Source organism: Myotis lucifugus, unplaced genomic scaffold (assembly GCF_000147115.1).
Source record: "Myotis lucifugus unplaced genomic scaffold, Myoluc2.0 scaffold_674, whole genome shotgun sequence".
NCBI classification, from domain to species: domain Eukaryota; kingdom Metazoa; phylum Chordata; class Mammalia; order Chiroptera; family Vespertilionidae; genus Myotis; species Myotis lucifugus.
The window spans coordinates 206,128-277,420 of record NW_005871722.1 but is presented as its reverse complement, the minus strand read 5'-3'; the positions used below and the strand labels follow the sequence as shown (position 1 = coordinate 277,420).

At 52.9% G+C, this 71,293-nt stretch overlaps 1 protein-coding gene and 1 non-coding gene across 2 annotated transcripts; both read left to right on the top strand.

Annotated features, from left to right (window-relative positions):
- Window positions 1–8,304: 8,304 nt before the first annotated feature.
- Window positions 8,305–8,675, top strand: LOC102425309. Its single transcript, XR_001345914.1, has 2 exons — window positions 8,305–8,389; window positions 8,472–8,675. It is a non-coding gene; the product is annotated as an uncharacterized LOC102425309 (transcript).
- A 6,023-nt stretch (window positions 8,676–14,698) lies between these two features.
- On the top strand, window positions 14,699–17,964 carry LRRN1 (leucine rich repeat neuronal 1). The gene has a single exon (XM_023746405.1). The coding sequence runs from the start codon at window positions 14,989–14,991 to the stop codon at window positions 17,140–17,142; it is 2,154 nt and encodes a 717-aa protein (XP_023602173.1). The 5' UTR covers window positions 14,699–14,988; the 3' UTR covers window positions 17,143–17,964.
- The last annotated feature ends 53,329 nt before the right edge of the window (window positions 17,965–71,293 follow it).

The following is a 71,293-nucleotide window of genomic DNA, read 5'->3' as shown; positions in this document are numbered from 1 at the left end:
TGGGATGCAGCGGGGCAGGTCTGCTGACTCGGGTTTTTGCTGTAGGCTTTTCCGAAGACAATGTGTTGTTTTGTTTTGCAGTGTGCATGGAAGGACACTGCGTCTAAATAATTAACCTCCCTCCAATATGCTCATTACTTCGTTGAGAGCGAGGCCTGGAGCAGTGGAAAGTTCAGGAAGGCACTTGGATGGGTGTCAGTCCTGAGTGGAAGTGGGGTTGCTGGCTGGGCCCGGGGTGTCCTGATTTGCATGCAAATGTGAGCGGCTCCTGGCAGATGTCTGGCCTCATCCATTCACAGGAAGGAATTTGAAAAGACAAGGAGTCTTTCCTTAACAATAGCCCTTAAGAAAATGGGATAAAGGCGCAGTGTGGGCTTTTCTGTGTGGGAATCCCCTGGCTTGCGGGCACCTCGCTCAGGAGCCCCTTCTCTGAGGGCCTTTGCGGAGAAAACTTGAGCACCCCGAGCCCTCTCCTGGCTGTGTGTGCACCCCCAGGCCCTCGCCTGGCTGTGTGTCCCTGACATCCCGGCTGGATGCTCTGAGCCTGGGAAGAAGGTGTGTGAGGGAAGCAGGCAGGAGTCTCCACCCACTTCAGGCGGTTGGAGGCGATTTCGGAATCGACTTTCAGAGTTGTTGTTTTTTTTCTTCTTTTAGTCATTTCATCTCCTGCTCACATTGGTTCTCCATCCTTCCAGATCCACAATATGGGGCAAGAGGGTTAGAGTTGGCCGATGTGAAGAACTCGCGAGAATGATCGCTGTCCAGTCAAAATTACTGTAGTTGTTAAGGCACCAGCCTTGTAGGCCTGCGGGTGATGGAGCCGTGGGGTTCCTAGCTACCTGAGAGGGTCTCAGGGCATAGGACAGAACAGTGACTGGGAGGGACCCCAAAGCCGGGGGATGGCCGCCATGTCTGAGCCATGTCTAACCGTGGCTGCTAGACCACTGCACTCCTCACTGCCTGGCCTTGGGCCGCACGTGGGCCCGGGATTCTACCCACAGACAAGCCAGCCCAGTGGCCGCCTCTTCTTTCTCCAGGGAAAAATAAGAACCTATTCACTGGCTGCATCTCCCCTGTAGTCTATGTATTCCCTGAAAGGGACATTAAAATACAAACCCTCCCCCCAGATAAAAGGACAATATTGTTTTGAGGGCTCGGTGTTTGGGGGGAGGGGGTGGGCAACAGATGTTCCTCTGCTATTTTCCATGTTTCCCCGGTTCTCTTTGCCGCTTCAGTGACTCTTACACAGACGGCGGTCCTGCCCCGGGAGGGGCACCAGTAATGGAGTCTGGGGAGAAAAGGTTGTAGCCAAGATGACCTTTCCTACGACTGAGACATCAGAAAGTCGAAGGTTATGATCCTAAACTCCTCAGTGACATCACCCTCCATGCCGGCTTCGTGATGGGCTTGAAGGCTGTGAAAATACAGCCGGTATTTCCGAACGAGGTTGCAAATCGTCGTCTTGTCCAGTTAGGTGTGACCGAGGCATTTTTGAAAGAAACCGGAGACTTTCTAATGGCAAAGCCTCCCATTTGTGGGAGCTGATCCCCGGCCAGATCTTTATGCTGCGAGTCTAACAAGAGGGGGGATGAGCGCTCATCCGCTGGTAGATAAACGTGGGGAAGCACTTGCTAGGACAGGGTCACTCTGCTGCATGAAGCCTTACGCCAGGCCCAGGGCAGACACTGGTCTGGACAATGGCACAAGCAGTCCCGGGTGGTGCCTGGCCGTCCCGGAGAGCCGGGGGACAGCACCACGGACCTCTCTCTGGCGAGACCCTGCCAGGGCCGACTTCTTGGCCTGACGGCTGGAGAGCTCACCCCTTCTACACTGACGGGGACAAACCCGGGAGCTACTGAAGGAAACCCGCCCCTCCGAGTATTTGGCTGCTTCCCTGGCCGGCAGGGTATGACCACAGGTAACCAGAACGGCAGGCTTTTTGTCTCACCATAACTAAGCCATAAATACAACATGACACATGATGGGGCCTGGATGCCACTCTTTACTGGACTCTCGTCATATTCTTTATCTTTTATTTTTAAACTACAAAATGGTATTTCTTCCAACGATCCCCTGAGCACTCCTGAGGAGGTCGCTCAAATACTGTATTTAGTTTTTCCAAATTATGATGTGGAGCCTCTATTTGGGGTTAAGCCAATCTGGAGATCAAGCATGTTCCGTTTTAAAATCGTATTTTGGTTCCTGGGAACAATGGGAGGGTCCTTCCCTCCTGAATGGAGCTTTGATTAATATTTTACTCGGGAGGAAATTATAATGATGCAGATGGAGGCAGGAAAGCGAGGCTCCCCTTTTGTTTTGGTTCCCAGTGCAGAGTGGAGAGAAAGGTGAACCTCGCTGTGAAGTCCAACGCTGGAGTGGCCGAGGGAGCCGCTCGTCCACGCGTCTTCTTAAAGGGGTTCGCTTGTTAGAGGTTCTCGTGTTGGCACATTTCCCTCGTGCTGGATGGCAGGTCACAGGGTGTATGTCTCAGAGCATAGACAGGTGCATAATGAAAGGGTTACTGTCCCTGCAGTGACAACCTGGTAAAATAGTAGAGAACGTACTCCCAGGCTTACTGGCTACTCGCTAGCACCGTTAACTCTATTTTCAATAATTAAAATATGTGCCCTTTTATGTGACCGTGTTTTTTCAAAGAAACACTATACAGGCTTACGTATTATATATTTTGCTTTTTGAATCTTTTCAGAAGGTCTAGCAAAGGTGATTAGCAGTGGTATCGGTTACGTGGTGGGTAAGTGAGCTATTATCCGGTCGTAGCTCCGTGACCTTGAGTCAGGTCCCTGCGCCTCCGTGTCCTCATTGCTAACGTGATGGGCGGGGAGGGGGCGGTTTAGGGAGTGGGAAGAACTCGCTCCGTGGTCAGCGAGGTTGCTGAAAGGTCTGTGGGCGCTGCGCCCCCAGTACCACACGAGGCTACGCATTTAACTGGGACGGAACCGTTGCACTTAAGCCACGGAGCCTCAGCCCCGAGAGGCAGAGGAGCGCGGCTTGGACTTGCAGGGATGCACCCCGAGGCCCAGCCCCCCTCCCACACCCACCCCCGAGCCCCTCCAGGCCGCCGCCGCACTTCCCAAGGACACTGGGCTCTGAACTCCGAGGCCTGGAAGCTGCTCTCCCGGCTCAGCGCCTCCATGGACGCTCCTAACAGCTGGGGTCGGCGCTGCTGGCAAACGCTGATTAAGATAAACGAGGTGATTCTCTGACCCCAGGTCCCGGCGGTCTATTGTGACCCTGGCAGACATGTGGGCTCCACAGCTGTCCCTCATTTGTGTATGAAACAAGCACATCGGTGGCATTTTTTGGTTGCCATGGTTACAGGAGCACTCTCCATGTGACGCGGCATCCTTCTCTGGGAAAGGTTTTTGTGGCAGATATTTGGGGGGCCTGGGAGCAGAGGACAACTACTTAAAGTTTTGGGGGGGATGAACCGGTTGTTTTCTGGAACCACACACACACCCCCAGTGGCTCCCAGGAAAGGGCAGTCCCAGCCTTCAACAGCGCCCACCTCGCCAGGAGGGCGTCCCTCAAATACACATCTCAGGATACCTGCTCCTCTGCCCAGCCGGCGTGGCTCAGTGGCTGAGCATCGACCTATGAACCAGGAGGTCACGATTCGACTCCCGGTCAGGGCACAGGCCCAGGTTGCAGGCTCGGTCCCCAGTGTGGGGCGCGCAGGAGGCAACCGATCCATGATTCTCTCTCATCATGGATGTTTCTCCCTTCCTCTCTGAAATCAATTAAAATACATAGAGCTGCTCCCCCGCCACAGCCGCCCAGTGTGGGGCCATGATCACAGTCCCCGGGAGTCACACAGGAGAAACGACAGCGCCTGTGCCTGTGCCTGTGCCCCAGGAGGCGAGCCAGCACCGCACCAGGAGACAGGAGAGCAAGTAGCAGGGAGGTGATGTCACTGCTTCCATGCCCGGAACCCTCCCCCTGGGAAAGACGGGAGCGGGCGACGCAGAGGGTCAGTCCCACAGGCCGGCAGCCTCGTCCTGAGAAGCCCAGGACACAGACGGAGCCTCCGTGGACTCGGCGCCCAGCACAGAACCACGGGCGGGGCCGCTAGCGGGGTCCCTCCGCTCTTCCTCCCCCTGGTGATGTCCTGCCAGTGAGGACGACGGGAGGTTTAACCCCAAAGGACCCATGCGTTAGCTTCGCTGTGTCCTACGGGGACAGCCTGTCCCTGGATCCCAGCCGGCCTCACCACGTGCTCATACACCCTGGGAGGCCAGGTGAGACCCGTGGGTCCTGCACAGAGAAAAACACCAAGTACAAGGGCAGGTGCTGGCGGGACGTTCCCCCGGGCACCAGGGGCAGCCCTGGCAGAACCCAAGCCGCGTGGGATTTCCCAGTGGCTTCACCCTCAGGATGAGCAGAGATGAGAGAGGTGCTCCATGCAAACGAGGTGCTTTTGTAGATGAGAAAAGCCTGCCAGGGCTCCCAGGTCCCGTCCCCGGCCACCATGTTCCCTGACACAGGGCGCAGTCACAGAAGGAGAATGAAGTCCAGGATCCTTGTTCCCTTCCAGCTGCCGGGACATCCCACACACTCACACACCTTAACTCCTCGGATCCTCCCATGACTTTCATACCCATTTTACAGCTCAGCAAACCAAGGCAGGAAGCCATGCGGTCAGGAGCCCCGTGTCACACAGCTGGTGCGTGTACTCTGAGCATCTGTCGAGTGAATGAATGTTTGAGAGGAGAGGGTGGTTTATTCGCATCTCAGGGACCGGCAGGCCCGCTCTGGGCGGGGCACCCCGAGGAACCGGCTCTGAGACGGGGCAGATGGTGCCTCGGAGCTGGTCAGCGGCGAAGCAGGGAAGTGAATGCGGGTCTTTCTGACGCTGCACCTGCACCGTTAGAGCCCAGGCTAGGTTTCTTCCCATAATTGCAGCCATAAAACCAAAGGATTGGCCTAGACTGGCTCTCACGGCCCATCTGGCTCTAAAACGTCTATAATTCGTTATTAACGTGAGGCTACGGAAAATCAAGCAGGATGGACTTTGCTTTTCTGTTACTTTCAATCTTAAAATATAGCTTGGAGTTTTCATTTAACCAGTCCCTGAATTATCCATTGAAATTGTATTGGAATTAGCAGCAGTGTTTTTAAAACTGTATATAAGGTAAATACGTTTAAATGGGTGAAAACTGCACACTTAAAGGTGCCATTCTCCATCGCCATCACACTGCACATTATACCACCATTGCCTAAATTTAGGTGTTTTCTTAAAAATTAAAAAGACAAGTAGAATGACTGATCATGAAGAATTAAAAAGACAAGTAGAATGACTGATCATGAAGAAAGCTGCTGACTCTTACGACGTGCATGGAATGGCTTTACACGAGCTCGGAGCCACGGCCACACTACAAACACCTGAGATTCGCTTCCAAAGACTTTTGCTTTAAGGGGATTCTGACAGGCAGGTGAGGCGCCAGCCAGTGTGAGCCCGGCAGGGCAAGGGGTGGGGAACCAGGCAGGGCTCAGTCGGGAAGAATTAGTTCCCAAACCGTCTCGCTTTGGCCTGGAGGGAGGGAGTGAGCCTGAGCATCCCCTTCGGTAAAATGGGGAAATAACCTGGAACCCGCCTGGCAGAGTCACAGGGCTCCTGTGAGGTCCCGCGTACAACCCTCCGCACAGTTCCAAACCGCAGCGGCTTGGATGAGTACAAGCGGCATTTCCCTGTGGAATCGGAATTCCTTAATATGCTCTCATTGATTTTTTAGAGAGAGAGGAATGGAGAGGGAGAGAGAAACATCAATGATGAGAATCATGGATCGGCTGCCTCCTGCATGCCCCCTACTGGGGATCGAGCTCATAGCCCAGGCTGTACACTGGGAATTGAACCACGACCTCCTGGTTCACAGGTCGATCGATGCTCAACCACTGAGGCGCACATAGACTCCGGCAGGTAAGAATTATCCCCACTTTGAGGATGAGGAAACGAGAGATAGGAATCCGCCCAGCATCTTGCCACTGCTCTGTGCGCAAGGCCAGGGCCTCGCTGACCTTCACTTCCCGCCTCTCCTTGGCCTGTGTTCCCAGCTCAGGGCTGCTTATTCCCATCGTGGTCATTCAGCACCACCGCCAGTTCCTGGGGAGACTGCCACGCTCAACCCGGGCCCCCAGAAGGGCCTCGCACACGGGACACGCCCGTAGCAAGTACCCAGCGGCGTGGAGCCCAGAAGCGTTTCCACGTCTTGCGTCTCCCAGGCGCCTCCTGCTGCTTCTGTGCCACTTTCTCGGGTATTTCCTACAGCACTAGGCAGACATGAGCAGGTCGTAACCTGCATCAGACGCAGAGACACCGCTGCCTTATTCACAGAGGCTGGTGCAGGGAGTCGAGCTCATCTGGGGATGCCTTTATGAGGTGAATGCCAAGGAAGTGTGATTAATCAGAAAGTACTCATTAGAGGCATGGAGACCAGCAGTGCTGTTAGGAGGGGCTGGGTGGGGGGGGTGAAGGAATGTGGGTGGTGGTACTTCTGGCCCAGGGGAGCTACCAGACTCCTAGGGGAGAGAGGATGAGGAGAGAGGGAGGAGAATGTAGTGATGGTCGGTGGAAATGCCCAACGGAACAGGAAACACAGTTTTGGACCATGCGGGCCTAGGTTTGAATTTCACTTTCTTTTTTAAAAAAATTTTTTTTGTTGTTAATCCTCACCCGAGGATATTTTTTCCATTGATTTTCAGAGAGTGGAACGGAGGGGCAGAGGGAGAGAGAGAAACACTGATGAGAGAGAGACATCGACTGGTTGCCTCCCACACGCACCCCAACCGGGTGCCGGGGATGGAACCTGCCACCCAGGTAGGTGCCCTTGGCCAGGTCTCGGACCCCGACCTTCCAGTCCTCAAGCTGACGCTCTATCTGCTGAGCCACACAGGCCAGGGCTACTTCACCTTTTATTTTCTACTTTTCGTTGTCTCCCCTCCCCCCAGCCCCGTCATACGTTTTCCTTTGGTTGGAGATGAACCCCCTCCCCGGCCCCAATGAAGACACAGGCTGGCTGACAGCACCCCCGTTTGCCCACAGGTGACAGGTGTCCACGGTATGAACACCGGCCAGGGGCCGTCTCAGAGCTTCCCTCCCACATGGCCCGCAGGTGCCTCGCATGTGGTGTCGCTCTTGTTCACCAACCCCGCTGTGGCGCTCGCACCCGGCCACATCTGGCCACATCTAGCTGGTGTCGGCACGCGAGAGGTGACTGGTGGTGAGCGAGCCAGACCCTCTAGGAGACATAGGTGGAGAGTGATCACATTAGGGCGCTAATGACTGTGAAACCTGGTTGACAGCGAATTGTCCTCCGTGGGGAGACGGCCTGATCACAGTCATCACGGTGCATCACACGGGAGCTCAGCTGAGTCGGCGTGCCGCCCCGTCCTCTGTTCCAGCTCCTTCTTTGTATCGACACACGACTGCATTCTCACACTCACCACGTGGTGATCGCAGGGGACGGAGGAGAGCTCACCTACCAGTATCTCTCAGCAGGACCGCAGATAACAGCGGTGCTTGCCCATCCCTTGGGAGTTTGCCTTAGCCTTGCCCGGGCCTTGTAAATGGTCCCTTTTGAAGACTTTCTTTATTCCTCCCTTTTGACTACGTACTAGTGTACCATCCGCTTCCTGCTGGGTATCGGCCACGTGTAAGAAGTGGGGGAAACTCCTTAGCAAGGCAGTAAGGGCCCGTATCGAGGCACCGTCCGACCTCCTGTCCTGACTTCGCCCCTATGTTGGCAGAGCCTGAATCTCATCCAAGGGGAGCGAGTCCCTACTTCGAGCACCTGTTCCCACTGTGTGCTCCGGTGCTTTCCCACGGGCGGCCTGTCGGGGAGTGGTCAGCGGCCGGCGCCACATGAGCCCTGACGTGCAGTGCCTGCCAATGCCTGTGGTGTAAACACACCCGCCATGACCCCTCCATGCGCCTAAAATGTCTCGGAACTTGGAATTGGGAAGAAAAGCACACCGCTGGCCAGTGACCCTCCCAACCCTGCCCACCCCCACCCTCTGCCAGGGCCGGACCCAGAACTGCCGCTCTGCAAAGTATTCCAACTCTTTCCCATCGCTCGCGTGGCATTTGGAACGGTTTTGAATGACCAGCCACACGTTGGTGGTAATATTTCCAAACCCAGGGCTTCTCGCCAATTAGATGTTTGAGGCTTAGAAGCCCTGAAGCAAAAATCAGCTACCTGCCTGTGTCTCCAGCCACATCGCCAAAGCTTCCTGCTTCAAGTTGCTTCATTTCCCAAGAAAATGATTCTCACCCGCTGGTCCTGTTTCCAGCACACGTGACTGGAAGCAGTAATAAACTGCCAGGAGCATCCAACTACTCTCGGTTATAAGCATCTGAACAGAGAAAACGTTCAAGGTGGGTGCTCGTTCTGGAGAGAGAAGACGGCCCACGATTTATTCCGAAACGTATCTTATTAAGGAAGGGTCTTTTTACGCAGCCCTGCTAAGCGATGCCTTCCATTTCACTTCATGAAACAGATGAGCCCAGTATGTCAAGTTCAGAAAGTCACCACGGCGGCCACGGGGAAGCTGGGACGTCCGGGAATAAAGGCGAGCGCACACCGGCTTCGGGCTATTTCCTGATGTCATGGTCATGGGTGACGACAGGGGTGTTCCATTAAAGTTATTCCTGTTGCTCTTAATTTCATAACGGCTGGGGATGGAGACGAGACGAAGGAAAGTGCCAGGATTTCTGATGCGTGTGGGCCCTGGGAGGTTCCCCGCGGGCCCTTGGCCCCGTTGGTGACAGGGAGGCCTGGATGGTGTGACGAAGGACCGTCCCCTCCCACACCCTGGTTGACGGCGTCCTCAATCCGAGCCCTTTGACCGCTGGACCGTGGGTCTCAGTGCATCCTCACAGGGCAACACCTGGGCACCGAGGAGACTTCGTAATGAGCTATTTCCAACTCAGGGAGGTGGCGTGAACCGATTTCAATTCGCCAAAACAATTTAAAAACCTGATTACCAGAAATCCTAATTCACTAGAATGTTTTCCCCCTCAGGGGGCCACTTTTAGGAGGAAAAGGGAAAATTGGAAGAAAATAGGTTAGTAACAAAGACTTGAGATTGGGGGCCAGTATGAGTTCCTTATCAGGGCAGGGAAGGAATATGTCTTAATAATAATAATACCCTAGCTGGTTTGGCTCAGTGGATAGAGCATCAGCCTGCAGACTGAAAGGTCCCAGATTTGATTCCCTGTCAAGGTCACATGCCCTGGTTTTAAGCTCAATCCTCAGTGTGGGGCGTGCAGGAGGCAGCCAATCAATGATTCTCATCATTGATGTTTCTATCTCTCTCTCCCTCTCTCTTCCTCTCTGAAATCAATAAAAATATATTTAAGAAAGTAATAACAACAACAACCCCTATCAAAGGCAAGAGGTGGGTATTAAAGATTGAAAGATTGGAACTACCACTTCCTAGGAGACCCTCAGCTTCCCAGAAATTACATGCGCCGGTTCCCCGAGCCTGACCTTCAGTACCAAGCGACCTTGTTGCTTCATCACAAGGTCGTATTCGTGTGTGTGTGCCCGGAGGCTTCGGGCACTCTGTCTCCACTGCGGCCCCGGGGGATGCGGGTAAGGAGGTGGCATCACACCAGCGCCCCACCCTCCAGTGCTGCAAATGTGGGTCCCTCTTGGCATTTCCCCAGCAGCTGTGGGGGTCACCACTGGTCCCTTCAGCTCTGAGCCACTTGTAAGACAGAGCAGTGGCCTCAGCCCCCACGGAGCGTGAAGCAGGGGGCACTTCTGCGCTGGGCCCCCTTCGCGCTGCGTCCTGCCCTGCCCTGTCCTTGGGACAGGGTGACACTTCCTGACAGGCCCCTGGCCCCCGCCCTGCGGAGGGAAGGTTGCGCTGGCGGGCACACTTCTCAATGATGAAGAAAACCAAGTTCTTTAGATCCGTATTAGAGCAAACAGTCGTATAAAAACCATTTAGCACAGGAGCTCGAAGCCAAGTTGATTTTAAGAGCTCAGGGACAGATGGCTTCATTTTGCTTCTTCCCAAGGGATGGCGTTCCGTGGAAGCACAGGGTGCCTGGGGTCTGTCGAGTCGAAGGGCAGACACGGCCATGCACCCCCGCACCGCTGTCTCTAACCGCGAGGAGCAGAACTTGATGCTAAATGGTGGTGCGTTCCCATATGTCCGTCCCCGAGGGAGGGGCTGTGTGCTTGGCATTTTCCCAGGCTCCAGTTTAAACGCTTCGTTTTCTAACTGGTAAATGCTAAGGAGTCAGACTCTAGAGACGTGTCAGTGGATCTGAGCTAAAGCATACAGGCTCCCGCCCGGCCGGTGTGGCTCAGAGATTGCGCATCAACCCAAGAACCAAGAGGCCACGGGTTCGATTCCTGGTCAGGGCATATGCCGGGTGATGTCTCTATCTCTTTACTCCTCTCCCTTCCTCTAAAAATCAATAAAGGGGAAAAAAAAAGTACAGGCTCCCACCTTAAGAACATTGGATGTTCAATTTTTTTAAATAAGAATTCTGTTAAAATGTCAGGTAGTTAATAAAAATTACCAGCAGATTAAAAAAATATATAACCAACCCTGCAGGTGTGGCTCAGTGGTTGAGCTTCAACCTGTGAACCAGGAGGTCACAGTTGGATTCCCAGTCAGGGCACATGCCTGGGTTGTGGGCTCAATGCCCAGTAGGCAGGAGGCAGCCGATCGATGGTTCTCTCTCATCACTGATGTTTCCATCTCTCTCTCCCTCTCTGAAATCAATAAACATATTTAAATATATGTACATATATACAATATATATATACATGTATGTGATCACAATGGTACAGAACTCTCCTTGAGTAAAGAAAACTGCAATAAATATCCTGAAGAAATGAAAGCCTTTGCCATTTCCTTGATGAGAGTCATGTTCACTGTGACACTGAACCTGAACTGGCCTGGGCACACAAGCCAGTCTGGCAGAGGCTCCTGGGGTTGACGGTGTTGGTGTCCGCAGCGCACCTGCCCTGTCCGTGCCAACCCCGATGGGTCTGCCTCTCCAGCGGCCTGTCTGCAGTTCTGGACGCGTCACCCAGACCGCTGGCAGCGGCTCCTGCGCAGCATGTACTGGCACGGCCTGGCGAGTCTCCGCTGTGAAAACGCCGAGCAGTACCGAGCAGTACCCTGGGAAGGGCTGAAAAGGGTGTGAAGAGACAGAGCCGGGGAGGCAGAGTGAGGCCGCCACACGGAGGAGTTCACGTTTATTTAACATGCAATCATGGTGGTAATTACAGAGCAATTATTTCATATGGGCATATTACGAGGAGAGAATTAAAATAATTTGTAAAAAGACTAAAATGAATGGGTTCCGTGGCAGTTTTCATGTCACTGCACTTGCTGGTGCTAAAAAGGAGCATAAAGCAGCCCAGGTGTCGCTTCCTGTTGTGTCCGCTCAGCCTCCCGTCCGCTCAGCCTCCCGTCCGCTCAGCCACCTGTCCGCTCAGCCTCCCGTCCGCTCAGCCACCTGTTCACTCAGCCTCCCGTCCACTCAGCCTCCCGTCCGCTCAGCCTCCCGTCCACTTAGCCTTCCAACCACTTAGCCTTCCAACCGCCTACCCATCCATCCACTTAGCTGTTCGTCCGCTTTGCCTTCTGTCCGCTCAGCCACCTGTCCACTCCCAACTTGACGATGCTGAATTGCTACTTGACGGCTCTGACTATGCAAACAGTTCATTTCTTATAAAGAAAAACAAGGAACTTTCTTGATCCTACAAGCGAGTTAAACAGAAAAAAATCCTTTTTCCCTGGTCCTGCGTCCTTTGCCTGTCACAGACGCTCAGGGTTAAAGGGATTTGACAGATACCAGGTGTAAGAATTCTTCAAACTGTATCTGGTGAGTGACTTTTCACAATATGGCAGGGAAAATGAGGTCGGCGCTGAGCTGAGACAGTCCGTGTGCAAGTACTAGCCTTGCCTGCGAGGTCCTAGAACAAGCTGCAAAGATCAGGTTCACACGTTTCTTTTAAAATTAAGAAATGGTATCCCCGTGCTGCCGAGCTCCTTGGCAAACAGATGAGCCGCACCCGGATCTTGACTCTGACGTGTGCAGCTCAGCCTTTGGGGGGGGATGGGCATCGCCTTCGAGAGCTGACCTGCTCCCTGCGGGCCGATCTGTGCTTCTGCTACTTCGCGGACAGCCCGCTCATCCGATGACCACCGGGGTTCTTTGGAATGGCCATGTGACGTGCATTAGTGCCTTTACACCTCCCACACGCACCAGAGAATGCCTGAGACCCCGGCAATGAATAAAAATAATAACAACAAATACAAGAAGAAAAGGGGGAGAAAATAAAACCAGGGGAAGGACAATCCAATGTTCCTGTGGGAACTGGGAGGACCAGCAGAGAAACGTCAAGTGCTCAGATTAGGAAACGCTGAGTCCGGGATTTATGCGGCTCCTCCGCCAGCGAACTGGGCCACCTCTCATCACCCGGGGGATCGCTCAGGTGCTGCCTCTGAAAGTAGGTCTTCCAAGAAAAGGAATGAGGATCGATTTTTGTAAATGGGATGCGCCTTTAACAAGCGCTAACGTTTTCTTCAGAGCAGAGATGCACGGTGCGTAGCAGACTGGGCTTCTAAGGGTAGGTTTTCACACACGGACCCTGTGCCAATAACATCCCCAAATGTCTAGCTAATCATCTAGTTGTCAAACACTCCCACTAGCTAATAAGCATCGTGGGCGATACTATTATTACTTTCTTCTGTGATTCAGATGCTGCAAACCGGCCACAGGCCATAAAAAGCCTCAGAAAGCAGAGTTTTGCTCGGCTTGTGCGGCTGCACATTTCCGGGGGGTTGGGGGTGCACGCACCCTCCAGCTTCTTACCAGGCCTGTTAGGCTCAGTGACCTCCCCTACCCACCCCCTGGCACAGCTTGGGTTCCTTGGCCTAATCGAACTCCATGCCTCCGTAGCATTTAAATAGCACAAAGCGGGGAGGGAAGGAGCGTCACCTCACAGAGAACGGCCAGAAGTCGTTTTCACCCCGAGGAGAGCTGGCTGAGAAGATGGTTCCTGAGGTCCCTCTGGCCGCGGACGCTGCGAGCTCTCCTCTCAACCTACTTAGTCTAAGATAATAAAACAGGACACAAAGTGTCCAGACCGGCTCAAGGTCAGCTGGGAAGGTGGGGTGAAGCCCAAATGAAGCCCTTCCCTGGTGTCCTCACGCGGGGGCTCGGCCACGGGGCCCTGCTCGCTGATGAGGGTGCGGGCTCCCGAGAGCAGTTCCCGACACAAAGGAGCCTGCGAAGCTCCACGTGTCCTTGCAGGGACAGGGAGACTGTTACAGCCCTTCCTCCCAGACACACCCTCCTCCATCTGTGCTCCCTGAGCCACGGTACAAGTGATAATGCGTGAACAAGGAGCATCATTTGGGAAAATGGTTGGAGGACGACATGTAAGACTCAGAAAGGGTCAGGGCCAGACAAGAGTCCACGAAACGAATGTCTTCCAAAGTAGTCCATGCAGGGTCAGCGTTCAGAATGCATTTGCAAGACCCTCTCGCCTTCCCAGAGGAAATACAATAAACCCTCCATAAAGAGCTCCAGCATTTCAGCCACGGTGGCTCCGTGGTTGAGCATCATCCTATGACCCAGGAGGTCACGGTTTGATTCCTGATCAGGGCACGTGCCCGGGTTGCGGGCTCCATTCCCAGTGTTGGGGCGTGCAGGAGGCAGCCAGTCAGATTCTCACCCATCACTGATGTTTCTATCTCTCTCCCTCTCTCTTCCTCTCTGAAATCAATAAAAATATTTTTTTTAAAAAAAAGAAAAGAGCTTGTGGCAAACTCTCGGGCTCTCCCTGCACCAGCCACCTACTGCCCTGGGGGAGGCTCCGGCCAGGCCTTTCAGAACCTGGAGTTGCTGACGCCACAAAGCATGCTCTGCTGCTGCCGCCACCCACGCCTTGCTGTCGTGCTCGGCACCCACACGGAGCTTCAGACCCAGCGGAGGCAGCGAACCTGGGAATGACCGCTACCATCTGCGGCCAGTGCCAGGCGCTCTGCCCAAGCTCTGCCCGTACCAGCCTGTGAGTCCTCCCCGCCCCACGTAAGAGGAGCTTTTAGGATCTGTTTTCTAAAAAAGGAGACGGAGCCTCAGGAAGAAAGCGCTGACGACTCGCTCAAGGTCACACAACTGCATCTGAAGCCAGAGGCCTCACCTCGACTCCAGGGTCAAAGGCTGGCAGACCTGCCTGCCCTGTCTTGTTTTTGACCTTTTGTATTTTTTATTTTTTGGTGCCATAAATATAGGGCGTCCCCCCAAAAGTATAAGACACTTTGAATTATAAAGGCATATTTATTAAAATACATTTTATTTTCAAAACTGAGCTGTCGGCTACTGAAGTGTGTGTACATTGTTTGACACCCGGGACATGTAGTTTCTAAAGTCACTTTTGTGTGTGTTTTAATGACATCTGTGGGTTTTTCTGAATGTTCCTATTAAGTGTGTGTGCGTGTGTGTGTGTGTGTGTGCATGTGTGTGCGTGTGCGTGTGCGTGTGTGTGTGGTGATGATTTTACCCAATAACATGAGCAGTCCCAATCTAACTGTAAAGGGGAACTATAGTCAAAGTGCCTGCAACTCAGAGCTTGCTGAGCTGCGTGGAACATCCTGCTGTTACGTTTGGAGGGTCTGTGCCTGCTCAGCAGACAGAGAAAGGCTGGGATGGAGGGTGTCGGGATAAATGTAATGTCTGTCCCACTTGCATTCCAGGCGCACCTGCAGATTGGATCAGGCTGAGGGCCCTGTGCCGGCCGTGGGCGAGCCCGGGATGGAGAGCCACAGCTGAGGCTCTGGCGTCCTGGCCTCTGAAAACTCCAGAGAACCGTCCTGCGGGCTCCGGAACTCTCCGCCGCGCCACCGAGACTTTGCTTGAATGTTTGTGGGTCACTCCAGGGCGTTCGCCAGCTGCTGAGAGGTGCGCGGGCAGGGCGGGCCGGCTCAGTGGCGGGCGGCATGGCCAGGATGCGACCTGCTCCGGCGGCGGCGTCCGGCCTGGCGCTGGGCTTGCTGCTGGCCTCCCTCGCCGGGTCCTCCCTGCAGAGTGGCGAGTGCCCGCAGCTGTGCGTGTGCGAGGTCCGGCCCTGGTTCACCCCACAGTCCACCTACCGTGAGGCCACCACCGTGGACTGCAACGACCTGCGCCTCACCCGCATCCCCGGCAACCTGTCCAGCGACACGCAGGTGCTGCTGCTGCAGAGCAACAGCATCGCGGCCACGGCCGACGAGCTGCAGCAGCTCTGCAACCTGACGGAGCTCGACGTCTCGCAGAACAACTTCAGCAGCATCCGAGAGGTGGGGCTGGCCAACCTGAGCCGGCTCACCACGCTGCACCTGGAGGAGAACCAGATCGCCGAGCTGCCCGACCGCTGCCTGCAGGACCTGGGCAGCCTGCAGGAGCTCTACATCAACCACAACCAGATCCGCGCCATCTCGGCGCGCGCCTTCGCCGGCCTGCGCAACCTGCTGCGGCTGCACCTCAACTCCAACAGGCTCAGGGTGATCGACAGCCGCTGGTTCGAGGCCACGCCCAACCTGGAGATCCTCATGATCGGCGAGAACCCCGTGGTCGGCATCCTGGACATGAACTTCCGGCCCCTCGTGAACCTGCGGAGCTTGGTGCTGGCGGGCATGTGCCTCACCGACGTGCCCGGGAACGCGCTGGTGGGCCTGGACAGCCTGGAGAGCCTGTCCTTTTACGACAACAGGCTGGTCAAGGTCCCCCAGCTGGCCCTGCAGAAAGTCCCCAATTTGAAGTTCCTCGACCTCAATAAGAACCCCATCCACAAAATCCAGGAGGGGGACTTCCGGAACATGCTCCGGCTGAAGGAGCTGGGGCTCAACAACATGGGGGAGCTGGTGTCCGTGGACCGCTACGCCCTCGACAACCTGCCCGAGCTCACCAAGCTGGAGGCCACCAACAACCCCAAGCTCTCCTACGTCCACCGCCGGGCCTTCCGCGGCGTGCCCGCGCTGGAGAGCCTCATGCTGAACAACAACGCCCTCCACGCCGTGTACCGGGCCACCGTGGCGTCGCTCCCCAACCTGCGTGAGATCGGCATCCACAGCAACCCGCTGCGGTGCGACTGCGTCCTCCGCTGGGTGGCCGCCAACACGACCAGCATCCGCTTCATGGAGCCGCTGTCCATGCTCTGCGCCGCGCCGCCCGAGCTGCGGGGGCAGCCGGTGAAGGACGCGCTGGCCCGGGACTCGGGCGAGCGCTGCCTCCCCATGATCGCCCACGACGCCTTCCCCGGCCACCTGAGCGTGGAGCTCGGCGCCACGGTGCTCCTGGACTGCCGGGCCCTGGCTGAGCCGGAGCCCGAGATCTACTGGGTCACGCCCCTTGGGAGGAAGATAACCGGGGACACGCTCTCCGACAGGTACACGCTGAGTAGTGAGGGCACCTTGGAGATCCCCAACGTCCGCACGGAAGATTCCGGGAGGTACACCTGCGTGGCCCAGAATGTGGAAGGCGCCGACACGCGCGTGGTCACGGTGAAGGTCAACGGGACCCTCCTGGACGGGGCCCAGGTGCTGAAAATGTATGTGAAGCAGACGGAGTCCCACTCCATCCTCGTGTCCTGGAAAGTGACCTCCAACGTCATGACGTCGAACCTCAAGTGGTCCTCGGCCACCATGAAGGTCGACAACCCGCACATCACCTACACGGCCCGGGTGCCCGTGGACGTCCACGAGTACAACCTCACGCACCTGCAGCCGTCCACCGACTACGAGGTGTGCCTCACCGTGTCCAACGTCCACCAGCAGACGCAGCGGTCCTGTGTCAACGTCACCACCAAAACGGCCGCCTTCGCCCTGGACCTCTCCGACCAGGACGCCAGCACGGCCCTGGCCGCCGTCATGGGCTCCATGTTCGCCGTCGTCAGCCTCGCGTCCACGGCCGTGTACGTCGCCAAAAGGTTCAAGAGGAAAAACTACCACCACTCGTTGAAAAAGTACATGCAGAAGACCTCGTCGATCCCGCTCAACGAGCTGTACCCCCCGCTCATCAACCTCTGGGAAGGGGACCCCGAGAAGGACAAGGACGGGGCCGCGGAGGCCAAGCCCGCCCAGGTGGACACGTCCAGGAGCTATTACATGTGGTAACGCCGGGAGACGCTGCTCTGGCAGCGAGGAGCACAAAGACGCTTTTGCTTTATTCTGCAAAAGTAACACGTGGGAGACTTTTGTATTTTGGACTTTGGGGCAGAGCGGAGGGGCCGGGTGGCCATCTCAGTTTTTTGTGTTTTTTTGTTTGTTTTCTTAGTGGAGCGTATCGCAGCGAGCCTGGGCTTCCGGAGTGTGTTCGGTTTTTATTCTTACCATTCTTATGATTATGATTTTATTATGATTATTCTTTGGTTTTAGTTGTCCTGCTAAACTCAATGATGCTGTTTTAACGACCATGCTCCATGCAATGATCAGTGGCAGGCTGGGGTTCCCCTGTGCCGTGGCCGGCAGCGTGACCCCGTCTTCCGAAGCCATCGGCAGAAAGCACCGCGTCCTCCCAAAAGCGGCCACGTGGTTGAGGAGCAGCGTGGACCCTTGGCAGCCACTTGGCCCACAGACTTTCAACTCAAGTGACCACGGCTAGACTGTTACCTGCTTTGAATGGTGTTAGTTGACTGCACTGTAACCTTGTATCCACTGACTTGAATGTTTGCCTTTGAACACGGACATTTCTTTTTGTAATCAATCGTTAAAGAGGCTTAGGCCAAGCTAACAGGCAATAGAAACACGTTCTATATCAGGTTTTTTTAATGTAACAAACCACATGTTACTTGTTACCTTCTTCTTTTTATCTTTAGTAGACACTTTTGAAAGAAAAAGACAATACCTTTGGTGTGTTTCACTCACCAACATGTGGTGTACAGTGAAGACAGGACTCTAATAAATTAGTTTTGTTCTGATTTTTTAGAACACTTGCAATAACGTATCCCGTAGTTCTTGCTAGTGGCAGCGTGCTATTTTTCATGCCCCTCAAACCAACTGCCCAGATAAACCGGCTACCACGTGATGCTTTTCAAAACTGGGCCCTAAAGAGTTCTGAAGTCTTTTTGTAGGGGAAGAAATATCTATTTTGATGCAGATGTTTTAATGGACAGGATTTCTATATTTTAAATATTACTGACCAGACCCAATGGAGGAAACAGTTCATATGAAGAAAAAAGGTGTATTGCTGTATCCTATGCATAACTAAGCACGGATGGAGATATATATGGGGAGAGGAAGAGGGAGGGAGGGAGGGGGGAAGAGAGAGAGAAAGGGGGGGAGAGAGAGATGCGTAGGCTATGTCTCATTCCTTCTCTGTAAGGGTTTGTTAAAATCTGATATTACAGTAGTAGCCACGCGCCCCGGCGGAGTGCCAATCAGTTAGTAGTATTCCAGATGCAGTCTGTGCTGTTCCTTTGCTAACAGCTGTCTATCTGCTTAGACCCATATTAGCCCATCTGGGTGTGGAGACCCCTGCAGGTGATGGACAGAAAACAGAGCGGCTTCTGGGCAGCTGGCATGTTCCATCCAAGTACCAGAGAGAGAGAGAGGCTTTCGCAGGATTCGGTGTTTCCTGGGAAATGTGTGTGAGAAACAGAACAGGAGGCGGATTTAGGTAGGAGGCTGGTTCCACTGGGGGTGGGGTGGACTTCACAGTGTAATTAGAGGCGAAAGGACTCATTGGAAACGAGACTGATAAAGCCGAGGAGCACGGTAAGGCTGTTCCCAATGGCACCTGCCGCCAGGCCTGCAGGCAGTCGCACCAGGAGCCTGAGCTGGGAGAGGAGTGAGCGCGAGCAGGTGCCACTGAGCACAACCAGGGAAAGGCAGGAAGAAGCGAGGGCGAGGCTGGCTGGAGGGTTTCTTTCTTTAATATATATATATGATTTCAGAGAGGAAGGGAGAGATGGAAACATCAATAATGAGAGAGAACCATTGATCGGCTGCCTCCTGCACGCCCCCTACTGGGAATTGAACCTGCAACCCAGGCATGTGCCCTGACAGGGAATCAAACCATGACCTCCTGGTTCATAGGTCGATGCTCAATCACGGAGCCATGCTGGCCGGGCGGGTTTCTTTCTTTAGTCAATTCCTTGTCCCATGACTCACTTAGAAAGGCAGACCATGGCTTTCAAGACCACGAGTGCCTGAGCTCGAAGCATCTCTCCCCATGGCCGTCCTTTGTTGGTGAGGAAAGCCTGGGCCAGGGAGGGAAGAGTGGGACCGGCCAGGTCAGACCCCCTGCCCGCCGCCCAGGACAGGGGACCGGCAGTTCCACGCCCAGCTCACCTAACCCTGCTCCCGAACATGCTCCATCCTCGGTGCCTCAGCTCGGGTCAGTTCCAGCACCAGGCGATACTGCCCCCGGTGGTACTGCCCAGGGAACGCCAGGTAGGGACACAGAGAATCGGAGCTGCTTGGGGCGACTTTGGGGGGATTCCTGTGCGGGTTCTTGTCTTCAAATATCTGCAGAGAGCAGCGAGCCACCCGCCAAACTCCCGCTGAGCTGCACGAGGAGGAGGGGAGCAACGGCAGCTCTGGGCCCGGGCAGGGAGGGGCGCCCTCAGACCACATTCACTGAGCAGGGTGGGCACTCAGATGCCAGGGAGGCGCTGGAGGAGAGCAGCCACTTCCCTCCAGGGTCGTCACTACCTCGCGCAAGGCCAGTTTTGGGGAGAAACATCTCTTCTAACTCCTTCTCCTCTAATACAATATCGTAGCTGATTTTTCCCTCGTCTGTGCTAATTGGTTGGGTTTTGGTTACTAGAAAGCAAGATGGCAGGGTGCTCTTCCCCCTCGCCACGCACGCCCTCGTCTGCGCTTCATTTAACTCGGTGAGTTAGACCAGGCGATGCCACAACAGAGTCCTGGCTGATGGCGGCGGCTGCACCTTCCCCAGGAAGGTGACGAACACCGTCACTCTCTAATTTCCCTTCTCCCCGCTGCTCCCGGCTGCCTTCAGGGCTATAACGTGGCTCCAACCTGAGGTGACAACGTTATTTTTGGAGCCGTGTCTTTTAAAACGGGCATTCCCAAATGTGCCCATTAGTTCATGACCAAGTCAACAGATGTCGTGACCACCGAAGCAAACTCGATGTGTGTCCGCTTTTCTCGTCGGACTGTGGGGTTAAGAGAGGAACGGTCACCTTCCTCAAACCAACAGGACCAGCGTCCGTTACCCTCTCGCCCACCGTTGGGTGTTTATTTATCCCGTCGTCCATTTCTTCGCTGGGGACCCCACACCCGATGCCTGCTGGGAGCTTGCTTCCCACCCCCGCATCCATCTTCCTGCATTTCCTTCTCCTCCTCTCGGCCTGGAAGCCGGGAGCAAAAACCATCCCTTATCTCTGCCCCGGAGCCCAGAACTCCATGCCTCCTGCCTTCCTAGTCATTGACACGGAACCTGGCCACTCCCCACGCCTCCTGCCCACAGCGGATGCGTCTCCTCCGCTCACTTCCTTCCCTCTCGCCTGCTGCAAAGAGAATTTCTTTGTTAATATTCACAAGGGATTAGCTGGAGGGAAATGCTTCTCTAGAGGTGGGTGTTAGACTCGCCACCCAGAGCGGGGAATGAGTCCGCCCGGAGTCTCTGCGGGACCTGTCCGACCTGGGAGGGAGGTGCCTTCCCTTCCCGCCTCCTCCCGGCCCCAGCGTGCTCCCCGTCTGGACCCACGGCGGGAACCCAGGTGAGAATAAGCAGATGGCGCGGCCAGCACAGGGAACAGCAAGAACTGCACGGGGTCCGTGCAGAACTCGGAGACCTGAGGGTGCTAACGTCAAGTGCACGGCACCCCCACAGGCAGGGACCGTGGGCGTGTCCTAGGGGGCTCTACTGCAGATCCGGGGGATGGGCCCTCGCTCCAGTGTCCTCTCCCTCCATCTGCGGAAGGGCGGAGGCCGGGGGTCAGAGGGCATGCGGGGAAGGCAGAGTGACCATGGAGGACAGCTCGTGGGAGACGACACGGAGGCTTCTCTCTGGCCTAAGACACAACTTCCTCTCTCCCTTCAGAAGCGTTATTTGCTGGGCATCTGAGGGGCACATTGAAACTGTCCACCTCAGGCTATTGATTTTAGAGAGAGGGAAAGAGGGAGAGACAGGGAGAGAGAGAGGAAGAAGAGAGAGACAGAGAGAGAAACATGCATCAGCTCCTCCTACCGGGGATCCAGCCTGCAACCCTGGGCCTGTGCCCTGACCTGGAATTGAAGGGGCGACTCTTTGTTGCATGAGACGAGGCCCAACCACCTGAGCCACATGGGCCAGGGCCATCAGGCTAAACTCCCTATACTCTCCCCTCGCTCGTGCCCAGGAAATAACCTTCGTAACCATTTCCGGGGGAGGTTCAGCCTCGTTCTTTCCTCAGCAGCAAACCAGGGGAGGCTGCGTAAAACGAGTGACCAACTCAGTGCTCAGCTCCAACGCGTAAACGGGGAAAAAGCGACGTTCGTATAATCGGGAAGCTGAGAGGGTGGCATCTGAGATCCTGGAAACGAGCGGCACTGAAGGGTGTGCTGTGTGTAACAAGCGCGCTGGCCCCCGACACGCCCGTGTCCGGTACATACACGCCCTGGGACTCGGAGCCAGAACAGGCACCTGAGCAGGTGGCTGTGGGCACGCCGAGTGAGGCCAGGCCCTGCTCTCCCCTCTGCGGGGCCTTCCTCGCCCCCGCCCCCCGAGATTAAACGGACAAGGCACCTTTCATCCTCGGAAGGGAGCTGTCCTGAATGAAGCAGCATTTTAATGCATCGATGAAACCGAAGAGGGTGGTCATGGGGGAGAGGTAAGCCATCTACTATGGTGGCTTTTGCAAGAGTCGAGAGGGAGGAACATGTCTTATCAATAATACTGAGACACGTTTGCACGGTGACAGGTGACTGCTAGAACTAGTGGGTGACCGCACTGTAAGGTTCAAAAATACCGAATCACTATGCTGTGCCCCTGGAACTAATTCAACATTGTATGGCATCTACACGTAAATAAAATAACATGAAACTCTTACTCCTAAAAACCCGTTACCGTGTCTCTAGCCCCCGGCCAGGAGCTCCACACGGATCATTTACACGTCGTCCTCCTGCGCCCTGGGAGGTGAGCACCACTGTCCTCGATGGGTGATGGGCGAGGAGAAAAGTGGATACTCAGCCTCGAGGTGCCAGCACCTTCCCGAAACCCCACCGCTGGGGAGGCAGACCTGGAGCTCGGGGCCTATGCGACCGAGGGGCCTGGTTTTCAATGGTCAAATGGTCTGCAAGCGAAATCCAGCTCAAAAGGTAGAACAGCCCAAAAGTGCCCTTGGCACTTGGCACAGACGGAGGGATGGAGCAAAGGGGGAGCACCACGGCTCAGCACACGGGGTCCATGAGACCCCAACCGAGATGGAGACGTGGAAACAGCAGCGAGTGGAAGAAAGGAAAGGAAAGGGTGACGACTCAACGTCTGTGACGCCGGGCGTGGCGCAGCGGCTGAGCGTCGACCTATGAACCAGGAGGTCACAGTTCGATTCCCGGTCAGGGCACAGGCCCGGGTTGCGGGCTCCATCCCCAGTGTGGGGCGTGCAGGAGGCAGCCGATCCACGATTCTCTCTCGTCATTGATGTTTCTCTCTCTCTCCCTCTCCCTTCCTCTCTGAAATCAATAAAAAAATATATTTTTTAAAATATATTTTATTGATTTTTTACAGAGAGGAAGGGAGAGGGATAGAGAGTTAGAAACATCGATGAGAGAGAAACATCGACCAGCTGCCTCCTGCACACCCCCTACTGGGGATGTGCCCGCAACCAAGGTACATGCCCTTGACTGGAATCGGACCCGGGACCCTTCAGTCCACAGACCGATGCTTTATCCACTGAACAAACTGGTCAGGGCAAGAAAAATATATTTAAAAAAAAAAAAAGTTTGTGACAACAACTCCACACAAAGAAGCTGCAGAAGGAAACGGTGATCAGTTAATTAGTTCATGGCGGGCGGTGGGGGTGGGGGGCAGAGTGGATCCCACACATTACGCAGAGCACGTGGCTGCTCGGCTGTGGGAGCCCCTGGCCGTGCAGTCTCGGCAGCCTGCAGTACTAATCGGGCGGGAAGCGCCCCATTCGTCAGGTGGGGGAGCAGCCGTTCGCAGCCACAGGTGCTGGGCTAGGATTCCCACACCCGCTGCCCGGCTCCTAGGCCCCTGAGCCTTCCTGGTCCCGAGGCCCTGGGACGGGTGGATCTCGCTGGCAGGGTGGCTCCATTCTCTCCTGAGAGGGGAGCGAGGGGAAGACAAGGTTCCTGGCCTCGGGAGCATCTTTCAAGGACCTTTCGAGGCTGTGGGCGGGGCTGACGCCAAGGCTCCGGGAAAAGGAAAAGTGCCAAGTGCCGCCTCGGCACATTTTAATTCTCCTCCGATCTGTTCCTCGCGCTGCCCCCACCGCCCAGAGCAGAGACTGGTGCCGATGCCCGTGCGTTCTAATCTCCACTTTCCCGTAAGTCACCCGAGACGGAGCTCGGGCCCGACAGCCTCCCGGAGAGCCTGACGGGGAGGGTGTTCTGCCGGATCCCGGGTCCTTGTGATCTGCAAAGACCTTCATGTAAAATACATGACGTCCTGTCTCCTAAGGGGCAAGTTAGTTTAACCTGCTCCTGCTTTACTCATGAAACTGTGAAAACAGGACACCATGAATATTCACCCTCCTGTTAGAACAGCGCACACTTATAACAGGGCTCGATGCCACCAACACGTATTCTTTCTTTTGTTCTTAATTTTATTGATATCAGAGAGGAAGGGAGAAGAAAAGAGAGAAATATCAATAGTGAGAGAGAATCATGGATCGGCTGCCTCCTGCACACCCCACACTGGGGATTGAGCCCACAACTGGGGCATGTGGCCCGACCAGGAATTGAACTGTGACCTCCTGGTTCAGAGGTCAATGCTCAACCACTGAGCCACACCGGCTAGGCCCACCCAAATGTATTCTGACTGGCGTGGGCGTTGGGTCCCATCTGCCATTCAACCTACAAATGGCATTTCTTCTCCCGATTGTAACAGTGATATCTGCTCACAGTAGGTTCTGTCCGATCAGACTAGGGCCACCCTAATGTCCTCATTTTCATTTCACTACCTCTTTAGAAGTCCTACCTCCAAATACAGGCACATTCTGCGGTCCTGGGGTCAGGACGTCATCATACACGTTTGGGGGACACGACTCAGCCCCTGGCAGCCCTGCGTGTGCATGGGAGGCTTGCTCGGGGCGAGGCACGGCGGGAGCCGTGGTCTGACAGACTCCGCGTGGGGCACGTTCTTCCCCGTGGCATGCAACCAGTTCTGGTCCCCAGCGGGGCCTCCTCTGTGGGTCTCCTCGGGGCGGAGACAAAGGAGAGCTGCAGAAACCTTCACACACCACGGAGCTCAAGCCCCTCCTTTGCAGAGGGAGACACTGAGGCCAGGGAAAGGTATCGACGTGGCTGAGAGCTCCCAGGGGTGGAGGAGCTGAGACTAGAACTCCGGTCTCCTGAATGTCAGAAATGGAAAAACGGCCCGGCAGTGTGGCTCAGTGGTTGAGCGTCGACCATGAACCAGGAGGTCACAGTTCGATTCCCACTCAGGGCAATGATTCTTTCTCATTGATGTCTGTCTGTCTGTCTGTCTGTCTCTCTCTCTCTCTCTCTCTCTCTCTCTCTCCCTTCCACGCTGAAATCAATAAAAATATTTTTTTTAAAAAGAGGAAGAAATGGGAAAAAGTTAAGTTTTCCCCAAATTGTCCCACCTGCATCGCCAGGTAATGCCTGCGGCCCCTGCCCTCGGCCGTGGAGGAGGAGTGGCCGTGTCAGACGCTGTCTGACTGTGAAAGTCTTGCTTCAGCTGCTCTAACGTGTGGGCTCCCTCTGCTGCAGCCCAGCCCCTGCCCAGACCCTCGTGCTCAGCCATCCACAGGCCTCCCCTCCCCAGCCCATGTCTTCTCTTCCTGAAAAAAAGCATTTTGTTTTCAAAACACAGGGGACCTGGTCTTTTCCCCGCCATCGTGTGGCCGAGCACCATGTCCAGACAGACACCATCCATCGCCATCCTTTCAAATGCCAGAGCACGCCGCTCCCGTGCGGACGCGTTAACCCGGGCCCTGGCGCAGCAGGATGGCTGCCATGGAGAGAAAAATTAATCTGGAGAGACCCAGCTCTCACATCCAGAATCCTCAAAACCCACTTAAATTCACGGCTATAAATTCAGCCGACACGTCCCCACGTCTCCGGCTCAGAGCTCGGGCTACAGGCCTCACTCCACACGCCTCCTCGGAATGTCAATCAGCAGGAAGCCAGGCTTCTGTCGGAGACATGGGGCCGGGAAACCCTGATGAGTTTCACCCTCCCCCGAGATGGGCTCACTGGGATGGATCATTTCCTAAGGCAGTTCCCACGAAGGATCTTCTTGACTTTCAGGCAAAATGCGAATGTTATAAATAAAGTTCCAGATCACCTGAAATGCCTGGAAAAGTATTTACTGAGCGTGTACTGTGTGCCGGCAGGGTTCCAGCGAGGGCCAACCACATGGTCAGGGTTCCACCTCCTCTCAGGCCCACGGGGGCAGGAGGAGCCTCCAGGTCTCGGCTGCCTGAGTGGAGTCAGAAGAGGACCCTTGATTTAAGTGCCCGCCACTCGCCACAGAGGAAATGTTGGGGCGCAGAGCAGGAGGGCTCTCAGCTGGAGAGCAGGAAGCAGGCACTTCTGTGGGGAGTCAGAGGAGAGGGGACTGTGTGGAGCGAGGGAATGAGGAACGGCTGGACTTGTGAACGAGGAAGAGAGTGAGGAGAAGTCTGAACAAAAATGTACATGATGGGCCCGGCCAGCATGGCTCAGTGGTTGAACACCGACCTATGAACCAGGAGGTCACAGGCCCACGTTGCCGGCTCAATCCCCAGTCGGGGGCGTGCAGGAGGCAGCCGATCCATGATTCTCTCTCATCACTGATATCTCTAGCTCTCCCTCTCCCTCTCCCTTCCGCTCTGAAATCAATAAAAATACATTTTTTAAATGTGCATGAGGGGCGCCCCGGGAAGTAGTTCGATGAACCCGCAGCCTTTAGGAGCCTCCCGGATGTGGAATCTTCACAAGGACCCGGAGGCAGGTCCGCTGCTCTCCCCGTTCCCCTCTGAGGCTCACAGGGCAGAGCATTTGCCAAGGTCACCCAGGGGCAGGCTCGGGCACACAATCCCAGGTCCCTGCTCTCGACCACCACTCCGGCCCGAAATGTGAAGGGAGGGAACTGACAGCGGAGGGACAGCCGACCTTCGCTCCAGTTCCCCTGTGAGTGGTGGGGGGCCTGGGAAGGGCTCTGATGGGTGAGAACCACACCGTCAACGGAAGACAAAGGGATCAACGCCCACAGAACAAGTATCCAAAGTTCATACCCAAAACAGGCCTCGGCACACAGAAACCGGAAGAAGACCGCAGCCTTGGGAACAAAGGCGCGCTGGTGTCAGCTACATTAGCACCGGGAGGTATCAGTAAGAGAAAGCACCACCACCCCCCCCCCCCCAAGGCTTTGCTCCATCGCAGGCTGTGGGCCCCAGGATGCAGGAGGCTGGAGGGACAGGCGACCAGTCCTCACAGCTGGGCAGTTGGAAGGTCTAACACGGAGACTGCCTCCTCTTTGAAACTGGACAGAAGCAAAAGCCAATCCCCCACAGGCGGGGTCATCCGGGGCCCAGGGTGATCACAGCACGCGTCCCCATGGCCCTCGCCACCACGTTCCGCCTCCAGGGCTGGGAGCACTTCGGGCAAGTGCAGTGAGGCCAATGAAAGTGCTGAGATGAGAAGAGCCGGTGTGGGAGAGGGGCGTGGTCTATTCCTTCCCCCGCGTGTCTATCCACAGTAGCCCCAGGTCATGCTGATACAGACGGACGCAGCCCCTGGTGCGGGCCCTGCAGCTAACTCCCCGCCCCACCCCACCCCAGCAGACGCCTCCCAGCGGTCTGCAGCCAGCATCTCCCTGCATCACGGCAGCGCCTCTGGGAGGCCAGGGAGGCTTGAGCCTCGTTGCCTCCGTTTATGGCCTGGAAGGGCGCTGGCCGGTGTCGGGGGCCAGGCCGCTGTGGATGGCGCTGCAGCTGAGCTCAGACACCTGGTCGGCTGGGTCCAGGAGGCGGCTCACTCCACCCCCCAGTGTCATTTCAGAGCCCACACGTGCCCGGGGTGTCGGAAATAAACCAACGCAACCCTATTTTATTTGGCGAGAGACCAAACTCAGCAAAAGGGCTTATCTGTTCCAAGCAGAAAACTTCCCAACATCAAGTTTGTTTGCCTAAATGTATAACAGTTCCCATGTGAGCAGTCAAGCACACGGCAGGCCACACGCGATACCTTTGCTGAGCTCCACTTGGCTCCTTCCTCCTCCACAGCAGCAGCGGAGCCGGCGCCAACAGCCCCCCATGAGCGACCTCTCCCACTCGAACGCAGCCAGGCCACGGCGCGGGGCATTTATTACGCGGCCGAGCGTCATCACGCACCCCCTCCAGGAAGATTCGTTACTTAAATATCCCAAGGACACCAGAGACTCGTGAAGACTGTTCTGGAAGGAATGAAGGAGGATCCGTGACTGCAAATCTTTAACATTCCAGATGTGGTCTGAAGCCAAGAAAAGTAAAATGACTTCTCAAAGGTTGTACAGCTACTGAGCCAGGCTGACACCCAGCTCCTTGATGTGAGATCCGGGCTCCGTCGCAGGGTTGGGAACTCTACTCAATACTCAAGCACCCTGGGCCGCAGCGAGGACAGAGACGATGGGCTCAGGAATGCCAGCGAATGTTACTTATCTCATCACGACAAGGCCACACCTTCTAGGTGAGCAGGGCAAGGACCACTGACCATAACACCTTACACTTCTGACAACGTATTCTTTTTATTTTTAGACGTGTTTTTATTGATTTTACAAAGAGAGGAAGGGGGGGGGAGAGAGAGAGAGAGAGAGGGAGAGAGAGAGAGAGAGAGAGAGAGAGAGAAGAGGAACATTGATGAGAGATAAACATCGATTGGCTGCCTTCTGCACACCCCCTACTGGGGGTCGAGCCCACAACCCAGGCATGTGCCCTGACTGGGGATCAAATCGTCAGTGACACTCAACCAACTGAGCCACACCAGCCAGGCTGACAATGTATTCTTAAAACAGTCCAGGGACACACAGAGGAAGAGAAAGAGAGAGAGTAAAACGAATGTAGTAAAATGTTATTGCTTGAAAGATCTGGGTAAAGGTCTCTGGGGATTTTCTGTATTATTCTTGCAACTTTCCTGTATGTCTTTTTTATGGCAAAATTTAAAAGCATAAGAAGTGTAAGCCATTTCCGTCAGAGCCACTGCCCTGCTCACCTGCAAACTGCAACCTTGAGATGCAGAAAATGCAGATCTCGGCAGCCTCACCACACGCTGGTAGCATCAGCCGAGTGGTGGGGTGGAAACTGACAGCCTCACCATGTGGCCAAACAGCACCCTGTCTCCTGAGCCCCTCCCCGAGCCTGACACCCCGTCCACTGCATGACGATCCATCACCACATGGCAGCAAGGAGTGTTACTGGACGAGGGACAGAACCAGCCTTTGACGCGTTTCTCTGTGGAACGCATCCTCGTCCGGTACCTTCTTGCTAGGGGTTCTGGGAAGTCTGAGGTCAACGGCCTTGCCTGTTATCACTGGGAAAGGCCCAAATGAGGACCAGGGGTTGTGTTAGTGTCATTGACAAACCCCAGCATCACAGCGACCGCTACAACGTTTAGCATCCAAGCATCAAAGAAAAGGCAAAAGGCCGCTTACAAACATCTACAGAGCCCGTCCAGGGGAAGTGAAGGATTTCAATTTATACTAGAATCACACAGGAGACTATACAAATATTCTAAAAAAAACCCTGGGGAAGGTCGCTCTAGGGCCCTGTCCATAACGGAAACACAGGCTGTAAGAAAACAGCCCCAACACTAGGTGTCACCCTCTGACCAGTGAGTTGGTGCCCAAGAGGGTCCCCTGACGTTCCTCTGAGCACCTTCCACCCATCCTGGCTGCCCCTGCTGTGTCCCTCTTCACCTCCACGCACGCCTGCAGCGGCGGCATTAGAGTGAGACGCTGGTGTGTGTCCAGGGGAGAACACCCTGGCTGAAGGGAGAATAAGCAATAACAGGTGTTGGTGAGGCGATGAGAAACTGAAATATTGCTGGCGGGGATGTGAAGTGGTGCAGCTGCTGCGGGGAACAGTCTGGCAGGTCCTCAGAAAGGTAACACAGAGCCACCCTACGACCCAGCAATTCCGCTCCTAGGCATGTGCCCAGGAGAACAGAAAACACATCCCCACAAACACTTACACATGGAAGTTCCTAGGGACATTATTCACATGGTCAACAACTGGAAACAACCCAAGTGTCCATCGGACTGCTGAATGGTAAAGGAAACGGGTGTATTTGTACAGTGGAACATTACTCTGCCACAGAAAAGGGTGGAGTGCGGACTCATACATTCCCTGGGTGTTGATGTGCTGATCATCTGTCTCTACCATAGACTGACGCTCCCAAAGGGCTGGGACTGTGTTCATGGGACTAATTTAACACCGTGCCCGGCCACAGAGTCGTTGCTCAATAAATAGCATTTCTGGGTTTGAAGCCATAAAGTCTGCCACCCAACAGAGGCTCGGTAAGTATCTGTTGAAGGTCGCCTTCCTTCCTTAACCTTCAGAATGAAGGGTACTTAGAAGTGCTCACATCTGGGTCGACACAAACACACAGACACCAGATGGAGGCCGGCTCTGGTGGGACTCGTCTGGTAGGAAGTGGGCCCCGAAATGCTTTGGGGGTTCGGGTGCTCAGGGAGAGCTGGCTTACGCCTGCCGATTCATGTGACCGGGGCCTATGATCCGCTCTCCTCCCTCCTCCGCTGTCCGGGAGGGCTGCTGCCGAGGTGGTGGCAGCGGTTCTGCCAGAGGTCTGCTCCGGAGGGCTTTTTCCTCGGTATCCCTGCCAACTCTGGTCACCGGCCACCCGCCCCGCCCCTCCTTCCGCCCCAGCGGTGGCTCCAGGGGCCAGTTCCTTTCTGGACCCTGGGCAGCTTTACAAAGAGCCGAGACACTAAACCGGCCGTGCGCTGGTCCATTCACCTTTCCCATTGTGAGTCCATAAAAGGGCCTTATTGCTAGCCGAGACTGGGGAGCTTGTCTTCTGGCTTCACAGAACTTTTTACAGGGACTCAACATTTTCTAAAAGTCACTCAGAGCTCCCAGGAGTGTTTTCATGCAATAGAAGTGGATCCCGAGATCACCACCTTTGCTTAAAAAAAAAAAAGTCCACGGGGTCAATCGTATTATTTACTTACTTAGTCTTTCAACAAAAAGAGACACCACCTCCAGGTCATCTCATGTGGGAAAAGCGGCGCTGGGCGTGGTCGGACCTCCCCCGCGCTGCTCCTCCTCCGGGACCTGCCGCTCTGACACGGCCCGGTCGCTGCACACGCTCGTGGCACGGCCTTGCTAGCGAGGGCCGGAACCCACACGTTCCTTACAAAGTTCCACTCACACTGCTCATTCTGAGCCGAGGCTCTCACTGTCACCAGTGCATCCTGGGTGAGAACTCTCAGGCCTACACCCTGTCTTCAGTGCTGCCCTGCGGGGTCGCAGCGTGAGTCACAATTTCCAGAGACCACGGGAAAGGGCCGCCATTCACGCATGCCCGTCTCCAAGGGGCGGCGTCTGCCAATGTCCCTTCTGCCCCCGCCCCCGAGAGGCCAGCCAGCCAACCTTGGGGATGTGCCCCACTAGCGGGAAAGCCACCTTCAAAAAGGTGTCCCCATAAATCCAGAGCAGGACCCGAGCTTCGCAGTCTCCCATCAGCCCCCTTCTGATTCTCCTCGGATCTCTCATTTCTGACTCATCACTGACAACAGCGTACAAATTCAGTTCCCGGGGGGGGGGGGGGGGCAGGGGGGCAGGGGGGCAGGGAAGGGGGAGGGCCCTGAACCCTCAATGGGGAATCAGCTGAGGACCAAGTGGCTGCCGTCTGCTCACGGCTGAGTGGCTTCAGTGTACAATGAGCTCAGTGGCCCCACAGTAAATGTGTCTTCTGCCTCGTCGCCAATTCAAGCCTGGGTGCACCCCCGGGTCAGTGCAGCCTTACCTACAATGGCCAAGACGTAGGAACAACGTAGGTGCCCATCAATGGATGAATGGCTAGAGAAGCTGTGCTACACACACACACACACACACACACACACACACACACACACCCTACACAATGGACTGCTATTCAGCCATAAAGAAATGAGGAAATCCTACCATTTGTCACAACGTGGATGAACTTGAGGGCATTATGCTAGATGAGAGGAGTCAGACAGAAGACAAATACTGTATGATCTCACTTACATGTAGAACCTAATTAAAAAAAGAGTCCACCAAACGAGAGGGGGGGGTGAGAGGAGGGGCCACTGGAGGAGGTGGTGAAAAGGCACAGATTCCAGCTATCGGACAAATGAGGCCTCGGGAGGTAACGCACAGCCTGGCGCCCCCGGCTAACGCTGCTGCGGGGCACACAGGGAAGTTCTTAGGAGAGCAGATCCCCAGAGCTCTCCTCACAGGAGAACACTTGTTCTTTCTTTGCCTTCACCTTCATGAGGGCGTTAACGTCTCACGTCATCATCTCACAGCGTATGAACGAAGCCACTGAGCTGTGTGCCTTACCCTTACACCGTCACGCATGTCAATTCTTTCTCAATAAACCCGGACAAAATGAAATTCAGAAAAAAAGAAAGAAAAAAATCTTGGTGCACAAGGGATCGTGAAATGAAGAAACAGACACACTTACGGAGCGTAATGAATAACTGTTATCTTACGCTCGGGGGTTAAAGACACAAATGACAGTTCTTGCAGACTGCCCAGCGGAACTATGGATCGACCGACTACAAAGAAAACTCCAGAATCCTCTGCGACTCGTGATCACTCTTTTCTGGGCACCAAAACCCGCGGCAAAGTCCTTCCTCCCTGGGGAAAGGCGCCTGCGCTGTCTCCTACCTCGTCTGAACTTCCGGGTGGGTTTCCCAGCTGGATCAGCTCCTGCGGCATCCGTCCGACCTTGAGCCTGAACCGGGAAAAAGCACAGAGATGGCAGGAATGAGAATGAGCCGCTGAGGGAGACGGATTTTCATCACAAGGTCTTGCCCTCTCTCCCAGGCCTCTCGGGCTTTCCTCGTTGGTATTCATGGCACACGGCAGCACCGGTCAGGGGAGGCCCTGCAGAAAAGTCCTCTCGCTGGAGGTCAGGAGACCTTCGTTCCAGCCCTGACAGCCTCGCACCTCTACCAACACCTCCGCCAACCCCCGCCAACTAAATGAGGGGGGCTGGGTTCTCTGAAGGTCTCTCCCATCCCTAAAACTCTGGGACTCAAGGAAATATAATGACTCATGTAAAAGCACATTGATGATTCATCCCATCAATTCACATTGTCTGAATCGAAATGATGTTTGGCTTCGAAGTTCAAATGCAATTATGAGACGGAGGGGACAGCAGCAAGTGGCCAGGGAAGCCACAGACACCCCGGCCCTGAGCCGCACACTGACCATGAGCCATTAGCATCTTCTGCAGACGCACGAGCGGCCGGAAACCTGGCAGGAGGGAGCCCTGAAGTCTCCTCGTGCCACTTAGCTGATATTTATCACGTGATGAATGAGGTGCCTTTTCGTCCACTCTCATCATGGATCTCCCACGATCATTAGGGATGATTCAAGGCCTGATGCCCGCTGGCCGGGCCTGACCGGGAAGAAATTGCTTGTTCAGTAAGATTTCGGAAGCTTTGTGCCAAAAGAAAAAGAATCATAATCGCGTCTTTGCGTGTGATGGCCAGTAACCAAAAACTGAACCCCAAAAAGGGAACCCAAGGGCTCACCGAGGCAGGGCTTCAGGTGGGGTGGCTTCAGGGGACAGCCAAACGTCACCGGGACCCGGTCCTGTGTTCTCTGGGCTCTGCTCTGTCCTGTTGGCTAATCCCCAGCGCCCCCAGTGGCACCTGGTGACTGCCACCAACAAGGGGACTGCCCACCCCCTCCCGGGTTCAAGTGCAAAGCCAGAGTCCTGAGTCCATGTTTTCCCTGAAGGTCAGGATCGAAGGCCTGAGCCAAGCACTGTGACCCAAGAATGAACTGTGAGCCCAGCTTGGTCCTGGGTCCCCTGCCTCCTCCTCCTCCCCCTCCTCCAAAAGCTCCCTCCAGGAAACGGAGTGGTGTTTGCTAGAAGCCAGGTGAGTGCAGCTGCGTTACGAACGACAGGGGTCCATTTCATGCCTGAACAGCGTGTGTCTGGGAGAAGGGTCTCGGGCTTGGCAGGCCTCCGCGAGGCCCGGCCTCACCCTGCACTTCCAGCCGAGGAGGCGGATTCCTGCAGAGACTGAGTGAGGCGTGACCCTCGCTCCCGAGCTTGGAGCCAGGCGGTCGGGCTGTGAGGGCCCATTCCTCACCAGCTCTGGGGCTCCGGCAGCCCCGCTCACCCACAGACCCTCCTGTTGGGGTTTATCGGCCAGGAATCACGGCAACAACAACATGACAGACTCGACCCCAATGCATTCCTAGCCCCGATGTGCAGGCCCGAGTTCATGAGCTACCAACTCCGAGGACCCATGTCATAAACTGTTACTACGCGTTGTCTTAAAACCCATTGGGTCTGGATGGTATTTTCCTTCATCAGTCAGACACGCAGAATTAGATCTCGGGATAAAGGCTCATGGGCTGCGTTTGCTTTCCCACGTGGCGTGGACAGCTGTCCTTCGGCGGCGTGAGCGTGAACTCCGACCCCGCTCTTACTTGGCCCCAATGGAGGGAAACGGTGCCACTTGGCAACGCCGCTCACTGTTTGATTGGTTAATGCCTTTTTAAGTGCGTTTTTAGGGGTGTATTTTAACGGGGTTCTACACCTTTAAATGCAAATATAAGAGAGTCTGCATTTGCCGTAATTAGGCTGGGATTGGATTCGGGGTTTGTAAGAGCCTATTGCGGATGCTACCATCCTTCACCCGTGTTGACTGCACCCACAGTGAACATCTGAGGCGCTGTCGGGTGGGGTTCACAGCGGGGGCGCTGGGGGCTGGGACCTGCCTTTGACCTTGCCTTGCTTCCACCAACCCTGTGACCTTGGCGAGCTTCTTCACCTCCGAACGCCAATTCTATTCTGCCAACCTACGAAGTGAAATAGCATCCACAGCTCCCTCCCGGGCATCTGAAGTGCGGAGAGGGTCTGGAAAGGACTTGCTCGATACATACTAACTCTGATGATTAATTCTATTAGCTCAGGAAGTATTAGTTAAGAAAAATGCGCTGATCGATTACTCAATCAATGGAGCCCTGTGAGGACTGGATGAGGAAATGTCCGCCCCAGACGCAGCACCAAGCAGAGACCATGCCCGCTGTCACCGCCTCTGAGAGATCATCCCCTCTCAGCGCCCTGCACGCGCCTCCGAGAAAGAGAAGACATTTGTGAGACACCCCAACCATGACACACCCCAACCATGAGACACGTCCCTACTGCAGAGGGAGATGGGGGGGGTCGGAACTCACCTTAGAATCAATGAAATTCAATAGCTTTAAATAAACAGTACAGTGATCGAAGATGACGGAGAGAGAGAAGGGAAAATAGAAAATTCTCATGAAACTAATTTATCAGTGAACTCAGATCTGTACACTCTTCATTCACTTCCAGACTCCAAATTATGATTCTTGCTCGTGAGCAAGACAATTAAGAAACACGCCGGAGGGAGCCAATGGTGAGCACACAGGGTCACGGGGCACGGTATTCAGGGAGTCCCGCCGAGATGAGAACTCCCGGCCCCTCGCTCCCCCGCCCCACCCTTGCAGGTGTCTGCTCCGCAGCGCCTCCCACATGCAGGGGTGACCTGGTGTTGCCTCTCCCTCGGAGCTCCTGTGGGAAGGCGGTGCCCTGCCAGGCTGACACCGGGTAGGCGGGAAAGAGTGGCAGCGTGGGGGCGTGCCCGTCACCACTGTCACCTGATGGGAGGGTGGGTGACTGCAGCTCCAAGTGGCGGGGAGCATCGGGAGCACAGTTCAGTCAGGAGCTGGGGGGTGGGTGCGGGGAGGAACGCTCCACCTATTTCAGAAACTTCCCAGCAACACAGCCCATGGAGACGGGAGGGGGAGGCACATCTTCGAGAGGCCAGAGGCTGTGAAACCTCGGTCACCAGCAGGAAAGGCAAGACCAAGAAACTCGGGTCGGAGGTAGAGTCCTCGGATTCCCCTCCTTGGGTCTCCTGCGTGGCTCCGCTCCTGCCGGGAGAGCTGGTGCTGGGAAAAGCCAAAGCCTGTTTGTTCGATATCCGACTCAGCACCCCTTGTCCACCCACTGTGTGCTCAGCCCCCACATAAGAGTCTCTACTGGAACCTTCTTTATGAAGTTGACTCCATTGCCTCCCAGGCAATTGCAAGGATGAACAATGCCTCGGCTGTAAGGTCTGACGACTGGAGCAGACATGGACACAAAGTCTTAGCACGAGAGGAGATGCCTTTAGGTATCAGCTGAGGATGAGGATCCCCGGCAGAGGCCACCCCGAAGCATGAATGCTCTCGTGCTGCTGAGGAGTCGGCCACGTTATCCCAGGAAACCTTCTCTCCTTCCTCTCGGCTCTGGGGCTCGGGCTGGGCTGGGTCCTGAGCCTGCGGGGGCGGCGGGGGATGGGTTCCAGCTGCCTTTCCAGACTCCTCCACATGCAGGCCTCACACCCCAAACCAGAGGCCACGGTCAGGTCATCGCAGAGCTCCTGATGGTGTTAGAAGATGACAACCGACATTTTTGAATGTGAAGAGACCCCAAAGCACAGACTTTTATGCTGAAAAAGACCTTACATATCTTTGAGTCTCACCACATCCTGGTCATGGAGGCCTTGTTCCTTTATTATTATGACTCCGTTTCCGGGGGGGGGGGGGGCGGGGGGGGCGGGGGGACGGGATCCTATGACGCAGCAAACTCCATACAAGACTTGTGGACGGTGGGAAGAGAACAGCTCCCTGGTCCCTAAGCCTCACCTTTGCGAGTGGGGTCACCTCCGTCCGCGGAGTCTGTGCAGCAATTCTTCACCGCACCTGCACCCTGAGTTGATGGTGACGATGGTCGAGAGGAAGGAGCTCTTTCTCAGAGGCAACGGGCATCATCTCCTCACAACGGGTCTGGGAAACGCGGTCGTCATCCTTCCCATTTCCCATCCCCATCACTCCCCACCTCACGGGCCAGACGGGGACACGGAGGCTCCGAGAGTTAAATTATCCCCCAGGGTCGCCCTGGCAGCGGGTAGTGATGCCAGGACTCGGGTGCAGGCAACTGGGGGCTCTTAACACTCCATCTCATGCTCTTAACACCTTTTGGCTCTAAAAGATCAACCAACTTCTCATTTTCCATCATCGACTCTGGCAAACGCTGGCAGTTCTTTCACTTCGGCCAGAGTGCCTACTCTTCCCCGAGGCTGTTACACTAGGGGCTGTGTTTTATTTTTACCATCTCCTTGGGTTTTCAAGGCCACGGTCAGAGGCGATCACGTGGACCGCTCGAGCACGCACACACCCAGCCTAAGTCACCGCACATGCAACGGACCCGCGAGCCGCCCGCACCACCGCCACCTGTGGATCCTCCTCCGCCAAGGGGCCCGCTGGGCGGGGAGTGCGTGGGGCAGACGCGCAGGAAAACTGCAGTTCAAAGCCAAGCCCAGACATGAAATGTCATCATGGGAGGCCCTGCCAGGCTCAACAGCCAAATGAGCAATAAATCCTGGCGGCCCATCTCTCAGCGCCGTGCGGCCAAGCCCACGGCTACATCCTGTTTCTCTGCAGGGCCCAGGGCGCACACACTTGCCAAAGGAGGGAAATAAGTGCACTTGATTAAATTTGGTTTTGAATAATCGGTTCATTGCAATTCTTGGGCTGAAAAGAAAAATGGCATTTCTAGTTTATAGAAATCACCACATGAAATACAGCGATGGCTGCTCAGAGAACCCCCGGAACTAAATAAATTTAAGTCGCACATTTAAGGGAGCCATTACGAGGGGCCTAATGACAGCCCCGCCGATTACCACTCCGATGGGGCCGCTGTGGAACCTGCCCCGGCCACTCCCCGCCTCCGCTGGCCACGGTCGCCGACTGGCTTCAGGGCTGGGAGCCCAGACGGACGACCAAGGCTCACACCCTCACTGGCGCTGCCTTGGGAGAGACTCACAAGGAGCACAGCCAGGCCTGGACCCCAAGCTTCTTGCCACCAACACCCAGGCATGAACCTTCATGCGCAGCGTCCACGGTGGCTCCTATGTGCAAAGCACCGTGTTCTTGCCTCTGGTTCCAAAAGCACGTCATGGTGTGTAGAGAGGAAGGGGGTGCAGGGAGGAGGGTGCAGAGGAGGGGGCGAGGGGAGAAGCGTGTTAGGAGGGAGAACGGAGCCTGGTCCCTTGAACAATCCCAGAGCACACCCAGGAGCTCCCACTGCGAACGCGACGGACAGTAACAGCAACATCTGCAGCGCGTCCACGGGGCAGTTCACACGGCACCACGTGTGTCGGAGCGATTTGTCCTTGACACGACCTCCTCGGCATGGGCTGAGTATTCCCTCCACGCAGACATGGGGTAACCTTTCTGGAACTTTCCCACCACGACATCGTGAAGTTCTGCGGGAGAGACTGACATCTAAGTGGTGAATACTGGCTTCTCCCCGTCTCCAGGGCACACGTGCTTCTGGTGCTGGTGGCGATGACCCGAGAAACAGTCCAAGCGCATTAGATAAAACGACCGGTGCATGGTCAAGGTTCAAGCCAGAGTCGACCCCGGGAATGAGGAGCTGCTCCTCCACACCCCACCCCCCACACCCCCACACACCCCACACGCCCCCACACCACACATCCCCCCACACACAGTGCCTGGGTGCTCTGCACACGCGTGTATTATAACCACTCGTGTTCCGTGGTGTGCTTTTTTAATATATTTTTATTGACTTCAGAGAGGAAGGGAGAGGAAGAGAGAGAGGAACATCAATGAGGAGAGAGAATCATGGATCGGCTGCCTCCTGCACGCCCCCTTACTGGGGATTGCCCACAACCCAGGCATGTGCCCTGACCAGGAATCGAACTATAACCTCCAGTTTCATAAGTCGATGCTCAGCCACTGAGCCATGCCAGCCGGGTGAACCAAGACTGTTTTAAAGAAATGATCAAAAAAATTATTGGGCAGAACTTCCAAATCCCTGCCAATTTGCCTGCTAAGGAGCAATGGCTATGAAATTGGGGACTTTGTTCCCAAACACTCCCAAACTCAGAAAAATGGGGGACAGGCGATATTCCGACAGCTGATGTTCCTGCTTAATTGTCTGTCACTTTCAATCTTTGTCAAAATGGGTTTCTCATCATTAAGAACCATCGTCCTCGGAGGAGACACGTGGCATCTCCATCGCTCGGAACCTGCTGAAAAATGCCATATGCCGCCCTACATGGAAGTCACACACGTGAGCACCCACAGGCCCGCTCAGCGAGGGGAGAGCAACACAGCCGGCTACGCAGGAACCCTCGAAGCGCAAGTCCTCACCCCTCTCACTGCCATTCCCACCCTATGCCCTCGCTGGGAAGGGAAAGAGACTGTAGAAGGCCATCCCCGCCCAGGTGGGTGAAATCCTTCAGATGTTACAGCTGGCAGCCGTTATTACGAAGATCGATGTTCCTAACACACACGGCGTTAGAAGATCCAGGCTCTACGCTCCTTCTCGCCCTAATAGAGATGTAACTGCTCCTCATCTGGCCGCGGAAGAGAGGCCGCAGCACACCCGTGCGAGCTCGGAGCTGCACCTGCTCTCCCCGCATTTTCCAGGGCTTCATTCTCTCGGCAAATGCTTATGAGAGTCATCTATTTTCTTTCTTCATACCCTGTATTCATCCATGGGAACTGGGCTTAATTCTCCCAGAGCTAAAACGGATGATATAATTTAAAGTATTAAAGAATTAACCATTGCCCGGCTGGTGTGGCTAAGTGGTAGGGTGTCGACCTATGAACCAGGAGGTCATGGTTCAATTCAAGGTCATGGCATAGGCCCAGGATTTTGGGCTCCATCCCCAGTAGGGGGCGTGCAGAAGGCAGTCAACTGGTGGTTCTCTCTCAGCATTGGTGTTTCTATCTCTCTCCCCCTCTCCCTTCCTCTCTAAAATCAATAAAAACATATTAAATTTTTATTTAAAATTAACCATTAAAAATTTGCCTGAACATGTGATGGCTGGGGTTCATGCCTGCCCTCCTTATGAGCACACACAGGGCTGATGTGCTGAGAGTGAGGCATGAACTGGAGACAGCCGGTGCCCAGCCCCGAGTTCCTCCGTGTCCCAGATGCAACCATAACCTAGTGATATCTCCAGACATTCAGAGATTTTTAAAAATAATTCTGGACTCAGCTATCTGTCTTTGTGGAAGGCAACAAAAGAAGATTCCTAAGCATTCACGTTTCAGAAAATATACCTCCCAGATGCCCTGTTCTTGGGAGTTACTGGGAAGACAGAACAGAACCAAAATGTGGGCAGAACAGGAAGGCTGGGTGTGAAAGACACAGCCAACCTGCCAACCTTAGTTCCTGTGCTCTCGTGGTGCCTCTCTCCTGTCAATAAGTCAAGTGTCTTTACCCCTAAAAAGCCCCCCCCCTCGCGCTCTTACTTTTTCCTATAATTAATGGGTCTCTCTCCTGCATGTTTTCAGTAGCATGCAGACATGGTTTTATCACCCATCAAAATAAAAAGTGTGCGTGCCCTGGCTGGTTGGCTCGGTTGGTTGGGCATCAACCTGTGCACCAAGAGGTTACTGGTTTGACTCCCAGTCAGGGCACATTCCCAGGTTGCGAGCTCCATCTCCAGTAGGGGGCGTGCAGGAGGCAACCATCAATGTTTCTCTCCCTCTCCTTCTCCCTTCCTTCTCTCTCTAAAGTCAACAAAAACATATTTAAAAATTAAGTAAAATAAAAAGTGTGTGCATGTAGGGTTAGGAGGTAGGTTGTGGTGAAGTAGTCACTACTTGTTCCTTAGAAAATGAGGGCACATGGCCAGCCACTACCCTGTGAGGTGCAGCGCCTCCTGTCGTGGGCTTACCTGCTTTGGCCAACGGGATGTGAACGAGGGCGGAGTGTCACCTGCTTTGGCCAATGGGATGCAAATGAAGGTGGAGTGTCACCTGCTTTGGCCAATGGGATGTGAAGGAGTGTCCAGTAGGGGAAGTGCAAGCTGAAGATGGGAGACCCTGCCCAGCACAGCTCCAGCTTCCACTCCTTCCTCTCCCAGCGAGGAGTGTGTCCAGGGGTGGGAGAGCTGTCAGCTTGCGTGTGGTGCTGGGCCATCGCTGACTCATTGCTCCTGACACATAACGTGACCAAGAGGTGAGCTGGCATTTGTCACTGCAGTGTAGCCCCAGTCGTACCCATCCACATTTCCCTACTCTATCTTAACAACATTCTTGAAAAAAAGGTCCCTAGTAAATATTTCTGCTGCTTCATCTCCAGTTCTCCTCTGAACCCTCTACGACAGGCTTCCTTCTCCCCCAGCCACCCCACTGCACACCTGAGGTCATCTCCGTCCTATCCGGTCTGACCTCAGCGGCGTGGGGCATGGTTGTCCACCCTTCCTTGGCTTCTCCGGTTGCCCTGCACCTCACTGGCCATTTCCTCTGTCACGGTCACCAGGTCCCTCCCTCTTCCCCGTCCCTGAAGCACAGGTGCACCACCGCCTGCCTTTGGTCTGCTTTTCCATCCATACATTCTCCCGCAGGACGGCATCCGGTCATGGTTTGACATATCACCCACAGGACAAGGGCTCTCAAAACGCACCTCTCCCACTACCCACCTTCCCTACTCGCCTGCGTGTCTACAGGCGTTTCCATCTGACGCTGGCCAAAACAGGACTGTTTTTCCTGCTCTACAGATCTTACCCTCCCACAACCTTCCCTGGCTCAGCACGTGGCATCACTGGTATGGACTGCCCTTTGTCCTCCCAAAATTCCTATGTTGTCATTCTAACCCCCAAAGTAATGCTGTTAGGAGGTGGGGCCTTTGGGAGGAAATGAGGTCATGAGGGAAGAGACACGAGAGAGGTCGCTGCCCCTCCCTCTCCACCCACCCTGTGGGGACACAAGGAGAAGACAGCCGTCTGCAAACGTCTGCAAACTAGGAGGCCTGTCTTCACCAAAAACAGGCTCCTCCCTCTCTTTCCCCACAGGAGCCAGCACGAATATTGCATTAGGCCCCCGTGGAAGCCACCACCGTGTAAAAAAAAAACCAATAAAGTTTCAAATCGATCATTTCTAGTGCCTGAAAGAAGCCAAGAATAGATGTTCCCTTCCTGGTTACGTTCATTATCATAGATTTCAATTTGTCTCAAATTACAAGGAAAAGTCGATTGAAATCTATAGCTGGATCCCAGGTGTGGTGTTTCTTTTCTTTTTTTTAAAGTCAATATGAAATTGAAGTCATTTTGTGTGAAGTATTTTTGGCTCCAGCCCTAAGTATTGAGGCTCTGATGCTGCATTTAGTCATGCAGACGGTTGGCCCTGTTCAAGACACACTTGTGTTTACTCTTGATCTTTACACCTTACATAGACAGGGGGCCCCAGAGGTCAGCGCCCCCGAGAGCGGCTGGCCTGCCGAAACGCTGTGCGTCGTCTGCTGGGCGCTGGGCACTTCGGCTTGTGCTTTCGGGGCCTGGGTCTCTCAGGACCCATCAAGGTGGACAATGAGGTGGGTCGTCTCCTTCTCACACTTGGATCATGAAGTACTACTACGGAGCTACCAGAATACTTAACCGCCTGCTGCTGCCAAGGCCTGAGGAGGCTGGAGAACAGCCACGCTTCCATGTTGTTGTCAGGAAGTATAAACCCAGACGCCGCTCAGGCCATTTACAAAATCAAAACATCCACACACCTGTGGCCCATTATTTCCACTCCTGTGGGGATTTGCCCAACAGAAACGCACATGTATTCATTCCAAGAAGCACATGGGTGATGGTCATCACGGCATCTGCATAGAGCCAGCAACCCACATGCCCATCAACAGACAGACGGATCGAGGCTTATTCGTGCAATGGAATCAACGCCACACAACAACGGGAATGAACAGGCAACCACGTGTGGCATGTGGCCAGGGAGCCCCTGGTGTGGCTCCGGTCAGATGAGGTCACGAGGCTGGAGCGCGTTAAGGGGGAGGAAGGAGGACGAACAGGACCTCATGGAACACATAACAGGAGCACATCCCAAAGACGGGTGCCAAGAAGGTGCCAAGAGACTGCGTGTATGACTACAACTCCCAGCGCCTTCAGGACGGAGGGCGGCACCTGAAAGACGACACACTAAGGCCAGCTGGGACACTGTCAGGTGTCACTCTCTCTTAACAGTAGGCCAAGGAGCGAGAGACTCAGGAGAAAATGTTAACGTTGCTGCATAAGGACTATTACACTTTTTAAATTTTATCTTTATTGTTGAAAGTATTACAAATGTCCCCTTTCTTCCCAACTGCACGCCCCCCCCACCTCCTCCTTCTCACCCCGCCCTTCCCAGGCCTTCGCCGCTCTCAGTTTAAAAATGCTTCATAGTTAATTATTTGTACATTCAGTCATTTTTTAAAAACAAGCTGGTTTATACGGTTTTGGTGCTGCATTTAAATGGCAGCTACAGCTATTTTATGGCTATTTACAGAGATCTTGAGCTTCTTGTAAAATCTGCTGCCACAGTAATCTCAGCAAATAATTAGCTCCTTAGGGGAAATCCAACTCTTCATAACTTTGTGTTGAAACAGAAAATAGCCTTTAGTGCTTCTTCCCGGTGATGATCCATTTACTGCTCGCACACTGCTGCCCGCTGCCTCTGCAAGGACTACATTTTCCCCCTTAGAAATGCTTTCGAATAGGGTGCCCACCTCTTCGAAACATTGAAGGGTGAAAATCAATTTCATTTTATGTAGATGGTTAAAAGGTTTAGAAAAATAATATACCACAGAATTTATAGCCTTGCAAACTACGTTTTAAATGAGAGGCCAACTCTGTTCTTTGTCCTTCTCCCCCCAACCCCCGATTCCACACTCCCCTATGGCCAGACACAGACAGTAGATTAAGTGCAATGAACATTCTGTCTGTTCCTCTGGGCAAGTGACTCTCCTCAAGCTAAGAGCGTTGACGTTTCTCTAACTAGTTCCTCAATAATGGGCAGTGCAAATACTGAATTCTAAAGTACATATGTGTTATTACTTATGTATAGCATGTTTTATTTTAAAGGGGATTTAAACTTAAAAGATGTCAAAAACAGAGCAAAACCAATGAAGATGGAGCCAAGGGGAAGGAGTTATGAAAGCAGGTCGAAGCCAAGAAGGAAGTCTGTCCTCAACATGCATCAAGGAGTTCGCTGGCTACGTGTGCCGGTGAACTAGATGCTTCCGCTCCAGAACTCCCGACAGCAAAGACAACAGTGATCGGCCCGGAATCTTCTAAGTCGTAGATGAAGTACAGGTCTACACAACGGAACCTGCAAACTGAATATCCATTAGAGTTCATACATATTACGCTTTATACTATATGTCAGGAAATAGACAGAAACAGTGATAGAGTAGGAAACACATATGATAGTGTTTGTCTTAGTTCGACTATCTGTAGATAAAATAATTACAAGACTCCCCTCCAAATTATTTTTATGACCCTCAGTAGTTATGGCTAGAAATGGAATGAGGTATATTGTGTTGAAAATATCCCAGAGTGTCATGTACTGAAACCATGGGCGAGGGTCTGTCAGACATTGCACAGTGGACGGTCTTTGTGTTTGGGACGGACTAGCGTCGGAGGAAAACCAGGCTGACTCCTCCACAGCTCAACAGAGTGGCTGAAAGACCAGCTCTGGCAAGAAGGGTTCACCCTTTGAAAATCAATCAATATAATCTATCACATCGATAGGATAAAAAAATCACATGACCGTATCAATGGATGCATACAAAGCATTTGGCAAAATCTAACACTTGTTCATGACAAAAAAAACCTTCATTAAACCAGGAACAGAGGGGATCTTCTTCAACTTGATGGAGTGTCTACAGAAACCCTACAGCTAAGGTCATGATGTCCTTCAGAGCCACCGGTGCAAAGTGCCTTCAGCCTGTTAGCTGAGAGCCTGTGTTCTCCTCTGAAGAATGAGGTGAATGAGTAAGGCCTACCTTTGAGTTGCTAGTGTGTGAGCACATATTAACACTCCTGGCATCTAAGCGGCACGCAATATCATATCGTTATTTTATTTCAGGGACTTGACCAAAATGGCCTTAAAGAATCAAAAGGGTGGAGGTGAAAAAAAGGGGGTGGGGGTGGGGGACATCCTAATAGTGTCAACAATAAATTTTTTAAAAGAATCAAGAGAATTCAGCCTTAATCCTTCTGGATATGCTTATTACATTTGTTATTGAAAAACAGGGCAGTGTTTTAAGTACATTTTACCCCCAAGTCTACTGTGATTGAAAATAAAAAATAAAGCCACACTGAGTTATAAAAATGATTGCTCTAACTTGCTACCAAATTGTGACAAAATAAGACAACTGAACACGCAAAAGACACCCAGACTGGACTGTCAGGAGTCACAGCCCCATCACGAGATGCATTGTAAGTCATTCTAATGAGCACCTATTAATGATGAGGCCAAAGTTGCTCTCTCCTAAAAGATCCCCAACTGAATATTTAAGCACTGTTTCAAAACCTATCGCCACAAAGTGCCTCCTAATGTTGGGAAAGATTGTGTGTGAATAATGAAACATCATTTTAAAGTCGGGGAGAAAGTACAGATGGGCTCCCGGTTCGGCTCTCCTGTTATTAGTTCAATAGGTTTATCTAAAAATCTTTCTGATCTCGACTCTGACTCACTAAAAGCAAATGTTGAAAAGTGAAAACCCTGTAGAGCTTTTCATTCTTTATTAAGTACCATCCACAGATCCGACATCAATAAAACATGACAGCCCTGGACCGGAATCCGGCTGCCTTTCTATTGTTCTAGCGCACTGCCTACCGCGGCTGGCTGTCGGCGAGCAGCCGGGGAAACCAGCAGGAAGGAAGATCAGTGGGGAGGACAGAGGCGGGAGTCTAATGCAAGCACCTGGGAATGCCAAGTTGCTTTCATCTATTCTCAGCACCGAATACTTTTTAAAAGTCACAACACTTTTAAAAAATAAATAAATATATGCGTGTAACTGACCAAAGAAGTGAATGTTTCAAGAAGGTAGTGCTCGCCGAAACCGGTTTGGCTCAGTGGATAGAGTGTCAGCCTGCGGACTCAAGGGTCCCAGGTTCGATTCCAGTCAAGGGCATGTACCTGGGTTGCAGGCACATCCCCAGTGGGAGTGTGCAGGAGGCAGCTGATCAATGTTTCTCTCTCATCGATGTTTCTAACTCTCTATCTCTCTCCCTTCCTCTCTGTAAAAAATCAATAAAAATTAAAAAAAAAGAAGGTAGTGCTCATTTCTGCCTTGTGAGGTGCCTGGAAATAGCCAACTAGTATTTGTTGGGCACCTACTATACCCAGGCACCTGCTAGGTGCTGTGGTTACAAAAGTGAGTAAGTCAGAAACACGAGACCGTTGCTCTGGTGATTTTAAAAAGAGTTACAGCCCAGCCTGTGTGACTCAGTGGTTGAACACTGACCTACAAACCAGGAGGTCACGGTTCTACGGTTCGATTCCCAGTCAGGGCACATGCCCAGGTTGTGGGCTCGATCCCCAGTAGGAGGCATGCAGGAGGCAGCTGATCCATGATTTTCTCTCATCATTGATGCTTCTATCCCTCTCTCCCTTCCTCTCTGAAATCAATAAAATAAAAATATTATTTTAAAAAAAGAGGACAGCCCTAACTGGTTTGGTTCAGTAGATAGAGCATCGGCCTGCGGACTCAAGGGTCCCAGGTTCGATTCCGATCAAGGGCATGTACCTTGGTTGCGGGCACATCCCCAGTGGGGGGTGTGCAGGAGGCAGCTGATTGATGTTTCTCTCTCATTGATGTTTCTGACTCTTTATCCCTCTCCCTTCCTCTCTGTAAAAAATCAATAGAAATATATTTAAAAAAAATAAAAATAAAAATAAATAAAAAGAGAGGACAAATGAAAAATAAACGACCCAAATAATTGCCCAGCATGGGCAGCGCTGCCACGCTCGTGATGAAGATGTTACAGAGAATGATGAGGGTGGGGAGGCTGACTTGGCTTCCGTGGTCAAGGAAGGTCAAGGAAAGCTCCTCCAAGCGGAGATCTTCCTGACGAGAAGGAGGCTCTGTGCAGGCACCCTGAGCAAAGCATTTCACACGGCATTTTCCTAAGCGCTCTGGCAGCCATGAGCTGGAGCTTAATGTACTGGATGCACAGAAACAGGCCGACGGTGTCCAGAGCCCACACCACAGGGGGGAGAGTGGTAAGAGATGAGGTCAGAGAGTAGCTAAGCCAAGAGAGCAAATTCAGGCTCTATTCTAGGAATAATGGGGAGTCATTGGAAAGCTTTTTTTAAAAAATGCTTTCAGGTGGCTGTGCAAAGACGGGACAAAAAGGGACCGAAGTAGGAGCAGGAGGCATCCGTCAAGAGCTGGCGTAATAATCTAGGCTGGAGATAATGAGGTTGGATTAGGATAATAAGAGGAAAATGGAGAGAAGGGGTCCAATTGGAATATACATTTGAGGATAGGTCTTAGATGACTGGCTTCTGGACTGATTAGGAATGATTAGGGAGATGGAGAGGGGTCCTGTTTTTTTCCCTGAGCCATTAACTCGGACGGACAAGGTTGCAAGAACAGATTGGGGTGGGGAGAGTTTTAATCATTTCTTTTCTGCGATGGACACCAATTGACATTTAGCCTTAATCCGCAACAAGATGAAGATGCTGGTGGAATAAACTGGACCTCTATTGTGTGTTCAGATTCCAGCCCGGTATCACCTTACAGCTTTATCCATGAAGTGATTTTGTCAAATTATACATTTCAATCTACTTAAAGGTACACAGATATGTTTGTTCTTTCACACCATTTTTCCTCCAAATGGAAATGATATTTAATGGACTGTTATCATTATAATTGAGCAAACTAAATCAACCCTTAAAATCAAAGCCATAGAGAATTTCACCCATTGGTGGGGATCTGGAAGGTCACAATGACCTTCTACTCATCCCGACATCTCGTTTCTGCCCCTGTGAAGCCGGTAGCACACAAACGGAAGACTACCGGTCCATACGTCGGTGTCAGAGATTCCCAGGCCAAACATCATTATACCACGGCATTCCCATGGAGGTCTCATGCTTCCCCATAACCATAACAAAGTTCAGCTGACTTTTACTTGTTAACAACATCAGTAATAATAATAATAGAAATAACAGTGGTTAACAATTCCTTGAAAACATACTCTGAACCTGAATCACTGAGCTTAGAACGTTATATACATGACCCCGTTTCGTCCTCAAAAATAACCCTTCTCACAGATGAGACAACTGCGGCTCAGCAAGTTTAAATAACTCAACCAGACCACAGATATGTAAATGATGGAGCCAAGACTGGAATTCAGACATGTTCTATACCTTCTGTTCATTCGTTCACTCATCATTCATTAAATTATTTTTTTTTTATTAATCCTCACTGGAGGATATTTTTTTCCATGGATTTTAGAGAAAGTGGAAGGGAGGAGGGAGGAGGAGAGAGAGAAAAACATTGATGTGAGAGAGAGACATCAATTGGTTGCCTCCCCCCACATGCCCCAATCGGGGTGGGGAACCTGCAACCCAGGTAGGTGTCCTTGGCATCAAACCCGTGACCCTTTCCATTCATGGGCCAACGCTCTAACCGGTGAGCCACACCAGCCAGGACCATTCATTTAATTCTTACTATATGTATGCTTTCAACAAATGAATCTTTTTCCTCAAGATGTGTCACTGCAGTAGAAAGATGGCTACAAATTCTTTGTCGCTGTACTCACTGAGAAATGGAGCCCCTTCCTCTCCCCGGGAACTGTCTTCCCTGTGACTGGCTTTGCCCAGCAGAAGGTGGAGGAAGTGGCTCAATCACTCCCGAGCCTGCAGCTAAGGAGCTCCACAGCTTCTGCTCTTAGAATACTCGTGAAGCTGCTCTGCTATGACATGAGAAGCCCAAGCCACGTGAGAGACCCCATGGAGAAGAACCAGTCAACAGCCATCACCCAGGGCCAGGCTCGCGTGTAAGCCATCCTGACAACCCCAGGCCAGTCGAACGTCAAGATGACGGGACGGCAGCCCCATCAACACCACATGGAGCCGAAGGACCACCCAGCAGAGCACAGTCCATCCACACAGAGTGAGAGAGGATGAACGAAGGTTGTTTTAAACCACTATCTTTTGGGTTTTGCAGCAATAGATCATTTACAGAGCCACAGTACTGTCTTCTTCTTGAAAGGAGAGTATTAGGTAATAATAATAATATAGCAAAACGCAACTCTACAAAGTAAGAATCAAGATGAAGAAATCGCTCTCCTCTTGCGGCGAGGCATGCTTTCCTTATCCATACAGCCCAGTGAGGTGGGGAAGTCAGAATGGACCACGACCCTTTTGCTTCACCGATTCCATTGCTTATTCACCCACTTCCTTATTCATTCATTCATGTGGACAGTCGTTCAGCAAGTATTTCCTGGCATGTGTGAGACTGTGTGGATTACTGTGGATCAGCCAACTAATCAAGGTAAGACGTCAGCCTTTAAGAACTTTCAGGTCTAGGGAAGGGCTCAGTAAATACTTTTCGGTGGGTTGATTCTTAGTCATTCCACAGAGAACAGCAGGAGGTAGAAACGTTAAGGAAAGTGGGAGGGAAAGGAAGGAGAAGCTGGTTTAAAAACTTTTATTTTAAAATTTTGCTTTTTCTAATTCAATGTAGATAATGGTGTGTGCACTGTACTTTTAATATTTCATCCCTACCCATGAAATGTCAGCCCGCCCCCTAAAATGCACATAAAAGGCAGCTTATATTCAGTTTCTCTTGCTTTTCTACTTGGTCCCCCTTAAGAGGGCTAATTTGCTCGCGTGGCTTAGCTGCACTGGATGAGTCAGGGGTGGGGAGAAGCATCGCTGTTTTGATAATCAACTCAAAAGAAAATTAAGTTCCCTCATGGAAGCCACCACGATTTATTTTCTGGACACAGGGAAAGATAAAGGCAGCTTGCACAACAAAGGGCCAGCTAATCGCTTCACCTTCCGGGATGGTGTGAAAGCACTTTCTAAAAGGTATTTAATCATTCCCCGAGACATCAGCTTTTGCCACAAGCGGAACCTCAGACCACTCGAGGGCTACCTTCCCTCTCCTGCCACACACCCCCCACCCGGGTCTCGCGACACCCCTTCCGTTCAGCGCTCTCCACAGCAGGGACCTCGGCCACAAAAGACAGGCTGTGCTCGGGGCCCAGTGCCCGGTGCTCTCCCACCAGACCGCCAGCCACAGGGCAAACAGGCTAACGGCCCTGCCAATGCCCGTCTGTGAAATTAACCCATCAGCGAGGGCAGCTGGGCTCCAGCTTCTCCTCAACTCGGGTCCCAGGAAGGAGCAGAGTCTTGGGTTCCGTCACCTCTGCTGACACCAGAACCGCCCGGGCTGAGGCCGGCTGCCCAGTGGACCGTGGTGCGCCCCCTCCTCTCTGCCTCCGTCAGGGATGGAGGTTCCGAGCCTCCAGTGCAGAAGGGCTGTGGGCGCCGACTTTTCCAAAAGATGGAATCGACCCCCAAAAAAGACCACAGGTTCCCTTTGAAATTCAGGAAACTCGCCTTCTCAGAGCAGCTACTTTCCCGACACAAAAAAAGCTTTCAAGACAAAAGCAGGCCGTCCTGTTTGTCGGGCAAATACAAAGCCCGCAGCAGGCCTTTCAAGTCCACGTCTGTGATAAGGACCCGCTCCATCCCTCGCAGCCCGGAGGCAAACGAGGACGGAGGTGATGGGAGGCTGCTGGGCCGGCTCACGTATGTGGGCAGCTTGGCAGGCACGGAGTCGGATGGGCTTCCTGGGGTCCCCAAGCCTTCGGTGGAATATGCATGAGTGCTGACTGCGTGTTATGCCCTGCTCTAGGCCTCAGGGATGCAACCGCGAACAAAACAGAAACGAAAAGAAAACTGGCTCGGGTCCAGATGTGTTGTGATGGATTCTGGGGAGAGAGACTGGAAATAAAGGAGACGCACAAGTGAAGCTCAGAGTCCCTCGGAAGGCGAGCAGCTCTGCAGGAACACAAGGCCAAGGACCGTGCCGTCAGGAAGACAGGGCCCCACGTCCTCCAGGAGAGGAAGGGTCCCGGGGCCAGGATCGCCTCTAAGACTGGTGCTCGGGAAAGATGCCCATGAGCAGGTAGCTTCCGAAAGGACTGGACTCAGGGGAGGGAGGGAGCCAGACGCTGGGGATGAAGAGAGTTAGAGGCAAAGGAAAGCGCAGGTGCCAAGACCCAGGGAGAGACGTTGCCGGGCAGGTTCGAGGTGAGCGAGGAGGCCGGTGTGGTGGCGTGCGGTGGGGGAGAGGGCGGAGGACCCGGACAAGCTCAGGGAGGTGGCTTTGCCCCAGATGTAGATTTATGAAACGGCAGTGTCCGCTCCGGGTGGGGAGTCTGAGAGCTGCGAGCGGAGGTGCCATGTGATCTAACTGGCTGAGAGTGAGGACGGCGCAAGGAGGTTCCGGGGAAGCTGTGACAACAGCACAGCCTGGAGCTCTGGAAAGGCAACGCACGTCTCCTCGTACCGGCCTGCCTTCCAATAACACGCAGCCACTGCATAGCAGCGGACGGCCCTTGCCACAGGCTACTTCCGCCTCTCCCTCCGACCACGGTCTGCATCGTATTTACTCCTAAAGCTCCTATCCACTCCACAGCACATTATTATTTTTCCTATAAAGAAAACTGACAGCTCGGCCAGTGTGTCTCAGTGGTTGAGCGTCGACCCATGAACCAGGAGGTCATAGTTTGATTCCCAGTTGGGCCACCTGCCCAGGTTGCAGGCTGGATCCCCAGTAGGGGGCATGCAGGGGGCAGCCGATCAATGATCCTCTCTCATCATTCATGTTTCTTTCCCTCTTACTTCCTCTCTCTGAAATCAATAAATATATTTTTAAAAAGAAAACTGACAGAGATATATGCACAAGGGAAGAATGAAAGTCTTCTGTATGTTCCCACCCATGGGCCATATTCTAACCCATATTCCAAGGCCCATCTGAAACTTCCTTCATCATTTCCTGGAGCCTGAACGTGCGGCAATGAATTCTCTCAGCTTTGACTTGCCTGAGAAAGTCTTTGTTTCACATCCATTTTTGGAGGATATTTTCACTGAGAATAGGATTCTAAGTTAGTAAGGTTTGGGGTTCTGTTGTTTTGTTGCCCAGCATCTGAAGATGTCTTCTGTCTTCTGCATTGCATTGTTTCTAACGAGAAATCAGTGATCGCTCTTAGCTTGTGCCTCTGTAGGAAAGGTGTAGTATTTTCTTTAGCTGCTTTTAGGCCTTTTTCATCGATAGTTTTCAATCATTTCATTATATACTTTGGTGTAGTTTTGCATGTGTGTTTATTCTGCCTGGGGGTTCATTGGACTTCTTGAAACGGTGATTTAAAGATTTCATCCAACTTGGAGATTTCCGCCACTCTGGTTTTGTATGTTCTAGTCCCATTCTTTCTTTCTGGGACTCCACTTACACAGTGTTTGGGACAGTGATGCTCTCAGCGGGTGCCCGAGGCGCTCACCTGGGCCTGTACCACCTGTGGGCCCCCAACTCCTCCTAACCTGAGCCAGTGCTGTGGCTGGGCCAGCGCCTCGGCAACAGCCAGCACGGAGCTTCGAAAACAGTAAGGTTTATTACTCGCCGGTCCTGGAGGACACGGCATGTCCAGGGCCCAGCAGTGAGGTTGTGGGAGAAGAGAGAGAACCCGCAGTTCTGCCTGTACCAGGGTGGAGGGTGAGGTGTCTAGGGTTTTGCAAGGTCCCTCTTTCTTGGTGAATTTAAAACCTAAGAGCAGGAATCAAAGCGTGGGCAGGGAAAGGAGGTGTCACTGACGTGGTCAGCGGTCTGTGTCGCACAGGGCTTTCTAAAAGGGGCAGTTCACAGGGGGTGGCCTGGCTCTTTCTCCAGCTGTGTAGCTGGCCATGTGTTTATTCCAGAAGATGCCTTTGAAATGAGTGCAGTCAAAAGCACAAGGTCAAGCACTCCCGCTGCAATAAAATAGACCGTCGTCAGGACGTACACTACAGTCTGTTAGGCTGCCGTGGCTCCAAGGACACTCGGCATGCTTCTATATTTTTCAGACTTTTTTTTCCTCTGTGTGCTTAGGTCTAAATGGTTTCCATTGATCTATCTTCAAGTTCTATGATCCCCTTTTCCAGGAGGGGGAGTGAGGCGGGGGCGTCTCATCTGCTGCTATACCCATCCACTGGATTTTTCATTTCTGATACTGTGTTTCTCAGCTGTAGAAGTTCCATTGATTCTCTTAATAGTTCTATTCATCTCTTCATTACGTTCATATTTTCATTTAAGTCCTGATGCATATGTATCAGAGCTATTTTAAAATCCTTGTCTGCTAATTCCATTGTGCCCATCATTCCGGGTCTGATTCTATGGACTGGTTTGCCTTCTGGTTCTGAGTCACCTTTTCCTGCTACTTAAAACGTCTAGTTATTTTTAATGAGATGAAGGACATTGTGAAGGTGATGTTGTTGAGTGTCTGGATTTTGTTGTCTTCCTGTAAACAGTGTTGAAGCTTGTTTTGGCAGTCAATGAACATGACTTGCAAATGGGCCTAATATTTTCAAGGCTTATTTTTCTGTTTTGTTAGAAAAATGGTTTCCATTACTACAAAACATAACCCTTGTGGGGTCTCCGATGATATACCAGATGCTCCATGAAGTCTCTTTAAAATAACTAGTTAGAACTGAAATCGCTCCCAGGCTGAGATCTGGAAACCACGTAGCTCACAACTACCCGTCACTCCACTGCCCAACACTGTGGAGTGTGACCATATGCACTTACACCTTAGCATCCAAAAAGGACTCAAGGGGATACCATGCAGCTTTCTAGTTATTTTCTCCTCCCTGATGCTCTGTACCAGATTCCAGTGCCCTCGTCCTCACAAATCCCAACATTTCTCTCTTCGACTCGGCAACACCACTGGGCTTCGCCTTAGCTGCCCCTTCCTGGGCACACTGCAGGAAGTGAGTGCCAGCCAGAAGCGAGAGCAACCTGGGCTCCTCTTGTTTTCCTCCCTTCTCTCAGTAAACACACTCCCACACTGCCTGCTGTCCAATTGTGTTTTGTTCCGTTTTCTAGTCATTTTACATAGGGAGAGAACAAAGCTAGAGCTAGAAGGACTTGAAAGAGAAGGTCAAGTCTTCATTTTACAGACCAAGCAATGTAGGCTCATCGAGACGCCCAACCAAGGTCACGCAGCATCTGGCAGCAGCATTATGCTCAGAACCTATACCTGCTAACTCTCACGTGCAATGCCTTCCCGCCCAGCGTGCTGCCTCCTACAGGACGCTTCACGGAGGGCGGTATAGTGGCTTCCGAGGGCTGACAGAAGTTTGTTACCTCGAAATTCTCAAGACCAGGAATCCCAAGTGAAGGTGTCAGCAGGCTTCTGGTGGCTCTGAGGGAAAACCCACACTGTAACTCCTTCCCAGCTTCTGGCGGCTGCTGGCAATCCTTGGCTTACAGACAACTCTCTCCAATCTCTGCCTTGGTCTTCACACATGGCCGTGACCCCTGTGGGTCTGCATCTTCTCCTCTTCTCAGAAGGACACCTGTCATTGGACGTAGGGCTCACTCAGTTCTTCCAGGATGAAATCATCTGGTTTAATTGCATCTGCCAAGCCTCTTCCTCCAAATGGGGTGACATTTGCAGGTCCTGAGGGTTAGGGCTTGAACATACCATTGGAGTGTGTGTGTGTGTGTGTGTGTGTGTGTGTGTGTGTGTGTGGCAGGGGTGGGCGGGGCTACCTTCAACTAACTACAGGTGGGAAAGAGGAAGGACAAATAATACAAACTCATACCGTACAGTTTAGAAACGTTGTCCTCCTAGAAGCACAGACATGGAGGCCAAGACAAGCTGGTCTGTTCTGGGTAATTTGAAAGGGTTTCCAAGTAGAACTCTAGAATCCCGGTGAAAGTGAAAATGAAGTTCATACGCTCCATTTCATCTAGCACAGCCCTTTCCTGCTCACGCCTTCTCACCGCATATGTACCACACATTCTCCCTGACTGTTCATTTGGCTCAGTCACCCCAGATGCAGCAAGGCATGGCTGCTTTCACTGACTCGAACCTCTTCTTTCTCTGAAAACCATATCGGTCGTGACTAGAGTTTTGAATCCTGAAAACTGACATGTAGCAGAAATAAAATGACAGGAAAGCCTCACCTAAGACAGGAAGGACATCGTCACTGTCGCCATGTGTCCCCTTAGGTAAGACGACACCGTGACAGTGTCAGAGTCTTTTGGGTAAAAAAAAAAAAGTCCGCCCGGCCAGCATGGCTCAGTGGTGAGCATCGGCCTGTGAAGCAGCAGGTCATGGTTCAATCCCCAGTCAGGACACATTCCCAGTTTTTGGGCTCGATCCCCAGTGTGGGGTGTGCAGAAGGCAGCCAGTTCATGATTCTCTCTCATCATTGATGTTTCTAACTCTCCCTCTCTCTTCCTCTCTGAAATCAATAAAAAAATATATTTTTTTAAAAAAGAAAGTCTATGACGAGACATCTCGTTGCTATTTAATCTATCATTTTTCACTAACCGACGACCTTTGTTTTTAAAAAATTTCCCACCTTTCTCAACAGGCTCAGAGGGTTAATGGTGAGGCCAAAGCAAAGACAGCAGGAAGAATTAGCTCACACGCAAAACAAGCATCGAAGCATCAGGACTTTGTTAAAAAACCATTTCAACAGTAAACATCTGACAGCGTCCATGTGTTAAATGTATGTTTCCAGGTACCTCCCAGAGGTCCTTGAGCAATGCCCTGAAACTTCATTCGCCACCAACACACCCACTGCGTGGCCATTGGAAAGACATCCTTCAACCCGAAGTTATGAGTCCCTTTGGGGACTGAGCTGAGGCGGCGCTTTGGTTTGCTCTATGATCCAGACAAACACAAACAATTCAGCAAGGCCGACGAGAATCCCACCAGCCCTCCCCAAACCGCCGAAGCTCATTTAAGAGAAACTGAAAAACTGAGTTGAACAGAAATGGCAAAAATAAAGAGGCGCATCGTTAATGAAAAAGGGTCCTACCACACAGTCTCCACTGCAGAGGACACACACAGAGAGAACTGGAATGTAACAGCCAACTGCCCACAGTCACCACTCGGCATCAGAGGAGAAAGATTTAGAGGAACGTTAACTTAACGCACCCACAATGAGACTCGTGGGTTTGGAAGGGCATTGTGGGTATGCCAATTATAGGAGAGTAAAGGAAGTCACAGAAAAATAGCTCAAGTAACTAAAAAGTGAGCCTCATTCCAGGGAGAGATGAGCCACAGGACCTGGGCATCAGAGAGGATTTAGGCTCCAGCTGCTCACTTTAAGGACATAGATACTGACGGGGAGAGAGAGGCCAGGACTGGCCCAAAGTCACAGCCTTTAAAAAAACAGTGGGATCAGAGCCCACACCTTGTCTAGTCAGGAGCTGCTTATGAGCTAAGGGAGGTGCCTAAGGAAGAGAAGTATCACATGATCTCGCTCACATGTGGAATCTAATGAACCAAATAAACTGATGATCAAAAATAGACCCAGAGACACAGAAGGATGAACAGATTGTCGAACCTCAGAGGGAAGGCAGGGGAGGGCGGGTGGGAAGAGATCAACCAATGAACATATATGCATCGATGAATCACCCGTGGACACAGACAAAGGGGTGGGGAGGGCTTAGGAGGGGGTGGGAGCGGGCTGGGAGGGGTTAATGGGGGGAAAGGAGGACCTGTGTGATACTCTCACAATAAAGCTCTAAAATAAAAGGGCATCCTCTACTCGACTCCCGTTTCTCCAGACGGGGTCGGGGGGCTTGAGTTTGTTGGAGTCCACACCTGGGCCCCTTCCCTCCTCTCTTCTCTCCCCACAGCTGTGATCAACCACGGACAGACCAACACCACCCAGGGCATTTCTCCAGCTTCTCTCAGAGCCAAAAGCCCTCCCATGTGCTTCCCGGGCACCTCACACACAACACGTGCAAATGCCAGCTTTCGGCTCCCGTCCTTCCCGCTACAGACCTGACCCTCCCCAGTGGTGTCTGTCTGCCTGGCGGGGCTCCCATTCACCAGGCCGGCCAGCCAGAAACGGAGGCCTCAGCCGGGACCGAGCATCTTCCCGTTACCCGTGTTCTATATCTACCCACCAGTGACACCCCTGGGCTGTGGGCTCAATCCCCAGTGGGGGGCATGCGGGAGGTGGCTGATCAATGGATTTCTCTCATCATTGATCTCTCTCTCTCCCTCCCTCTCCCTTCCTCTCTCTGAAATCAATAAAAACATATTTAAAATTTTTTAAAAGACTCCCTTCATGTATCTCAAAAATGTCTCCCCTGTCACCATGCCAGCTCTGTCCAAGCCGCCGCCTCCCTCCTGGCTGCCGCCTAGCTGAGCTCTCCGTCCTGAGTTCCTGGCCCCTGAATTCTTTCCTTCAGAGAACGAATCTCCGTTGAATCACCCATTTACGTGGCTGTGGTTATGAGCCCTCCCGTGTCTTCAGCTAAATCCCGGCAAGAATGAGATCTGTCTTCGCTGCCGGTGCACCATGGCCTCACCCGCCTCCGCACACAGCAGGTGCTCCATCCATGCCCTTTGACTGAGGAAGAGGAAGGACAATTAACAACATGCTTTTCTCTACACGGGGAGGACACAGGAGACACGGCCTTGCCTTCTCCGCCAGCCTCTGCCGTACGAGGGCGAGGATGTGGCGGCGGGGGGGGCCGAAAGGCTGGAGGCGAGCAGCTCCTGTTACCCAGAGATCCTCACTACACACACCCATCCGTCAAGGCGAATTCGGTTCGGGCTTAAGGACAGAATGAGATGACTCGGCCCCTTACAAACTCACGACTTTATGAAAAATCCATCAGCTCTCCTCCTTCCAGCACACTGATAACTAGGTAATTACCCTTTTAATGAAAAAGGGTCCGTTTTTATGTCTACCTTCACTGAATTATGGACCTCAAAACTGCATCGGAGTCTAATAGACATTGAGCACCACTACCTGCCCGTTCCCAGCGAAGACGAGGGAAGGTCTGGGCGCTGTCTGGGGCCTCGGGCAGTGCTCACTGCCTCCGCCATCTGCTGTGAGCACCGCGTGTACACGTGTCCTTTGGGCGGCCTCCTCTGTGTGGGAATCAGTTCCCAAGACAACAGAGGCGCATTCACTGCCCCAAAGTATCTAGTCATGGGTTTTGTGTGTGTGTGTGTGTGTGTGTGTGTGTGTGTTTAATTTCAGAGAGGAAGGGAAAGGAAGAGAGAGAGATAGAAACATCAACGATGAGCCCAGCCAGCTTGGCTCAGTGGTTGAGTGTCAACTCATGAACCAGGATGTCATGGTTCGGTTCCCGGTCGGGGCACATGCCTGGGTTGTGGGCTTGATCCCCTGTATGGGTTGTACAGGAGGCAGCCGATCACTGATTCTCTCTCATCATTGATGTTTCTGTCTCTCTCTCCCTCTCCCTTCCTTTCTGAAATCAATAAAAATATTTTTTTAAAAAGAAGAAAAAAAAGAAACATCAATGATGAGAGAGAATCATGCATCCGCTGCCACCTGCATGCCCCCTACTGGGGATCAAGCCCGCAACCCGGGCATGTGCCCTGACCGGGAATCGAACCATGACCTCCCGGTTCATAGGCCGATGCTCAACCACTGAGCCACACCGGCTGGGCGTCACGCTGAGATTTTCTGGCCGAACACTCGGTGCTCAGGAGCTCAGACCACAGACATTCACAACGGAGACTCCACGCTCACAGCTAAGCCTGCACGTGAGGTCGGTCTCTCCGTGGTCATCCTCCGTGGTTTCTCTTCCTGCAGCTGTCAGTTTGGAAGCACAACCTTGCACACCTCCACCTGCTGGACATCGGCACTGACACACTCCGTTCTTTCTGGTTCAAGTTCAGCGGAGAGTGAGACACGCAGCCTCAGGAAGCTGAACAACACCTTCCCCTGGGGAGCACCTGCACAACTTTCTGTACGCGGTGCCCGCGGATGTTTCTCTTCGCTCCCGGCGGCCACGGAGTCCAGCAGGTTGCAGAGCTGGGAAGAGCCTCTGCTGACAAAAGTGCTCTGAGAGTCACTCGGAACGGAGCCTGGTGACAGCATCATTAAAGCACAACGTCACATCTTTCCGAGTCACATCTCCGGGTGGCGGTTAGAAGTCTGGTCAGCTGCGCATACGATGGACAGCCTCTTACGCTGGCCTCACATCCATCACAGGAAGAACATACATCCACACTCCTGCAGCCCCTCTGCGTGTCCATCCCGGGTCACGTGGCGGCTCCCAGGGGGAGGACAGGTCACAGACCTAGAAGAGGCAGGTTCTGGCCGAACACCAAGTCATGGGCATTATGCAAATCATGAGATGAGAACAATGTCGTGTGAGCTAAACCGGGTTAGGTAGCGGTTTTGTTCATCTGCTGGGCAAGGACGCTCACATCCGCACGCCGGCCGGTGTGCCGGGAGCGGCGTTCCCGCACGCTGCCACTGCGGGAGCATGTTTACAGGATGCCTAGCAGACACCGAGGTGCGTGTTAGAATATAGAGAGCAGGTCCCTGACGCTCGGCGACGCCTCGTCAAGGTGTCCGAGAGAGATTCTCGCACGTGTGTGTGGAAACGGACCCTGGCAGGACTGCTCACAGGAGCGCCGATTCTAACAGCGAGACTGTGGGACTCAGGGGACGCCCCCATCAGGGGACTGGTTGCATGTGCATCTGTGCAAAAACTGAAAACAGGGAGGCGGGTTTACATGTAGAGTGACAGGGAAGATACCTATGCACAATACAAACAGTATTACCCCACACGCAGAAAAATGAGAAGCACACTGAAGTCTCGCCATGTATAAATATATGCACAAAAATACATAAATACTTATTTAAATGTATATAAAAAGGTGGTGGACAATATTAATAAATCATATATCTCATAAGAAACTTGTACCCAGAATATATAAAGAATGCTTGTAACTCAATAAAAGGACAAATAGTCACTTAAAAAGAGACAAAGGCCCTGGTCGGTATGGCTGTTGGTTGGGCGTCCTCCCGTGCACTGAAAGGTTGCTGGTTTGATTCCCGGTCAGGGCACATGCCCAGGTCGCAGGCTCAATCCCCAGTAGAAGGCAGCTGATCAATGTTCCACGCTCACACTGATGTTTTTCTCTCTCCCTTTCCCTTCCTCTCTCTCTAAAATCAGTTTAAAAATCTTAAAAATAACAATAGACATGGATTTGAATGGACATGTCTTTAAAGAAGATATATAAATGTCCAATAAGCATAGGACAGATGCTCAAGTTCATTGGTCAAAGTCAAAAGCACAAGGAGATATCACATCACACTCACCACAATGACTATAGTCAGAAAAACAAACAAGAACACGTGCAGACAAGGATGTAGAGAAGGCAGGATGCTCATGCATTGCTGGTGGGGATGTGAAGTGGTACAGCTGCTGCAGGAACCGTCTGGCAGGTCCTCAGAAAGGTAACACAGAGCCACCCTATGTCCCAGCAATTCCGCTCCTAGGCACGTGCCCAGAAGAACGGAAAACACATCCCCACAAACATGGGCACAGGAACATTCATGAAGTATCCTTCACAAGAGCCAAGAAGCTGACACAAAAGCCCAAGCGCACTAAGAGAACTGTGTTAGGAATCGTTTGCTTTATACGTCCTGATTTACAACCGCATAGTCATTGCAAAGACTCAGCTCTTTTTTTCTCAAATATTTTCTTAGGATAATTGTGATTTTTTTAAAAAATATGTTTTTAATGATTTTTAAGAGTGAGAGAGAGGCCGTAACCGGTTTGGCTCAGTGGATAGAGCGTTGGCCTGCAGACTGAAGGGTCCCAGGTTCGATTCCGGTCAAGGGCATGTACCTTGGTTGCGGGCACATCCCCAGTAGGGGGTGTGCAGGAGGCAGCTGATAGATGTTTCTAACTCTCTATCCCTCTCCCTTCCTCTCTGTAAAAAATCAATAAAATATATTTTTAAAAAATAGTGAGAAAGAGGAAGGGTGAGGGATAAAGAAATAGAAACATAGGTCGATCAGTTGCCTCCTGCATGCCCCCTACTAGGAACTGAGCCTGCAACCCAGGCATTTGTCCTTGACCGGGAATCAAACTGTGACCTCCTGATTCATGGGTCGGTGCTCAATCACTGAGCCACACCGGCTGAGCCTGAGCTCTCTTGCGAGCACTTTCTAGGCCCTGGGTAACTAGTAGAAGTGCATAAGCCATGTTCCCAGGAACTTATGGTGCATGAGAGAGTAGAGACTGGTGCACAGCCGACTGGTAAACAGTGTGATAAAAGCTCCAAGAGGTCTTGCTGTGGAAGCACGGGCCCAGGGACCCGGGGGAGAGGAGCTGAACTTTAAAAGATAAGGGAAGTCAGCCAGGCGGGGAGAGGAAAAGGCAGACAGGCAGCGGGAAATGTGGGCAGAGCCTGCGCGGATGCTGGGCTGCGGTTCTCAGAGGACATGAGCAGCTCTGGCTGTGATCGATGATTCGTGGGGGATTCTTGCAGATGAAAGGGAGCTGGGACCAGACGGAAAGGGCTTTACTAATAAATAGCACCTTGCTGAGGGAGGAGGGCAGCATTCTGTGGGCAAAGGAAAGGGGCAGACCAGGTGGGAGGAGACGAGAAGCAGAGAATAAACTGGTGAGGCCTGAATTCACCAGGCAGTGGAGAGAAGCACATGATTTGAGCAGGGGCAGGGCAGGGCGGGGTGGGGCAGGGCAGGGGCAGGGAAGGTGAAGAGGGAGGTCGGACAAATAGGCAGGACTCCAGATTGAGCTGTGTAGGAAGGGAACGGGTGTGGGAGAGGGAAGGGGCGTGGCAGTGGGAACATCTCCCAGCAGCCATGGGTGGGTGGTCAGAGCACATGTGGGAAGATGCTAGTCAAGAGGTGCTGGCCCCTCAGGAAACCAAATGGACATGAAAGAAAGAGCGCTGTGCCCACTGTGACGGCGCTTTCCAGCCTTTCTCGTCTCGCCGAATAGTGAGCTCAGACCCCTCCCTCGCTGTGTCCTTAGCGCTCGCTCGTCAAGGCAGATCTTCAGCTGTAATTAAGCCACGTTCCTTCCCTTCATCGGAGCATGTAAGCCATTATGAAGGTGTTAAATTCATCGCTAAGTGTGAAAATTAGAGGAAATGAGTCTACGGACAAAAAAACAACAGAACAGAACACACACACACACACAAACCAGCAATGAGACAATAAACTAACATTACTGCTTCCCCCTCAGCGCCGCAGCCTCTGTCTCAGGTGGTCACACGCATGACCTCCCCATGTGAAGCGCAGCCACCAGCCCTGAGAACAGGGATTTTATTCGACCTCATTATGCACCAAAGGGCCGAAGGCATCGCCTGTCCTGTGACCTCGAGCCCATATCGAAGGACGCTTTCAGATGTGCCGATTTTACTGATGTTCCCAATGAGCCTGCGAGGGGGGTTGGGGGGAGGGAAGCCTGCACATTTCTGTCTCGCCTGACCACAGAGGGCGCAAGGCCCTGCGAGGCTGGCCCGCCCTCACTCAGACACCGAGAGCTGGGGTCCAAGTCTGCCCTTCAGTAGCCAAAAGCTGGGCTCATGTCACTGACATGGCACTGCTCTCTATGTATCACAGTTGTCACAGTCATCACACTGCTCTATATTTACCACATGTATCAATTTATTATATCAATATGACCTGCGAAACGTGTAAACACTCTACAAAGAGGTCATGGCGATTTCTGAAAGTCTAAAGAGGAAACTTCCACCCCGCAGTCTAGGAGGTCAGGTCAATTTCATATGTGATAGAGTCTCCCATCGCAGCCCCGTGGCCCCCGTCTCTGCACCCATCATCTCTGCACCCATCGCTTTCCAGGCAGGAAGGCTCCCCAGGGAGACACTTGGCAATAGCTGTGCTGCCCTCTGCTGGTGGCGGAGGAGAAGGCATGCAAAGAGCAAACTACATTGCATCTGAGCTCACGATAAAAAGGGATGGACAGCCTCCGATTGCTACAGACATCGTTTCATTTAAGTGGCTCAAGACTAATCTTTTTTTTCCCATTAAATATTTTGACTCATGAATAAAACCAAACAATTCCCTTGGCTCCGTGTAGATGATACGATTAGATCTCTAATTGTTTTGTTACTGCTGTTTGGATGGACCCTGTGCTCAAGTCCAGCTGACAGGACATGGACATGGATTCTGCGCTTACGGTGACTTTGCACATTCTTAAAGCATCAGGGGTCAACCAGCCTTCAAGGTCACGTGGAGGCAACCAGCTGTCTCAGATGGGGCAACGCTGGTCCACAGGAAGTCGCTGCCAGGACACGTGTATTCATAGGGATTCTGGGACTCTGTCTAGGCTCTGTGAGAGAGAATGCCAAAATCGATCAGTGGCCCGGTCGGCGTGCTCAGTGCTTGAGCATTGACCTATAAACCTAGAGGTCAGGGTTCGATTCCCTTTCAGGGCACATGCCTGGGTTGTGGGCTTGATCCCCAGTGTGGGGCGTGCAAGAGGCAGCCAATCAATGATTCTCTCTTATCATTGATGTTTCTCTCCCTTCCTCTCTGAAATCAATACCAGTGTCTCCCCAAGGTGAGAATGAGGGGACCATTCATTAAACCAGGAGAACACTGAAAACGGAAGACAACATCAACAAAATGAAGCCCCTTAAGCCGGGCCAGAGATGACAATTCTGTTCTCCAGCGATGCGCTCCGGCTCCGCGCTGGAGACGTAACGGTCTGTGCTGCTGAGAGCGTCCCGCTGTCATCAGGGACTTTGAACATCACACTTTTTTAAAAATATATGTTTCTTGATTTCCTGCACGCCTCCCCCCTCCGCCCCCGGGGATCATGCTGCAACCCGGGCATGTGCCCTTGACCAGAATCAAACCTGGGACTCTTCCGTCGCAGGCCGATGCTCTATCCACTGAGCCACACCACTCGGGCTTTGGACGTCACTCTCAGTCCTGGAGTGAAGCTGGTCCTTACTCTGGGACGTGTGGGCACAACTGCTACTGCAGAGGATCCGGGATAAAAACACCTGCCGTGAAACCTCGGCCCCGGTGTACCAGGCGGGAGGGACGGACGGGAAGACCGTGCCCTGAACCTCTGCTCAAATCCCAGCTCCCCAAGGGACCTGGGGAGTATCACGCTCAGTGAAATAGCCAGTCAGAGACAAGTATCACAGGATGTCACTCATGTGGAATCTAATGAACAAAATAAACTGATGAACAAAATAGATCGGAGACACAGAAGCATGGAACAGACCGTCAAACCTCAGAGGGAAGGTGGGAGGGTGGGCGGGTGGTAATCAACCAAAGGACTTGTGTGCACAGAAGCATATCCCACGGACGCAGACAATAGGGTGGTGGAGGTCACTGAAGAGAAAGGGAAGGTTAGGATATACATTTCAATATGTACATTTTATGTATTTACTCCATGACTTCAGATCACGTGAGTCTTTGCAATAAGTGTGTGATATATATACCAGAAGCCTAGTGCATGAAAATTCACACACTGGGAGGGGGGTTCCCTCAGCCTGGCCTGCCCCCTCTCACAGTCTGGGAGCCCTCAGGGGATGTCCTACTGACAGCTTAGGCCCCGCTCCCCATGAGCTAAGCCGCAGTCTGGCCTCCCTCTGCGGAAGGCGACTGGCAGAATCAGGGGAGGCGCCGCCCCCACCACCCCGCTGCTGCCAAAGCTAGCCACCAAAGCCAGCCGCCGGGGTTGCTGACCCTCAGCCCTCACTTCTTAGCACTGGCCCTGCCTCCCGCCCACTTGTGTGTGTGGGAGGCGATCTGGGGCCAGGCCGGCTGGGGGAGGGGCTGTGGAAGGTTGAGGCACCGCGGTTGCAACCCTTCCAGCCTCTGCAGAGGGACGGAGGGGCCGCACAGCTCGAGTGAGATCGGCCTGGGCCCACTGCTACCACCCCACCTCTCCCACGCCACCAGCCCTTGGCCCTCGCAGCTGCTGCGGCTTTGTCCGGAAGGACGGCCATTGATGTCCTGAAGATGTCCGCTCTAATTAGCATATTACCCTTTTATTAGTAGATACATGTATATACTAGTATATTCCAAAAATATACATATATTCCAAATATATACTACAAATTGCCTCCATCTATCTAAATAGATAGATAAGATATAGCTACAGAGAGGAATATATATAATATGTATATCATATGTAGAAATATTTTATTATGTACAGAGATGAATTATATAGAATATAATCTGTACTGTATGCTTTCCAAATGCTTCTCTTATAGACAGAGATTAGATATATAGAAAGATGCATATATAATATATATATCAAATGTGTATATTTACATATACTTTTATATTAAACATGTTATATTATATGTTGAACATTTATTACATGTGGCTCCTTCCCATAAAGAAGCTCAACATTTTCTTTTTACTTGTTAGAAGCTGTTATGGGCTAAATCAGTGGTTCTCAACCTTCTAATACAGTTCCTCATGTTGTGGTGACCCCCAACCATAAAATTATTTTCGTTGCTCCTTCATAACTGTAATTTTGCTACTGTTATGAATCGTCATGTAAATATCTGCTATGCAGGATGTATTTTCATTATTACAAATTGAACATAATCAAAGCATAGTGATTAATCACAAAAACAATATGTAATTATATATGTGTTTCCCGATGGTCTTAGGTGACCCCTGTGAAAGGGTCGTTCGACCCCCAAAGGGGTTGCGACCCACAGGTTGAGAATCGCTGGGCTAAATTGAAGTCTTGCCTCAGACACATTTATTTATTTATTTTTAAATATTTTATTGATTTTTTACAGAGAGGAAGGGAGAGGGATAGAGAGTTAGAAACATCAATGAGGGAGAAACATCGATCAGCTGCCTCCTGCACACCCCCTACTGGGTATGTGCCCGCAACCAAGGTACATGCCCTTGACCAGAATCGAACCTGGGTCCCTTGAATCCGCAGGCTGATGCTCTATCCACGGTCAGGGCAGCATTTAAAAAAAAAGAAAAAGATATGCTGAAGCCCTAACCTCAGGAGCGAGCTCACTGGGAGGGTCTTCACACTCACCCACAAGCATTTGCGTCCCTGCATGTGCCAGGCCAGGTACCAGCTGCAGAGAATGCAGTGTCGGGCCACGCCCGACCCAGTTAGCCCTGGCCCCTGTGGCATTTCTAGTCTACAGGCGAGCTGAGCACTGGATAACCCTGCACACAGTGGATGAGGGCGGGAAGACCAATAGTGTCACTTCCGGGCACGGAGCTGAAGCGCCCGCTGGTCCCGAGGAGAGGGGCTTCAACGGGACGGGATGACGCAGTCGTTCTCTTGGGGAGCAGAGAGGAGTTACCTGCCCGATCTGCGCACGGCCCTGTGGCACGGCCCTGTGGCAGCGGCCAGCACCGCTGGCTGCAGGAGCTAACAGGGAGCCGATGCACACGGTGCTGAGAAGCTGCCGCCGTGGGAATGAATGCCCCGGTCCCTGTGAGGTCATATTAAACGAGGCACATAGAACGGTGATTTAACCCAAGAGCAGAAGACAGGCCAGGTGTCGATGAAGAGAAAAGTATACAAATCATCTGCAATAACTGCCCCACCCCCACCCCCCACCCCAGCGAATCGTTCCAACACTGGCCGATGCTGCCCTGTGACTGACGAGGCTGCTGAGCCAACAGAGGCAGGAATGGGTGACAGCGGCACCACAGGGACCTTCCTCAAGGTGAGACCTCCCGGCAGAAAGAGCAGGAGACGGAGGTGTGGTGTTCAGAGGAGGCCTGGCTTCAGGGAAAACAAATGGAAGGAGCTGTCAGAAGCCTCCACTGCAGAGCGGCCCGGTGCCAGCCCATCTGGTGCGGCACAGACGCAACGCCGGGCCAGCAGCCACCAGGACGCGAGCCAATGTTGCTGCCGGGAAACCGTCCCACACGCAGATGCCCGACTTCCCGAACTCCTGGGTCAGGCTCCAGCCACAAAAGTGTCCGATGACCTTGTCACAGCGAACATTTCTCCCACAAATGAATATTTTATTTTGAACTTAAATGAAACTCCAAGAAAAGTAGCGATAGAATTGATGTGTCTTTTTTTCTCCTGTAAGAACACTGCTAAGAGACTTCTAAACGAGGGCCATGGAATGTCAACACCAATAAGGACGTTCATTCAAAGACAACTGAGTGCCAGCATTTCTGCAGGTTCGGGCTAGCAGGTGAAACACAAACCCAGAGGAGAGAAGGCCAAGGTGAGGTTCAATAGACCAGAAAGGCTTCCAAATGAAAGCCTCTGGATAATCTCAGATATACTAGTAGGAAGCTACAGACCTGTGGATTTAGGGTTATGACATCTGAAATAGAACCATCTACATCTTAAGCGGCAAGGATTGTGGAGAAACAACGTATCAGGTAGCAAGGGGCAGGAGGTTACACAGAACAGGACAATGAAATTTCCTCTGACAAAGTGGCAGATTATAAAATAAAGGAAACAAGGCTATGTGATCTATTGTAATTTTAGCACCTTTTACGTTCTTCCATGCAACACATAGTACAAGAGAAGAGACGAGTCCAGATGGTGCAGTAATGAGGTGGCTAGAAGGTTACACCCAAACAGTGGTCACCTAGACAGCAAAATGAATTACATGTAAGTTAAATGTTTAGATGTACAAAAATCAAATCACTTAAAAACTTATTGAATATTTACTATAGCTTTGGAAAAGAAAATGAAGCACTTTGAAAACAAAAAGAAGAAGCACTTACTACATCACCACTGGGTGAACACGCTTCTGAATATCAAAAATAAACCCAAAATGGAGCCAGATAACAGCGGGGGAAACACTGATAAATAATACGGTCGGTAGACACCAGATTAGCATTTTTAGGGCACAGCGAGGTCAACGAGAGTTCACAGTGCACAGCAAGGGCAACCAGAGACCACAGTGCACAGCAAGGGCAACCAGAGACCACAGTGCACAGCAAGAGCAACCGGAGACCACAGTGCACAGCAAGAGCAACCGGAGACCACAGTGCACAGCAAGAGCAACCGGAGACCACAGTGCACAGCAAGGGCAACCGGAGACCACAGTGCACAGCAAGGGCAACCGGAGACCACAGTGCACAGCAAGGTCAACCGGAGACCACAGTGCACAGCAAGGTCAACGAGAGACCACAGTGCACAGCAAGGGCAACCAGAGACCACAGTGCACAGCAAGGTCAACCGGAGACCACAGTGCACAGCAAGGTCAAGGAGAGACCACAGTGCACAGCAAGGCCAATGAGAGACCACAGTGCACAGCAAGGGCAACCAGAGACCACAGTGCACAGCAAGGGCAACCGGAGACCACAGTGCACAGCAAGGGCAACCAGAGACCACAGTGCACAGCAAGGGCAACCGGAGACCACAGTGCACAGCAAGGTCAAGGAGAGATCACAGTGCACAGCAAGGCCAATGAGAGACCACAGTGCACAGCAAGGGCAACCAGAGACCACAGTGCACAGCAAGGCCAATGAGAGACCACAGTGCACAGCAAGGTCAATGAGAGACCACAGTGCACAGCAAGGTCAAGGAGAGATCACAGTGCACAGCAAGGGCAACCGGAGACCACAGTGCACAGCAAGGTCAATGAGAGACCACAGTGCACAGCAAGGTCAAGGAGAGATCACAGTGCACAGCACGGTCAATGAGAGACCACAGTGCACAGCAAGGGCAACCAGAGACCACAGTGCACAGCACATGCACGTATCTGCAAACCTGCACACACACCTGTCCACAAACATGCGCACACATCTGTCTGCCACCACATCGGGGAGCCAGAGAAAATGTGATGTGAAGCAGAAGAGGACCGACCCTCAGAGGGCCTGTCAGAAGTGTTACCCTCCTATGCGCGCCCCCCCCCACCCCCCCAGAATAGCTGAATGAATCAATCCTGCAAAACAACTCTGTGGGCACTGGCTTGGTGGATGCTGAGTCGCTAATTGCACTAAGAGAAGCGGTCGTGTCAGAGGTCAGCCCTGGGCAGGGCCAGCAGCCCCGGCACACCCCCCCCCCCAGAAGGACTTTGTCTTCACGTTGGCTCAGGAGCCTCTCTGCCACTCGCAGAACACGGCTGCCCCCAATGACACACACCCTAAGTGTAGCCACACCCCAAAGCTTTAAGACAGTGTGTGAAAATAATGTAAGATAGCTCATTGATCATTTCTGTGTTACTTGCATGTTTAAATAATAAAATTTTGAGTATATTAGCTTAACTAAAATAGATTACTGGCTATGTTGTTAAAATTAATTTTGCCTGTAACTTTAAACTTTTAAAATGCAGCTACTAGAGGCCCTGGCTGGGTGGCTCAGTTGGTTGGAGCGTCATCCTAAATACCAAAAGGTGGTGGGTTTGATCCCCAGTCAGGGTGCATCCAGGAGGCAGCAGATGGATGATTCTCTCTCTCTCTCTCTCTCTCTCTCTCTCTCTCTCTCTCTCTCTCTCTCTCTCTCCCTGCCCCCTCAATAAAAACATAGGCTCGGATGACGATGGAATAAATAAATAAAGCCCGGCTAGCGTGGCTCAGTGGTTGAGCATCGACCCACGAACCAGGAGGTCACGGTTCAATTCCCGGTCAGGGCACATGCCCAGGTTGCGGGCTCCATCCCCAGTGTGGGGCGTGCAGGAGGCAGCCGATCGATGATTCTTTCTCGTCATTGATCTCTCTCTCTCTTTCTGCCTTTCCCTTCCTCTCTGAAGTCAATAAAAATATTTTTTAAAGATGAGTAAATAAAAATGCGGCCACTAGAAACTGTGGATGATAAGTGTGCCGCGCATGTGGCCACAGGCCTGCGCTGCTGTGCAGGGATGTCCTCCAACGCCCTGAGGAGGCCTGGAAGGAGGGCGTGCAGCCCACGCCTCGTGCCCTGGAGTTCAGGCGACTCGGCACGGCTCGCCTGCCCCCCTCTCCCCGCCCCGGTGCTTTGGAGGCCCGAGGATGGGCGCCTGCCGGCCTGGCTGTGTGAGGCGGTTGGGTTCCGTGTCCCGCAGGAGCACTGTCCGTGGAGCCGAGCTGCAGGGACTCAGCACCGCAGGAGGGGCGGGTGGGAGGTTGATGGCGGCGCGGCTCCGCTGTCAGGACGTGGTGCTGGTGAGCCCGGGGTGCAGGGCTCCGTCCCTGACCAGGCAGCCTGAGCGCGGCTTCCTTGTGCGCCGGGGCTGCTCCCCGCCTCCCCGCCCCCGGCTCGCTTTCTTGCCACTGCCCGCGCTTGGTGACAGTGGCCTGTGTGCCGTCCGGCCATCATCGTGTGGCAAGAAGCAGGTCAGGCTCATCCTTCGTGGGGGAGCATCCGGTGCCACTTCCATGGGAAGGAAAGCATATGACTGTCCTTGGTTTAAAAGGGGGGCTTAAAAACACACATTTGCTATACATTTCAAAAGCCAAAAAAAGGCAAAAACTTGTAAAAATATAGTGTCCTTGCCCTCATTTGCTTCGGGAAAAACCATTCTCAAGGTACAAAAGGTCCCAGGCTCAATCTCACCCACGTAGGATGTTTTGCTTTAATTTATTTATTTTTTTTAAAGAGAGAGAAAGAGAGAGGGATAGAGAGATAGATCAATCAGCTGCCTCCTGCACGCCCCTCCTGGGATCAAGCCTGTGCCCTGCCTGGGAGTCAGACTGGTGACCTCCTGGTTCCTGGGTTGATGCTCAGAGGCCGGGCGCCATCTGGGCCGGTTGGAAGGTCACGGGGGGAAGTAACAATTTATGTGCTGAGGCTTCGGATCGTTTCCCAAAACCTTATGACGAAGCCCCTGGGTCGGTCAGTGAGGTCGGCCTGACTCTGCCCTCCAGCTGCCACGGGCAGAGCAGCCGTGCGGTGAGGCCCAGAGCTCGCACCACAGGCCCCGCCATGCACGGACGCCTCTCTGCCTCTGAGGGTCCCCTGGGTGAACGAGCACATTTCGCCAACCCTGTCCTTTCAGGCACCGGCTGAGTCAGGCGGCACTTCTCTCACATCCATCCTTTCCTTGTTTCCCTTCCAGGGCCGCCGAGGCGCCACCGCAGGCGCTTGGCCGACCTTGCCTCTCGGCAGCGGTGCCAGGCGGCTCTGCAACACTCCTGCCAGCGGCTCCTGCACCTGCGGTCCGGCCGGCTGAGCCCGCTGCGTGCCAACTGCCCGGGCAGCGGGCTGGAGGCTGCCCACGGTGTCCTCGGAGCTCCCTGGCCCTGGTGGCCAGGCCCGGAGACACCCAAGGGCCTTGGCAACAGCTAAGGCGGCGCTGCTTGGCTCTGATCATCAGGTGGAGTGGCGGGTTTGCTCAACAGCTGCCTCTACGGGGAAGGTTGAGTCTCCATCTGCACCAGGTACGGGAGGGGGAGGGCCTCTCAGCAACAGCCCCACAGACTGGGCAGAGCAGAGGTGCCAATAGGTGAGGGACGGAGCACTTGCTAAGGACTCGTCACTGCTAAATAGTGGGGGGTGGGGGGAGGTTATTTAAAAAACATTTTTTTTAGTCTGCCTCCTGCACGCCCCACACTGGGGATGGAGCTTGCAACCCGGGCATGTGCCCTGACTGGGAATCGAATAGTGACCTCCTGGTTCATAGGTCGACACTCAACCACTGAGCCATGCCAGCGGGCGTATATGTGGGTTTCTAACTGGGTCTTTATAACAAGACTGTACGGTAATGGCCCTATTACCACTGCCATTTTACAATGTGGAAACAGAGGTGGAGAGAGAGAGAGAGAGAGAGAGAGAGAGAGTGAGGGAGACTTTCCTGTGGACTCAAAGCTGAGAAGTGTGTGTGTGGGGGGCGGGGGGGAGAAGATGGCTAGAACCTGATTCCAGAGCCGTGCACATCCCCTGTGACCCTTGGATGGTTTCTGGAGCTCATTTTGATGCAAAAACTCACGTTGAGGGTCTGGACTCGACCATTTCTTCTGCCCGCAAAGCCTAGGCATCCTGACCGGCATCCTGAGCCCAAGCCCACTGAGAAGCAGGCGCCACGGGAGGGGAGGCGTCACTATTGTTCCCAGCTTCCTCCCACTCCGGTGAGTTGTCTTCCTTTGGGGGTGGGGGAGGGGTGTCCATGTCCCGGCTGAGAGCCCAACTCGTGTGCGCTTTGAATAAGGACACGAACCCCAGGCCTCAGCAGCTCAGAAAAGGGAAGCGG

Bases quoted from the DNA above. Each gene is read 5' to 3' on its own strand.
- LRRN1 (XM_023746405.1), top strand. From the start codon at position 14,989: ATGGCCAGGATGCGACCTGCTCCGGCGGCGGCGTCCGGCCTGGCGCTG.